The sequence below is a fragment of the Thamnophis sirtalis genome, unplaced genomic scaffold (genome assembly GCF_051295495.1).
Source record: "Thamnophis sirtalis isolate CommonGarterSnake01/CBP01778 unplaced genomic scaffold, rThaSir2_p1.2 scaffold_6, whole genome shotgun sequence".
NCBI lineage: Eukaryota > Metazoa > Chordata > Lepidosauria > Squamata > Natricidae > Thamnophis > Thamnophis sirtalis.
This window is the reverse complement of record NW_028261386.1, coordinates 116380136-116452224: the sequence shown is the minus strand read 5'-3', so window position 1 is coordinate 116452224 and position 72089 is coordinate 116380136. Positions and strand designations below refer to the sequence as shown.

General features: G+C 39.3%; 1 protein-coding gene across 1 annotated transcript; it reads right to left on the bottom strand.

Annotated features, from left to right (window-relative positions):
* Positions 1-26282: 26282 nt before the first annotated feature.
* CNR1 (cannabinoid receptor 1) lies at positions 26283-50148 on the bottom strand. The gene is made up of 2 exons (XM_014064771.2): positions 49868-50148; positions 26283-33750 (listed from the first exon to the last, which is right to left on the bottom strand). Exon 2 carries the CDS (start codon positions 33700-33702, stop codon positions 32281-32283), a length of 1422 nt encoding a protein of 473 aa, XP_013920246.1. The 5' UTR covers positions 33703-33750; positions 49868-50148; the 3' UTR covers positions 26283-32280.
* Between the last annotated feature and the right edge of the window lie 21941 nt (positions 50149-72089).

The following is a 72089-nucleotide window of genomic DNA, read 5'->3' as shown; positions in this document are numbered from 1 at the left end:
GATTTCCCATATCATTTTATAGCAGCTATAAAGTATACTTTTTAATGAAAGTAGACATTTGTAAGTAAAAATGAAAGTAATGTAATGATGATATAACACTGTGTGTGTGTGTACACATTCGACAATACCCTTGTTTTAAAGAAAGCAAATTTCTTTAAATTATTTAAGGCTAAAATTGCTTTTTTGGCAAGGAATTTCAGCAGAAAAGCTTAAAAATAAGCAAAGATTTTTTTAAAAAAAATGTTGTTCCTATATTGTGATCACAGGGGACATTTATGTGACAAATGTGGTCCAAAGAAAGAAGAAGATACTGGCAATTCAGCATTTTGAAAAGCTTTCTGCTTATTCAGGTTGCAGTTGGGCACTCAGGATTCTAATTTTAGGCATCCACCTTCTAAAATCTAGGTCTGTTTTGGCATTAGCTTATCACAAGGGAATTTCCCTTGTCCAATTTCAAGCCTGTTTCGTAACAGCTCTGCAGACGTAGCATTTGTCATACAGAATGCTGGAAATCTGAGAGATCTTTCTTAAAAAAATATATATAAAAAAATTAAGCAGGAGCAGGTCTTATTTCAGATGCGTGAGACCAAAGCTACAGCTTCGTACAAGCTTTCCATAAAGTGTTACTTAATAACAGAGAAATTATGCTCATTGTTCCTGAACCAGAAATGCATTTGCGGCCTAATCCATTCCTCTTTGTCAGCACAGAAAATATTTTTGATGTGATTCGTGAAAATATAAATAATTAATCCCAGCCTGGATTCTATTCTGCTTAAGATTCTCCCTTTCTTATCCTGAAAGAGAGGTCACTGCATTTCCCCCAAAGAGCTACAAGGATGGCTGCCATGTCAGACTGCTTCCATTCTGTGAAGGTCTTTTCTGCGCACAATTTAGAACCATCTTTTCCAGATAGGTTCAGTACTCCATCGGAGGGTTTTCAGACAGTTGACGGGAACTCCCATATGCAATACTAGGCAATACTAGAGCCGAGGTGGCGCAGTGGTTAGGGTGCAGTACTGCAGGCCACTTCAGCTGACTGTTATCTGCAGTTCAGCGGTTCTAATCTCACCGGCTCAAGGTTGACTCAGCCTTCCATCCTTCCGAGGTGGGTGAAATGAGGACCCAGACTGTGGGGGCGATATGCTGACTCTGTAAACCGCTTAGAGAGGGCTGAAAGCCCTATGAAGCGGTATATAAGTCTAACAGGTATTGCTATTGCTAATTGCCGTTTATTTATTACCTTTGTTAGTAGCCATACCAACCGGTTCAGAAATCCAGCTTCCTCCTCCTCCTCCTCCTCCTCTCCTCCTCCTCCTCCTTTTCTCCTTCTCCTCCTCTTCCTCTTCTTCTTTGATTAATTTATTGTGCGACAATTTCATTTACCCACATAAGATCTGGGAAAACCCTGTGCAAGTTGAAGCGCAGACCTCTGAGGCCACCTCTCTTCTGCAGTACATGACTTCTCTGCAGCTGAGGATATGGGGGCCACATAATATTTTGAGAAAAGAACTAGTAATTGCTGCTACCTTGTCTCCTCACTGAATGTGGGACTGTACCATCAACTCATTATGTATAGTTCCAATCACAGCTAAATGACAATATTCCATTCAATATTCCATTCAATATTCTATTCAAAAGTCAGCAACGCTAGATAACCATCTAAAGAAAGAATTCATTTGCTATTTCTCTCCTGCGTTTACTTCTTATTTTTTTTAATAAACAACAAAGATAATTCTTTTCTGAGACCTTTCTATGATTATTTGCCTCTGAACTGTAAGATCATTAGGATCCACCACTCAAAAGCCCCTAATTTCAGATGCAATAGAGTGGACTATCATGCACGTTTTAACTAAACTGAACTTGAAAGGAGCTTACAGTCTGATCGAGATGAAAAGGGGACAGGAATATTTAACAGCCTCTTAATAGGGCAAATATGAATGCACAGGGTTGCCCTATGTTTTGATTATCAGCTGTATCAAGTCCCCTTGATTAATGAATGAAGTATACTCAGACAGACATTTGGACAAATGTTTTGTGGTTTATTTGGATGTCATTTTGATTTTTTCAGAAGGCCCTTATTTACATTCTACTCATGTTAGGAATGTGTTACAGTGACTATACAAAAAAAAAAAGCTTCACGCTAGGTTAGAAAATGTGTATTTGATCTTCCTCCATTTAGGATATTGGAATTCTACAGAAGGAGTGCAGATGGATTCTGCAAAATATTATGCATTGGATTTGTTTAAAAGATTTATACGTGTACCCACCTTACATAATGTAACACTATGTGGTTAACAATAACATAAAAAATAAATAAATCAAGAACTCCACAGAATTGAAACCAAACAATTAAGATGCCACAGCATTCCCATGACAACTAGACATATGCTGGGCTCCACTCTTGTCCTGGCCTAATGTCTTTTTCTTCAATGCCAACCAGAAAAGGAGGGGAAACTGTTTCCAAGGGCAGCCTCTGCTATGGAGAAGATCCAGCTTCTAAGTCTTGCTCTCCTAGGATGAAACACATGATATCATTTAATGGAGGACACTTGGAACATGACCACTCTATCTGATGTAATGGGATGGGCAGATGCCCTCCATGCAATTTCAATTCATGTGTGTACGGCAGGTGCCCCAAACATTTAAATTCTCAAGTATTCTCTCAGCATGGCTAACTTTTTAAAAAAGATTCATCTCTGAGTTTTACAGAATGTACAAGGCCACTAGCTCAGTTTCTTAAAGACAAACATTTGATCTGCTGAAGAACAACTTGCCTTTTATCCCAGCCGGCACTCAGACATTCCAATCCCAGCTACACCTTGGTTGAGCAAACAAATGTCTTTAACTCTGCTTTGGGGCGCTGTCCTTCCCCAGGAAAGCTAAACTTAGGAATCCACCTGGCTAAATGGACCTAAATGGAGCAGGGGTTGGACTACAAGACCTCCAAGATCCCTTCCAGCTCTATTCTGATTGACTGTCTGTCTGATTGATTGATTGATTGATTGGAATCTTATATCTTCAATAGAGAGCTGCTGGCTGTAAAAGCAGCATTTCATCAATCAGGACAATTCTTAGACAGAAGATCCCATTTATTATTGGGGAAAACAGAATGTAAATATGTAGAACACCAACAGAAAGCATGGACTTTACACAACATCCATTCAGGTGGATACAATTTTTCTTACATTTCACTTTAAATAACTACATCGTCTACATTCTTCAGATGGTAAACTACTGAATATTCTATCGCACAAATCTGAATTTGACATTTTCTGGTCATTCCATCTCCCTCTGATCTTGGGAAGTTTGACTCCCTCCCCCAAAAGAAGAGACATTAGGAAGCAGGGAGCAGGGAGACAGACAGCAGATCTCCTGGATCAGATCTGCTTTCAGCAGTAATGTCCATACAAAGGTAAATGTAAAGGTTCCCCTTGCACATATGTGCTAGTCATTCCTGACTCTAGGGGGCAGTGCTCATCTCCGTTTCAAAGCCGAAGAGCCACTGCTGTCCAAAGACGTCCCCATGGTCATGTGGCCGGCATGACTAAATGCTGAAGGCACACAGAAAGCTGTTACCTTCCCACCAAAGGTGGTCCCTATTTTTCTACTTGCATTTGCATAGAGTCGAGGTGGCGCAGTGGGTAGAGTGCAGTACTGCAGGCCACTTCAGCTGACTGTTATCTGCAGTTCAGCGGTTCTAATCTCACCGGCTCAAGGTTGACTCAGCCTTCCATCCTTCCGAGGTGGGTAAAATGAGGACCCAGATTGTGGGGGCGATATGCTGACTTTGTAAACCGCTTAGAGAGGGCTGAAAGCCCTATGAAGTGGTATATAAGTCTAACTGCTATTGCTATTGCTATTTGTACATGCTTTCGAACTGCTAGGTTTGCAGAAGTTGGGACAAGTAGCGGGAGCTCACTCCGTTACGCAGTGCTAGGGATTCAAACCATTGAACTGCTGACCTTTCTGATTGACAAGCTCAGCATCTTAGCCACTGAGCCACTGCGTATCCATAATGTCCGTATATCAAGGCTCAAATTACTTCCAGGAAGCTGCAAAAACCGATACGCCTTTCTCTGCAACTGAAGAAAAACTATTCCACAAAGCTTATTTCCTCTCAAAAAACTTGGCCATGATATTAAACTGCAGAATATGGACCAGTGTTGAACACATTACATCTTTTTTCCAAAGCGACTTGGTGGCCAAGACGATCAACAGACAGCCAGAAAATAACTGCGAGAATTTTAAGATGAAGAGGAGAAGCAAAATATCAGATGAAACACTGACTGGATCAAGGGAATTAAGTAGAGATGCCTTACTTCTTTATTTCTGATGTCTTTCAATATCATATTGTAGAACAAATCTTACAGCTGTCCCTAAACAAAGGACTGACAATTCTCCTAAGAGTTAACTCAGATATTGAGATAGTTTCCCTGTCAGCGGAAGAGAAACCTGCCAATCACTCTCCCTAATGTAGGATGGGACTAGGGAGGAGCTGAATTTTGACAGATGGTTAGAGTAGTGGGCTGCTGTCTTGTCAGTCAGAACCTATTCCAAAAAGCAGTTGGAGGTTTTTCATTCCTGCTTTGTCAGGAAACCCTCACAAGCCTGTGGATCAGCTGCTAGGAGGTTTACAATAAAGAAAGAGAGACTTCCCTGTCCTGCTTTATAGAGAAGCCCCATCATCCCCTGGCAGCCACCCCACTCTTGTGGATTTGGTGATGCATAGGGTGAGAAAGTTCTCACAGGCTGACCTTGATCCATGGGGTGCATTTGCTGCTGACAGCTCACACAGTGTACAAAATACCCCATGGATCAGGCTGCCTATCAGTCAAGCTTTTATTTTGACACAGGTTGACTTGAAGGGGGTGGGGGATGTCCTATCTCAGGGCAATTCAAGTTATCTGCACTTTTTCTGCTGTGCAACATGACCAAAGTGTCCACAAATTGCTGGGCAAATTCCAGTCTCTCCTGGATCACTGACACAATTGCTGTCCAAGCAAGGTTTGTAGCAGTAAAAGAGAGTAGATACCCCTTTCAAAGTAGAAAAGAAAATTCCAGTTGGGTGGCCTCAGCCATGGGCCAAAGATGAGGGGAAGGCTGCATCGTGATGGTGTGATCTTAAACAATGGTTTGGGAAACAACCTCAACTTTATCCCACAGATGCTTTTTTCAAGAGGCAACTGGACTTTCTGTTTTTTTTTTCTTTGAAGACATTTCACGTCTCATCCAAGAAGCTTCTTCCATTCTGCTCAGCTCAGAGCTGAAGAAGCTTCTTGGATGAGAAGTGAAACGTCTTCAAAGAAAAAAAAACCAGAACGTCCAGTTACCTCTTGAAAAAAGCACCTTTGGGACAACCATGACCTGGATGGCTGAGAATCTCCATTGACATTTAGCTATGCACTTTGGGATGAAAACCTCAACCTTTAACTATAAAGGGAATTGTGCTTGTGCCATAAACTGAGAAGACCGTGGCCAGAATGCTCCTTGGTGCAACAGCAACGTTGGAGATACAAGTGACATAATAGAGGTCAGCAATAGTGTTGCTAATCATTGTTATTTCTATCACCATCCTCATCACTGCCATCAAGTTTGCTTTAGTTAAGTCCTGACTCTTAATGAGCAGCAAAACATTTTGCAATAAGTTAAACTAGTAGCATGTTTAAGAAGGTGTAATGCAGTGATGGTTAACCTTTTCGGCACCAAGTGCTGAAAATGGAGTGTGCGCCTTCCAGTGTACCGGAACCCAGGACAGAGCAGTTGGCTGGTGTGCATGCAGGTGGTGGCCAGCTGCTATCTTCTGGGCTCTGGTGTGCGCATGTCAGAGGTGGGTTCCTACCAGTTCACACCTATTCGGTAGAACCGGTTCGTCAAATCTACCGAACTGGTTAGAAGAGGTTCCACCAGTGGACCTGGAAAGCAGGCAACACCTACAGAAGAGGTTCCAAATTTTTTTGAAACCCACCACTGGCAAGGATCTTGTAACTTGACAGCTTTAAGACTTGCATGCTTCAATGCCAGAGTTTCCGAATAGCTACTTGGACCAAACCTAAGTACTAATTTATAATTTCATATCCGGTCACATGGGTGGCAAGCCATTCCCACAAAGGAGGCCACACCCACAGGGTAGTTTCCAACAATTTTTGAAACCCAGCGCATGTGCTGGCCAGCTGGTCTTCGGTGGAGACGTACATGCTGGAACCCAGAAGAGCAACTGGCAATGGCACACATGCTCACAGAGAGGGCTGTGCGTGCCACCTCTGGTACGCATGCCACAGGTATAATGGGATAGTTGCTGAGGATAATGCACCAGGAAGGTCACGCCAGGGCTATGGGTTTTATTGTAAGCTGACAACAGGACTTGCCTTTTTGTTCCTTTCTGTCAGCCTAGCTGCAGCAACAGCCAGTGAACACCTGTAAAAACAAGAATGGAGGCTGGAGGGCTGCAACAGTGCCACAACCCATCCAGGGAACCGTGAAAGCTTGAAAGAAACGGATGGAAGATTTTTAGCAAGGGAGTAGGAGATGATTGAAGATAAAATGGGCAGAAGAAAGGGGGGAAAGTTTTTTTTTTTAAAAAGTCAATCATCTTTTGCATGTGTCTGGTTGGTAATACGCAAAGACTTAAAACATCTTCAGCTATTGAAGTACCATAATTGTTATAATAATCTCTTGAATTTTTTCTCTTGTCCCCTTTCTCTTTCTCTTCCTGCCTCCCAAACATTCCATTCTATTACCATTAAATTTATTATCATCCATCAAGAGATTCCCGCTGGGAAACTCTTTCCTTCTAGATTTATTTCTTAATAGGTTCACGACAGCCGATGATGGCTCTCTATTTTTGTGAGATTATGAATTACTAATGCAGTTTTATCACTGCAATCACAGAGTTGCCAAACATGTATTCACTTCTTCTGAAAAGCTTCAGGCTAAATTACAGCTTCATCATCTACGTTTCCATGGGAATAGAGAATACCAATATAATCAATGGAAAATAATAGAAGGCCATAAATTTAAGTATTGTGTTTCATCCAGTTGGATGACTCTGATCTCCTCATTTGGGCCAATTCTCCAATTTCCTTGGACATTTGCACGCTCACCATTCCTTGCCTTAGATTTATGACAATAAGGCTATACTTTTGGATCAAATTCCGTCTTTTCATTTTTGTTAGACCCGCACGAATGAAGCAGGCAAGAGTCGCTAGTGATTTCAGCACTTTTTATTTCCCAAAAATTGTGACTGCGCTCTGCCGGCTGGGCTGCTGGAGCTTGCCCTTTAAGGAGCTCCAGGCAGACCAGCCAGCCAATGACAGCAGTTTAAATTCCCCGCGGTTGGGACAGCCAATCCGCAACGAGCATGACAACTTATGTAGATTCTAGCCAATCCACAGTGAGCATGAAAACTTATGTAGATTCTAGTCAATCCGCGGCGAGCATAAAAACTGATGTAGATTTCTGATGTACGTACATATGTAACAATTTTAAACCTATTAACTTTTTTAAAAATGAGTCACTTATTGTTTTACTCAAGAAAATCTGAGAAAACAGTGCAAATTTCAAACCTCAATGCCCAAACACACCTCTACTGTAATGTGTTTATCTCTATGGATTTTAATCGCCCTCTAATATTATGGGACAGGATTTGTGAGGGTTGTTGCATTAAAGTTGTTGTGTCTTCTCCTCTTTTTCTCTATGTGCTTGTATCCTGGGTGCCCTTTGTATTTTGGTGGCAATCAGGGGAAGTGTGAATTACTGCTTTAAGCCTAGAGATGTGTGTGTACAGAAATCTGGATATTTCTATTGCTGGAGCTATTCTTCCCTCTCTTCAACAATATACACAAGAGCCCTGAACTCAGTTAGTTTCTCCCTAATTATATGTTGTGTTTTAACATCTTGAGGCATACATTCTGTGGATTTCATTATAGTTTAATAGTTTTAGAGTAACACTTTATTTAATTGGTTAATTGACCACATGCTTAGCTTTAAATACATAAGCTGCTCTACAGAGAACACTGAGAATGATCTTAATGGCTCATTCTTCATATCGTTCATATACTGTACATATTAAACGTTCTAGTTTTCTCTTGCTCTTCTTGGTTCTATCCCAGTTCCTCTTCTTTCCTTCTCTCCCAATGCACAGACCTCATTCTGAATACCAATAAGGCCAAACCATGCTTATGATAGTAGTAAAATCATGGAGAACTAGTAATCAGTGAGCTACAATACAGTAGCATAGAATAGAATAGAACAGAACAGAACAGAATAACAGATTTGGAAGGGACCTTGGAGGTCTTCTAGTCCAACCCTCTGCCTAGACAGGAAACCCTATATCATTTCAGTTCCGGCTTTCCAATCCGCTGCTTCTTTCCAGTGACTGAATTCACACATTCTACTAATCCCTGGTTTGTTTATTTCTTAAATGAGCCCTGATTAGTTGAGTTCACAAATTATGCTGAGTAAAACCCGAACAAGTCATGTTATAGGTCACTATCATGTATGAGATCAGTGTTTAGACAAATGGGGTATACAGATTAAATCTTTCTTTTTCAACAAGTAATTGAAAAGTATATGAATGTGAGAAAGAAAAATACTATATGTTTATTTTTATAGCTCAATATTTTATCAATACATGTTTGTTGAATAAACTTAAATGATGGACTGTTTTACACAAATGTGGATATGAGAATTAGGTGCAGGATGTGATAAAACCAGTATATGAAGGAAGTAAAGCACATACAAGAATGAACAGAATGCTTAAGGAATAGCTCATAACTGACTAGGCAATAAAACAAAGATCTATTGTTTCCTTTATAGTTTAATGTATTAATGAATAAACTTTTAAGATATGCTTGTGTTACATGTATAGTATTTTCATTGTAGACATGAAGATACATTTGGTTTTATATGCACAGGTTGCCATTTTCTTGGCTGAAACCTGAAATTTTCCAGTGAATTTTAAATAAGAGTATTTGAAATAAAAAGGAGCACAATACTGATTTGAAAATTAATGAATCCTTTACCAAGATAGGCATATTTGACAGGTAAAATGGAGTTAATGATTACAAGATAGGCAGATGTAGAAAAATGTTGAAAAATTATATCAAATAGAAGAGCTTTTGTACCTTAAGAGAATGTTTAACAAAGATGGAAAACAAAGAAATATTAAGACATGCTAATTGTAGTAGAGAAGTAGTGGACACCATATATAAGCAACTTTATAAAGCTTGTTTGTTTCTAAATATGATGTCAGAAACCAATGCTTTGTTTTGTCGCATTGCCAACACTCCATTATTTTTTAAAATTAAAACAAAAATCTTAAAAAATTAAAATCAAGTGTAATAAGGATTTGGTTGAAAATTAAGAAACATTTTCATAGCAACACATCTCCAGCAAAGCAACAATGTCACCATAATGATGTCATTCTTGCAATGACATCATAAACATAATGCGTCTCCATATCTCAGAGAAGCACATAAGTTATGGCTTTTGCATAATGTCATTCATGATGCTTTCTTGTCTAACTGCAATTGGTAGGACAATGGGATAATTTGCAATGGCCATCTCTGCCGCAACCAATTTGTTGCAGGACAATTTGCTGCAGACAATTTCAGGTGGGATAACTCAATGTGAGAAATATTATCCACCATTGTTTCATCAACATTATTTCTATTTTTGTCAGAGTGGCAGATAACATTTATTGTGTGGAGTTACCATGTAGAATTGTCTGTGATGAGTTGCCCCATAGTGAGTTGGCTGTAGCGAGGTGACCATGGTGAGTTAGTTGGCTGTGGTAAGTTGTCCCGGACAAACACCCATGATCCACAGCAGGGGTGGGTTCCTGTCAGTTCTAACCTCTTCTATAGAAGAGGTTCCACAAATCTACAGTGCCGTTTAGAACTGGTTCCAGCTCCCTCCCCCTGTCCGTCTGCACATCATCAAGATGAAGAGCGAGAGAAGGAATTCTGGGAGTTGAAGTCCACAAGTCTTAAAGCTGTCAAGTTTGAACACCGCTGGGTTTTTTTTCTTTTTCCAAATTTTTTTATTTTTTAAATAAAAACAAACAAAATCATCCTCCATTACAAATTGTAGAAAGTGTGTCAATTGGTTACAAAGAGCTTTTGTGCATTCCTTCCACAGTCATCACCTCTGATTCATATCAAATTATCTATTTTACATCACATATATTTATATATATTGCTATCATCATAGCTCATCCTTCATATGACTATAGTTGTTTTAATGTCCCTTTATAACAAAAATTCCAAAATTTAAACCAAAACCACATAGTGGCTCTGGGGTTTTTTTCCCTAAAGGGTTAGGGCTGCAAGAGTCTTGTAACTTGACAGCTTTAAGACTTGCACACTTCAATGGCAGAGTTCCTGAGCCAACATTTTGGTTTCTAAGCAAGAGCGTTGTTAAGTGAGTTTCACCACATTTTACAAGTTGACCATGCCCACCCAGTCACATGGCTGGCAAGCCACTCCCACCCAGCCACATAGCAATAGGAATAGCAGTTAGACTTATATACTGCTTCATAGGGCTTTCAGCCCTCTCTAAGCGGTTTACAGAGTCAGCATATTGCCCCCAACAACAATCCAGGTCCTCATTTTACCCACCTCGGAAGGATGGAAGGCTGAGTCAACCCTGAGCCGGTGAGATTTGAACAGCCGAACTGCAGAACTGCAGTCAGCTGAAGTAGCCTGCAGTGCTGCATTTAACCACTGCGCCACCTCGGCTCATGGCTGGCAAGCCACTCCCACCCAGCCACATGGCTGGCAAGCCGCTCCCACCTGGTCACATGGCCAGCAAGTCACTCCCACAAAGCAGGCCACACCTACAGAGGAGGTTCTAAAAAAGTTTTAAACCCACCACTGATCCACAAATACATCATGTTTATTCCTGGCATAAGTGGAAGGCTGTCTTTTTAATCAGGGAAAAAGACAATTCTCTTCCAAATTAGTCTTTGTTAAACTTTCTGCAGATTCAAAAGAACAAAACAAAAGCACCCTTCTAATAATGCAGGCATCTATGGGATAAGCATTGAACAAATTTAACATAAGTAAATATATGGAACATAGTCTCTGCAGCCTCCTCCACAAACACATGTTGAGAAAAGTCACCCTACTTTCTGAAGCACATCACCAGAAACTATGACTGATTATCTGCTAAACTCATTTTAAGCCCAAACCCATCACCATGTGCCATTTGCATTTTCTTCTCATAACAGGGAAGCTGTATCATTTCCAAGTTGTATTTATGTATAAGAAGTGTCTTTCATTGTGGCAATCTCAGACGTTTAAATGTGACATCTACTAACAAAGCTAAGAGTGCTATTCCCAGAATGGAATCACACAGCTAATTTCTCACACCATATGGTGACACCCCCCCCCCCAGTCACCCCATGCTGATTGACTGTCCATTGCCCAGTTACACATGAAACCAAAGGCAGCTGCAATATGAAATAAACTTACTTGGAACTAAATTCCACTGAAATAATGAGACTTGCTTCCCATTAAATATGAGCAGCAAAAGGGTAAATGTCTCCCTGTCTTCACAGATGACATAGGAGACTAAATTCTTTGTCTTGGTTTTACTTTCGGTGTTGCTCGCACTATTTTGTTATTGTTGTTAGTCAGTGGTGGGTTTCAAATTTTTTTCGAACCTACTCTGTGGGTGTGGCCTCCTTTGTGGGAGTGGCTTGCCGGCCATGTGACCTGGTGGGAGTGGCTTGTCGGCCATGTGTTTTCTTTCTCTCTCTCTCTCTCTTTCCTTTTGTCTCTGTCCCTTTTTCCTTTTTTTCTTTCATCTCTCTCACTTTTTCTTTCTTTCTCTCTCTCTCTCTCTCTCTCCCTCCCTCCCTCCCTCCCTCCCTCCCTCCCTCCCTCTCTCTCTCTCTCTCTCTCTCTCTCTCTGTGTGTGATGGGTTTCAAAAAATTTTGGGAACCTCTTCTGTAGGTGTGGCCTGCTTTCCAGGTCCACTGGTGGAACCTCTTCTAACCGGTTCGGTAGATTTGACGAACCGGTTCTACCAAACAGGTGCGAACTGGTAGGAACCCACCTCTGTTGTTAGTGCTGCTACTGCTGTTGGCAGCTTTATGGTATTTTTAATTATAGATTTAATCCAAGCATATATAGGAATGCATTCTAAAAGGTATGTCAACTCCATGCCTTTTTCAATTGCTAAGGGATTTTCTAAAGTGAAAGAGAATAATTCCAGAGATCTGTCTCAGGGGTACTTCCAACATGGAAGGCTGACCTGGGAAAATGAAGGCTTATTCATGATAGTCTGTACATACAGAGATGGTGGTTTAGAATGAAGAGCCACAAAATCAAAACTGTAGGATTTTTACTCTCAAAATAAAGTAACTTTATCTTCCCTGCAGCACTTTACATTATGCTCTGAAAACTATGCTGGGTTGAATATGCTTCTTAGAAAGTATAAATATTCCTGAACCTTTTAATGCTTCAAGGCATCCAAAGCAAGACAGAACAATACTCAAAGGACTGCTTTTTAGGATGATCACTTGTGGAAGCCATTAGAAGAAGACATCAGATGGCATAACTGTATAGAGGAAAAGGCCTTCCTTCCGCCAACGGCCCTTTTCTAGCAGAGCTATTTAACTCTATCCATGGCAGTGGAAGATTTCAAAAAGTTGACTTCAATTACTTGGAATATGGTCATGGGTTTGTTCTTTTATCTTCAACAGAAGAAGATGCTCGTCTTAACCTCTCAATGGCTTTCGATACTATTGAACACGGACTAACCCTTTAGGGCCAACTTAGGGAGTTAGGGATGAGTGGCATAGTTCTGTGATGGTTCATCTTCTCCCTCAGAGGTTGGTCCCAATCAGTATTGATAGGGAGTAAGAGGTCCAGGTCCAGGCCCCTGATTTGTGAGGTGCCATAGGGATTGGTGGTCTCTTCACTCCTTTTTAACATCTACATGAAACCACTGGATGAGATCAACCAGTACATTAATGATATCCAATTATATATCTCCATTCCAGGTGAAGTGAGTGATGCAGTGGATGGTCTTTTGTGGTGCCTGGAGGCTGTATGGGTCTGAATGGAGAAACAACAGATGTCAGCTGAAATTGATGATACTCAGTGTTTCTCAACCTTGGCAACTTGAAGATGTCCGGACTTCAACTGCCAGAATTCCCCAGCCAGCGAATGCTGGCTGCGGAATTCTGGGAGTTGAAGTCCGGACATCTTCAAGTTGCCAAGGTTGAGAAACACTGATACTGTTTTATACTTTAACCGTTAACTGTAGACTGCCCAGAGTCCCACTTCGAAGAAGATAGGTGGTAGAGAAATGTGAAAAATAAATAAATACAATAAATAAACAACTCCTGTTGTAAAGGCCAGATGATTTTCTGGGAGAACAGAATCTTGACCATTTTTTCTAAGGAGATGGCATACCCTTATTGTCATGCATAGTATTCTGCAGGACTTTGTAAGGTGTAAGAATGCCGTGTAGTCTTTGCACTGTTTGTCTGATTCTGAGCCTTGGGAAATTTGAGCAATTTGTGGCTTCATACTGAGAATGTTTTGTTGCAAGCTCAGCCATTATAGCTTTGGGCAGATGGCATACTTCCTCTTGTTTCCCAGCCTAATTTCCTAAGTCCTCCTACTCTACAAGGTATCAGTAGTTCTCTTCAATAATATGAAGATGAATAATTAATCTCCAAAAATACATCGTAGTCAGGGGCTGCAAGCTCAGTACAGGCAATGCGTTTAGCCAAGGAATAGGTCGTGTTCTACATCCACACACACATTGATGGCAGGTTGCTTTCAAATAGTGCACTTTGCTGAGAGAGAAAATTGTAAACAGGAAAGCAGATGGAGATGGAAGAGGAGGAGGAGGAGGAAGAAGAAGTGGAAAGGAGCAGCACAGAATAGGAAATGAAATTCTGCTTGTAGAAGTTGGTAGGTTATCCATTAGTCTCTAGATCCGCTTCAAGGCGCTGGTCGTTACCTATAAAGCCCTTCATGGCATCGGACCTGGGTACCTGAGAGACCGCCTCCTGCCGATCACCTCCCATAGACTGATTCGATCACACAGGTTAGGTCCCCTCCGGATTCCATCTGCCAGCCAATGTCGGCTGGCGACTCCCCGGGGGAGAGCCTTCTCTGTTGCAGCGCCAGCCCTCTGGAACGATCTCCCCGTGGAGATCCGGACCCTTACTACCCTCTCGGCCTTCCGCAAAGCTGTTAAGTCCTGGCTGCTCCAGCAGGCCGGGGGGCTCTCGAAATATCCAGCCCCCCGGAGATTGTGACTGTTGTATATTTTAATGTTGTTTGTGTATTATTCCCCCTCCCTTGTTTTATTGTAAGCCGCCAGGAGTCCTTCGGGAGTGGGCGGCATACAAATCAATAAAACTATAAACTATAACTATAAACTAGTCAGTTTGTTTACTTTCCTCAGAGTTTGTTGCAATATGTAAAAACCCAAGGAACACATTTCACTTTTCATGTCTTTTGGGACCTATCCACCTTGCCAGTTTGCCTCACCTGAGCCATCAACAGGTTCTGGCTTTAATTATAAATTAAATTTTATCTTCTCATGCTCTAGTTTCCATATATTGTATATAAATCTTGTTTTTAAATCTTAATCTGGGATATTGGCAATGAGTTTAAGCTAATCCTTGCTTTCATTAATTACTAAAAATAAGTTATAATTAGAAACCGGCTTATTTTGGGCGTTTGATTGGACATCGGCAGTACTCATCATTCATAATCAGCAAGGTCTAAAAAACTAGGAATTAAAAGAGACAGCACATGAAGATGAAAACTAGTGCTGCCTTTCTCTTCATCCAGTCAGTTTTATATACACTTGCATGCACACACAAGATTAGGCATAGAAATTCAGTTTCCTAGTCGGCATGATTGTTAGAGGAAACTCTAGAAATCTCTAATATTGAGGCTAGGAAAGGCTTTCCATCTATGAAATGCTGATACTTTGTTCCTTTAGGTTCCATATAAATGAACTCGGACTTGAGGACTGAACATTTTTTACTGGTAAGAATAAATACTGAAACAGAAGCTGACTCCCTTAGTCTATATAAAGATTAAAGGAGCAATGCCATTGCTAATTCTCAGTCTGCCTTTCTTCTTCTTGACAATAATAATCATTCTCACTGTTCTGATCCAATACAGTCTCTTTAACTATGAAATGTTGGGTTGGGCTGGGCTGAATGTTGCGTGACCCGTCAAAAGCGCGGAGGACAAAATCGCGCTCGACGAAAGCGCGCATGTGATGTCATCACAGCGCGACGAAAAAAATTAAAAATTGAAATAAAATTAAAATTAAAGCAAGCCGATTCACATAAAGGTAAGGGTTAGGTTAAGGGTTAGGGTTAGGGTTAGGTTAAGGGTTAGGGTCAGGTTTAGAGCGTTAGCGTTAGGTTTAGCGTTAGGTTAAGGGTTAGCGTTAGGTTTTTCGTTACGTTAACGGTTAGGTTTAGGGTTAGATTTAGGGTTAGGTTTAGGGTTAGGTTTAGAGTTAGGTTTGGGGGGGTTAGGGGAAGGTTTTAGCTTTATTTTTACATTTTTCGATCACAGCGCGATGTTTTCGTCGCGCTGTGATGACGTCAAATGCGCGCTTTTGTTGAGCGCGATTTTGTCCTCCGCGATTTTGTGGTGGAACCGAATGTTGACCCAACTGCTACTATGTTTCCTCGAAAATAAGACAGGGTCTTATTTTCTTTTGACCCCCGAAATAAGCACTTGGCCTTATTTTCGGGGAGGTCTTATTATTTTTGAGGTGCAGGAGGTGGTGGGCCTGGTCGTCTCATGTTGCTGTTGTGTTGCAATATTTTTGGAGAGGGCTTATTTTAGTGCATGTGCTCAAAAGCCCAGTTGGGCTTATTATCCAAGGAGGTCTTATTTTGGGAAAAACAGAGTATTCACAGACCAATCTACTGCACAAAGAAGGCAAAAGGAAGAGAGAAACTCCCTTATGTATATGGTCTTGAACTTCTTGAAGAAATGCAAGTTATAAATATAATAATAATAATAGCAATAGAAACAACAATAGTGAAAAATTGCTTCTGCAAATGCGCTGAAGCAAAAAACAAGATGGCGGTGCCTACGCTGCCGCCAATAGAACCAGTTCAAGGGTGTGGCCAGCCGAGTTACTGCCTACTCGGCCGAACTGGTCCAAATGGGTACAAACCCACTTCTGGCTCAGTGGTTTGGACTGACATGGGTAAATCCAAGTGCAAGTTTGCCATCAACCATGGAAGCTAATTAGGTTATTTTGAGCCAGTCTCTCACTCTCTCTCAACCCAACCTATTTCCAAGAGTTTTTATTGTCAGGAATAAAAACAATGGCTTGGGCTCCTGAAGAAAAGGCAGGGTATAAAGCTGATAAAGTACAAAAATAAATAAATAAATACCTATTTATACATCTTCATACAAGTACAATATATGTAATTAACCTTCAGTTAAATTTTTCACATTGGGGGGAATTTGGCCTTTAGATTTAGGCAGAGAGCAAAAGCTTATCTCTACCTTTTGATTTTCAGAAATTAATTGAGTTTAATGTGAAAATTACTATGCTGTAGAATAGATGGCTAAACATGGTTACACAGGATTTGTTTTAATCACTGCTGATAGTTTCATATTTGAGAGGGTGTTTATTTTTCTCTCAGCATTTCATTTGCAAATATATTTGCTTTATGGATTTAGAACAGTGGTGGTTTCAACATTTTTTAGAACCTCTTCTGTGAGTGTGGCCTGCTTTGTGGGAATGGCTTGCCGGCCATATGACCGGGTGGGAGTGGCTTGCCAGCCATGTGACCAGGTGGGAGTGGCTTGCCAGCCACGTGACCGGGTGGGAATGGCTTGTCAGCCATGTGCCCGGGTGGGAGTGGCCAACTTGTAAAATGTAGTGAAACTCACTTAACAACGCTCTTGCTTAGCAACCAAAATGTTGGCTCAGAAACTCTGGCATTTGAAGCACGCAAGTCTTAAAGCTTTTAAGTTACAAGACCCTTGCACCGCTAACCCTTTAGAATAAAAAACCCAGGGGTGTTCAAACTTGACAGCTTTAAGACTTGTGGACTTCAACTCCCAGAATTCCTCCTCTCGCTCTTCATCTTGATGATGTGCGGACGGGCGGGGGGAGGGAGCTGGAACCGATTCTAAACGGCACTGTAGATTTGTGGAACCTCGTCTATGGAAGAGGTTAGAACTGGCAGGAACCCACCCCTGATTTAGAAGCACAATTTCAGTGATAGTACAGATTCATTAAGACCTGCCTTGCTGTCTTTTTAACTGAAAAGATAAACTCTTGTTTCCATGGTCCCAGTTTTAACTTTCTTTATTGATCTAACATGCATAAGAATACAAGATGTCTTTGTTAGCTTTACTCACTGTCTGTGGGTGCATTATGTCTTATTTTCTTTTACTTTCTCATAAGAAGGTATTGGGTTTTCAGAATTTGGTATTAAGCTAATTCACTCTGCCTTCTACCTTTATAAACATTTTAAAATAATGTAGAGAGAGCCTTATGTACTTTCTGGAAGAGACTTTCTACCAGGTCAATTGTCCTTCTATTGTCATATTATGTAGTTTACTTCAGGGGTCCCCAAGCCCCCAGTCTGTAGACTGGCACTGGGCTGCAGCAAACCAGAAAATGGGCTGCGCAAACAAGCAAAGCCCCATCTATGATGAATGCAGCATATGACCCCCCCCCCCAGTCCATGTAAAAACCTCTCTCCATGGAACTGGTCCCTGGTGCCCAAAAGATTGGGACCTGCTGGTCTACTTGCAATTTTCTGGAGTCCTAGCTAGAAGGATTGCCCGTCTCTGCTTCAAGCTTCTCATCTCTTTTGACCAGGTGCACTTTTAGGAAGTTAGCACCCACCTGTCTCCTAGAAGAATGAAATATCCTGGGAAATATTGAAAAGGCCGAATATTATATTTCCCTGGATAAGAAGTGGAGAAACATGTTTTTAGGCAGGAAACAGACCCACTCTTAATAGTCCCCACCTTTGTCAATGAGCCATGAAAGACTGAGCTAGTCTATTCTACATAACAAAGGTAGGATTTGCCTTCTACCGAAACTCACCACAAGGCACCTGGGAAAATTACATCAGTCAGCAAGGCAAGTAAGAAACATGTTTTTAGGCAGGAAACAGACCCACTCTTAATAGTCCCCACCTTTGTCAATGAGCCATGAAAGACTGAGCTAGTCTATTCTACATAACAAAGGTAGGATTTGCCTTCTACCGAAACTCACCACAAGGCACCTGGGAAAATTACATCAGTCAGCAAGGCAAGTAAGAAACATGTTTTTAGGCAGGAAACAGACCCACTCTTAATAGTCCCCACCTTTGTCAATGAGCCATGAAAGACTGAGCTAGTCTACTCTACATAACAAAGATAGGATTTGCCCTTTACAGAAACTCACCACAAGGCACCTGAGAAAATTACATCAGTCAGCAAGGCAACTAAACTTGGACTCAAAGCGCAGCCTACAGAGTTGTCCCTGCATGGCCCCATAGGAGTCTGGCAACTAATCAGAATACAAGATCAAGATCAAAGGCCAGAGAGGGCATAAAGCCAGGGACTTTCAGCATCTCGGCCTCTTTCCTTCTTCACCCAACATCTGGAAGCATGTGATCACCTTTTCCCTCAGGACCTTAAACCATGTGGTCCTGTCCACCATTAAAACCATCTTTCCAAGCAGCTTGCCAGTGTCTTTTTCCCCGCTTGGAACTGAACCCAGAGGGACATTTCTTCCCACAACACTGAAAATGCCAGTTATTAAATTTAGGATCTTCCGGATGCCCTACCACTTTCCTATGGCCCATGTGGTATCAGTTCAGGATATCATATCACGTCCTAGGACCTAGTCTATAGTGGAATGCTATCCTAGAAACCAGCTGCAATACAGCTATGTTTGCATCCACTATATTAGAAAAGGGAGAGCTGTATTTTTAATTTTAAACTGTATTTTTAATATTAAAATCATCTTTTCCCAAAAGGGTTTGTATATTTGCCTGCATATGAGCTGCAAAGCACTCTCAGTACAGAATTATGTGTAAGTGCATATGTCAGAGAAGTTCTTTGGCTCTCTATCGTCTTACATAATCTTTTTATTTGTGACATTTCCTACATCTGCCATGGCACGTTGTCTGTCACTTGTAAGACTTGATGCTGCAAGTTGCTTAAGTAACTTTCCTTCATATGACCAACCACAGAATTTTAAAACTTTGCTTTAAAACCAATATAGCATTTTCTGAAAAACTACATTCATTCAGACCAACGCAAGGCCCAGTTTCAATGCCTTAAGATCAGGTCTGTGCACAGATGCAGTTCATAAGATTGCCACCTGGCAAATTACATGATGACCTTTTCTGATTAAACATTTTTCCTGTGATTCAGGAGGTGTAATATGGAGAAGAAGTATTGGATTAGAATTTATAAATTCGTAACTTATAAAGAATTCGTAACTTATAAAGCCCTTCATGGTATTGGATCTGGGTACTTGAGAGACCGCCTGCTGCCAATTATCTCCCAAAGACCCATTAGATCACACAGGGCAGGCCTCCTCCGGGTTCCGTCTACTAGCCAATGCCACCTGGCTACTACCCAGGGGAGAGCCTTCTCTGTGGCAGCTCCAGCCCTCTGGAACGAACTCCCCGCAGGGATTCGGACCCTCACCTCTCTCCAGGCCTTCCGAAAAGCCATCAAAACCTGGCTTTGCCGGCAGGCCTGGGGTTGATGAGTTCCCCTCCCCTCTCGACTTGTGTGGTTGCGTGATTCTTGCCTATTTTAATTATCTGTATTTTGTTCTATGTTCCCCGTTTCCCTTTTTTGAATTGTTCGCCGCCCTGAGTCCTTCCTGGAGAAGAGCGGCATACAAATAATAACATTCAATTCAATTCAATTCAATTGAAGCTTGAAGGCTAAATTAGGCTATCACAAGTGGATGTCTGACTTAGAGGGCAAAAGGTTGGCCTGCTTAAACTTCCACCCCTCCCTCTGAGACAAAAAAGGGGATTCCCATCCTATAGGTTGAAAAACTACTGCAATGCTTTTGTGAGAACAATTCTGAAAAAGCAAAATGTTATGGGGGGAGAGAGCGAGTACCAGACTTGACTCTTCTGCTTAAGGCCACATTTTGTTTTTCATTTATAAATATCAGGAGATTATCTATGTATTTCCCATGTTGACTCTAATCTGAGACATAGGAGGTTGACACATTCACCAAATCAGACTATTAATCAGTCAAGCTCGATTTAGCCTATCTCCATTGCTAGCAGTTTCCCCAACCACTCACATCATGTCCATCTCTGGTTGTCTGGCATTGCTTTAATTTTGGAATAGACAATCTTGGCCTAGGACAGGACTGTCAAACTCGATTTCATTGAGGCCCACATCAGGGTTGTGTTTGACCAGGGACGTGCAGTCACTAGAGGCAGGGGAGGCGTGGCCTCACCAGTCTCCTGAGGGAAACGAAAGAATTTTAAAGAATTTTTTAAAAATAATTAAAGCCAGGATAGTTGCTACCAGATTTCAAGTCACTTGAAATTGGTGTCTGCTCTCAGTGTTAACTATAGGAGAAGGCCAGAGAACTCGGGGCCTCTTTTGCATAAGGAATTTTTCGCCTTTTAAGAGTTAACCAAGGGTTAAAAAGCAAAGAATTCCTTATGCAAATGAGGCACATGTTCTCTCGCCTCCTGTAGAGGGCATTTTTAGAGGCTTTTTAGAGTTCTCTGGGAGCAACTAGCTCAGTCTGACTCAGAGCTCTGGCCTTTCATGAGGGCAGAGTTGAAATCCTCTCTGAAACAGCTGGAAAAGGTGCGTGTGTGGGGAGGGGGGAGGAATTCAAAAAGTTTGATTGCATGCAGAACCCACGTTGCCTTTTCAAACACACACACACACACACACACACACACACACAGCTGGATAAAAGTATATAAGCCCAGCTTCACTGAAAACGGCAACGTGATTCACCTGCAATCAAAGGCTCCGATCGGAAGGCAGCAGGGGTATGGCAGAGGAGCTGCTTTCAAGCCTTTGGAAAATATATCCAATCCAACTTCTGTGTTTGTTTGAGAGTGAGTGAGTGAGAGAGGGATCCAATTTCTCTGTGTGCGTGTGTCTGTTTGAGAGAGGGGGGAGGGAGGGAGAGAGGGAGGTAGGAGGGGGAGGGAGAAGAAAAATAATGGGAAAACTTATTTTGCAAGGGGGAAAAATGCTGTTGCTTTAAATCGGAACTGAGCATGCCTGGCTGTGGAATTCTGGGAGTTGAAGTCCACAAGTCTAAAAAGCTGCCTCACCAGCCATAAAACTCACCACACGTCACTGTGTTTGACCTTGGGTGGGGGCATGGGGCATGACCAGGGGCATGGCCAGCTCAATGTCACTTATGTGAGGGGACGCCTACAAAAGGAGAAACATTTCTCCTTTTGTTTTGTTTTGCTTTTAATTTGTTTTTCTAGCTCTCTGCCAGCAATAAAGGAGCTGGGGGGGGGGATGGGCCCCGTTATTGACCGCAACAGCCTCCTGCAGCCCTCTGCCAGTGAAAACAAGCTGAGAAGGCTACGCGAGGTCCTCTGGACTCCGTTTTTGGGCACAGCATCCTCCTACAGTTCTCTGTCAGCAAAAGCAGAGCTCAAGGGACCGGGCCCAATCTTGATAGTCTTTGCAGCCCCCCTGCCAATGAAAACGGAGCTCGGGCAGCCCTTTTTTCTGGCAGAGCCACTGTGGGTCAGTTCTTCAGTCCTTCACTGTTTCTAGATTTAAGCACCACACGGGCCGGATCCATCCTGTGGGCCTTGAGTTTGACACCCCGGCCTAGGTCAGAAGTCTTTTTTTACAGCACTATTAAAAAGAAAGAAAGAAAGAAAGAAAGAAAGAAAGAAAGAAAGAAAGAAAGAAAGAAAGAAAGAAAGAAAGAAAGAAAGAACTCAATGCAGTTTCTCAATGAAATAATAACAATAAAAATAATTCTAAATATTTCTCTTCCCTCATAATCCAGGGGAAACATCTGAAAATTCCACCCTTCCCTACGTAGAAAACATGGCCCTCTCAACTCTGCAGCACTTCCCAGACTGTCTGCATCCACCTCCAGCCACTATAAAGATTGGACATCTGCAAATTAACTGGAAATTATTGGAATTACCAGGATTATTATTCAGACTTCAGCCAAAAAGTTTGTCTGTCTGTCTGTTTAATTCTCTCAGTATACAAACCACTAAAAACATTTCACTAAGCTTTCTCCATGTTGTAACCCACTACAATTGTATTAATAATCTCTACTTATTATAAACAAATTCTCTCTTTTTTTCTTTTTATTCAAAAATAGTGATTGAAAGTTTAACTGATCAATACAATTAATTACTAATTAATATAATCTCATTGGTGGAAGTATGTCAGGATCATAGAGCTATTTGGATAAGCAGCTGGAAAAAATTATGGGATTTTGTTATTTTTTATGAACAGTTATGAACAGTTGCAGCAAAACTATTATACGCATTAAAGTGGAAAGATTTGACTTTATCCAGATTAGAGGGATGGATAGCAAAGATTAAGGAATTTGTTGAGAAGTTCACATTGATAGAGATTACTGTAGGCTAGAACATTGTTTAAATTTAAAGATGATTGGAAACATCTTATTGATTTTTTGCAGAAAAATGATATTATGATATATGGTTCTGAGGATTACTAAAAATAATACATTATAGAGAAAATAGAGACAAAGCTGTAACCTAAAAGTAAGAGGTTATTTTAATTTATAACTATAATTGCTGTAAAATAAATCAGAAGTCACTTCTCTATTAGTCTTATTTTACTCTTTGTCTTTGCTCTTTTCTTCTTTCTTCATTCTAAATATTAGTTCTTGTTTAGTTTTTATTCTGCATTTTTAAAATATAAATTGTTTTTAAAAAGATCAGAGAGCTATATGAACTTCCTCTTTATATCATCAGATTAGATGAGGAAGAATGGTAGACAATAACGAAAGGACATAGAAAGGAAGGGAAACAATCTTTTTCCAGATCTGTTTCTTTCTCTTTTCTCTTTAATATGTAGCAGCCCAATAATGGGGTCTTATAAGATTATTAAAAACAGATATTCTGTCAGTTCAATATTTATAATGAACATCATCTTAGCATACTCAATATGCTAATGACATACCTACAACATAGCCCCAATAATAGCTGCTTTTAGGAAACACATTGTAAAAACATATTTTGCCATGGGTCTTTGGAAGACTCCCTCAAAAGATTGCTTACACTAAAGTGTTTCCAGAAAACCTTGGATAAGTTGATAATCAAGCTAATTTATAGGAGAACAAAGCAACAGAGTCAGATCCATTCACAAGTTTTTAAATAATGGGAATATGAAATCACTGATCTTCAAATCAAAATGTTAGGTCAGCCTCTATACCAGAAGGCAGACAAGTAGCCAATATAATATCATTCTTCAAAAACGATAAGGGTAGAATTTAGAAAACTAAAAAAATGGCTTTAAAAAGGTCCTCAGTAAACATACTAATCATAGGATATATAAATGAAGAGGCTCTTTTCAGGTAACAGATTAAAGAACACAAAGAAATGAATAAATGATTGCCTATTACAGGGAAATGAAAAAAAAAGAGCTACAGCAAGGATTTGTATTAGGACTGTTGATTTTAACTTGTGTATAAATTCTTCTTCCTAGCATTATTCCTGCATTATGGCAAGGTCCACTTGTCGTTTCCATTTAGGTCGATCCAAGGGATCTTCAGGGGCGATGCCAGAGGTGGTATTCTACCAGTTTGGACCAGTTCGCCCAAACCAGTAGCAGAAATCATGTGTGGCCCCGCTACCCACCCTGGCTCTATAGCATCCCATTTAGGCCCCTTTTTTAGTGAAAAGCGCATGCAGGGGTGGGTTGCTAATCCCGTTCCAACCGGTTTGGTTGGAACGGGACCGGCGGCGTCCTCGTGCACGCGTGCAGTTCATGCATGCGTCTTAGCGCCTGCGCGATGCTCCAGCTGCTCGCGGAGACTCACGCAGGCGCTGTATGTGCCATGCACCTGCGTGGAAGCGGAGAAGCCTTCAAAGACCGGTAAGGAGCGCGGGCAGGCGGGTGGGCCCTTCGCCATTCTCGGAAGTTACTTACTTCCGGGTTCGCCGACCAACCGGTTTGTGGGGACCGCCGCAAACCGGTTGAAACCCACCCCTGAGCGTATGTGAGGAAGGCTTAGTGCAGACACGCACTCTCACATTTGTGAATGGGTAGGGAAGGTAAGTAAATACCACTCCTGGGCGATGCCCACTTATTTCATAAACCTGCCATCCTGGGCCCATTGTTTGGGAAGCGAGACTCTGGCTGTCACAAGCCAAGACAAAGGGTGTGAGGAGGAGTAACACCTCTTTAAAAAAACCTTGGTCCAGATGCCCCAGCTGGCAGCACAATGTAAGGGCCCCTTCTTAGGATTACAGGACTACTAATACCTGCCAGTAGGTATAAATTGCTTCCAGCAAGAGATGAAGCGATGCATCAGTTTGAGTCTGAATTTGTCCATACATGATTATAGTATAATTTAATAATTTTGAATTCTAAAAGATTTTGAGTAAAACGAAGAACAGCCAGGTAATGGTAAATAAGATTAAGTATAGTGCACATTTGATCAAAATATGGCTACAGTTACATTGGTGGAATCTGAGCAGGTACATATGAAAAAATGAGAGTAATTTTTGTTGCTGATAAATATTCTTTCAGTTCTGTTGAAGCTTCTTGTGCAAAAGGCACATTTCATGGCTGGGGATGATTAGGGGGGGAAAAACTGGAAAGAAAACAGCCAATATTATTCAGCTTTTAGAAAAATCAATGGTATGGTTACATTTTAATTCTGTTTTAGTCACAATAAGCTAAAGAAGATAACTGTAAAACTGAAAACATGTAGGAAGGAATAGCCAACATTATGAAGAAGCTGGAGTGATTCTATTATGATTTGGGGTGTTTTAAATATAGATAAAAAGCAAGTAAAATAGACATATGACTATAAATTATGCATAATACAAGAGAAATGAATAGGAAAAGGTTTTTGTTCCTTTCTCATTATCATCAAACTTAGGATGATCCAATGAAGCTGAATGGCAGATCAGCAGGGAAACGTCACACAGACAGACTTCAGCATGCTTTGGCATTCTGGTGGTTTTTTTAAAAAAGACATTTGTTTTATTTTGGTACATGTTGCTTACTTCTAATGAGACATTGCTCTGAGGGGGAAGGGGAAATCATGTACTTTGTGCTGGAATGACCTTACCTCTGTTCTTTCCACTTTCCAGAAGCAAGTCCTACTTAAATTAATGAATCATCAGGATGATGATCAAAATGGAGTGTCTTTTCATGTATTCATAAAAAATATATCTAATATCCATGGGAAAATTCTTGCATCTGTAGTATTTCCCAACAGTTACTTTGTATCTGCAGCAATGCAAAACGGAGACGTATTGTCCAAAATATTACACAATTAAACAATTGCACAGACAGGAAAGCAGTATCAAGCTGGTTAGCAACTGGATTGGGAACTATGATAAGCAATAATTACATTGCAGAAAACAAAATTCTTAGTTGGCTTTTGCCTTGAATGGGGATGGGCATGATTTAGAGCAGATGAATGGACAATAGACAGCTGGACTTTCAATTAGGAACTTTCCGCACTTAGGATAAACATGAGCCTTTAGTGCACAATCAGGAAGAGGGCACAGAGATCCAGTCACACTTTTAGTTTGGACAATCTCCAACCTTGGGAATGTTGTGCTAAATGATGTGGCCATAAAGCACAATTTCACATGACTGCAGCAATTTAGATGGCAGTTGCAACAATGCCATTGTTAGGCAAATTCTGTGCAGAATCCCATTGTCACACGATCTATTTGCAACTTTCTGCCAGCCTCCTCACTGATTTTACTTGTTGGAAGCTGGCAGTGAAAGTCACAAATGGTGATCACACGACACAAGAAGCTGCAGGATTGTAACTGCGAGCTGGTTGCCAGACACCAGATTTCAATCATATGACTGCGGGGATATTGTAACAGCCGCACCTATGAGGAACGGATGTAAGTCCCATCATTCAGCACTGTGATAACTTCTGTTGCTGAATAAGGGCTACCTGCATGCCTAAAGCAAAGAGAAATAGGGGAACAGCTTTCTACATGACAAAAGTCTTGTTTGTTGTTCCAGTAGAAAAAATCTTTCAGAATCTTGAAATTTCCCCAGTACGAAGAGAGAAAATGTACTCAAAATCATTTCACATTCAAATAAACAGGTAGTTGATTTCAAATAAATAAGTTTAATTACATTGGAGAAATAAAATATGGCATGGTAGTAACACATTTGTAACATTATATACTATTCCGCTATAGGTAGTTTAATGGCAGAAGCTACTTTTCATGACAATCTTACCAGTACTCATGTACAAAGTAATTTACAAACCACCAACAGAAACGTATCGCAGCAGTTGCAAGGGGTGCTACCAGCTCAAACAAACATCTAACAACACAGTGTACTTTAAGGAGGAGGTTATAATGTTGGATTTACAGACATTGTAAGTTTTAGGCTCTTCACTTGGAAACAATGAAAATAAAAAGCTACAGAAAATCAACTTAGCTATTACAAGGAAAAACTTTCTCTGCCATTGCATCCCTGGAACTTTTCAGATGTCATAGCAACTTGATTTCTCCATTCAGCTGTGACAGATATCCCCTTTTTCAGGCCACTGCTTGTATAACTGACATTTTAAATGTTTTTATTTAATTTTATTTACATACATTCACCACAGGAAGAAGTTTATTTATTATACAAGAGGCATTTTCATCAGTGCAAGGAAAAGAAATTCAGAGTGATTGCACAGCATCGAATAAGTAATATACAAATGTACATGAAGGACAATCTAATTTCTACATAATAACACTGATGGTTTCTGGTACAGATATACACAACATTTAAAGTTAATACACATAATTTTTAGTCATGAAACCACTCGCTTTGTGAGAGCAGGCGGGCAACTATGAAGAAATGAGGGTTAAGCTGCTAGGCCATTAGCAGGGAATGTGAGCATTTGGGGAGAACATTTTCCAAAGTAATGGTTCTTCTCCTAGCAGACCTTCTTAAAACATGCTGCATTAAAGCAGGAAAATTGATCTGGTGGATTAGACTACTAGAGTCTATTCGGTCTACACGCTTTGTTTTTCTGACAATGGCTGGCTAAATGGCTTATCTTGGAGGATCACAAGTAAGTAGGTTATCAAAGGATACTGCAAACCCTTCCCCCCCCTCCCGGTTTTCCAGCCTCTGTCGAGGAGACATACGGCACATCTGGGAATGGAAATGCTCCGTTTAGGCAGGGATGCCTGGCGAAATGTATAGAAAGCAATTAGTGATTAAGATGGATTGGAAGGGGCATGCCTTTTGAGACACCCCATAAGGAACAACACAGTAAGGGCTTGCCTAGCACCAGGTGGCTGGATGATCAACAGTGTGATCAGTCCATTGCCATACTGAGAACAGTTGGCCATTCATTGCCTAGTGCTAGCCAAACTACATGCTAGAAGTGCAGCTTTATTCCGCTGCCCTGAGCCTCACCTGCCTCCTTCAGATATGTTTGAGGGAGAGAGTGGAACTCTCTGTTACTGCTATCTAGGGCTCTTGTGGTCCCTGCACAAGAATAGGAACTAATGGCCCTTGTTCAACAGAAACTGCAGGAAAGACCACAACCTTGAAAAGTAGGTAAGAAATGTATTGAATGCAATCAATGAACCTCTTCATTCACAGTATATTGCCTTAGGTGTGAAAACTGTCTTGCGTGCACGCATACAGAGACACACACCCATCCTACTCTGTAGATTCCTCAACAGGAGTATGGATTTTTCAGGACATATACAACTAACAAATACACAATGAAAACAATATCCAGTCTTGGAATCAAGGACCTTATTTGCGAAGCTCTGTTAACGTATGTACTGAAGCATATTGTCTGGGGCAAATGGACAGTGTTTGCATTTTTCTCATCCCAAGTCAGAGAGAAAGAGAAATAAATGAAGAAAAGCGAGGACACTTGGTCCCACTAATGTTTACATCCCTAATTTAGAGCTTTGTGAAATCTAGCATTCCTCAGAATGACTAGCTATGGAGAAGAATCATAAGAGCCTGAAGTTTCCCCTGCAGAATGATCCTTTCCTCCCCAAGCGTTTTGAGAATAGCTGCCCTAAAGCATGGTTTAAAAGCAGCTGATCTAAGTAAAGTAGCAACAATTATGCTTAGCGTTCGTTTTGCAAGGACTTCGTAGCCAGCTCAGTTGCAAAATGGTGTTAATATAATGTACATCGTTTAAAAAGAGCTTTTTAAAGGAAAAATACTTATTTACTTAAATGGAATATATTGATGAGGACATAGTATTTCACAGGAAGTTGTTTCTTTATCAATAAGCACCATGGTAAGTGCCATGACAGCCCCATTGTCCCAAAGTTTATTTTAATCACAAAAGATAGCAACTTGAATACATAAAACAGAAATCCACACAACTTTGCATTAAAGTCACAAGAATTAAGTTTAAAAATGGCTCTTGAAATACGTTCATATTTTATACCTTGGGTTATTTTTTGCTCCTCAGATTGAAAACTGTTCCTATTGATGTACAAATTACATCAGTTTCTAACTAGTCAGCAATGACTATAGGATACAGGTAACAAAATTAGTTCCCTCTCCACTTGGTGTATGTTCAGACTCATACTAACTGTCTATTATGGGGACTTGAATTCTTGAACAAAGAGCATTGCTTTATCCCAGCAATTACCAAACATTCTTTTTTTCCTCTCTCTCTAGTGGATATTTAGAAGAAATTCTTCTGCAGTACTTCCTGTTTAATTTTTGGACAGCTCTGACTACAGGGTAAGATATGAAAGCTGCCACTCTTTTGTTCCTTCCTAAGATGTGAAGATATGGGACATATTTATTGTGTGCTAAATTACATGTATGCATTGCCAAGCATCAGCTTAGTCCCCTTTAATTACCCTGCTGCATCTCTCAAATTCAAACAGTGCATCCTCAGCCCAACAGTATTGTGATATTAACCAATAAACCAAAATTATATTGATTGTTTACAGATATCTTTTTTTCCCCTGTTTGAGACTTTTTTGCTGGTTGATCATCAGAATGGAATTCTTATTTACCTTATAGTGACCCAGCTAATTAATAATATTGAATTAACCCGTGTTTAAATCACCAGTCTTGGATTCTTCTCCATTCAGGTGCAATTTACTAATATTGTAAATACAACATATTAGCTTTCTTCTTATCTCTTCCCTAAGAGTACATTGGATTACAACTCTATGAATTCCTGTCACTATAACTAGTTTATATACTGCTACTACTTACATTAATTACTATGATGATGTAACAGATCTATTTTTAATGTTAATTTTCATGATTCTTTCATTCTGCCATATAGAACTAGTGTGATAAAAAAAAATAAGGCACTATCAAATGTAATCATAGCCTCTTTCATTAGGTAGGTCCCCTTTGCCATGAAAACAGGAGCAGCCCAAGAAAACATCAAGGGTAATGTATGCTTCTTCCATTTTCTGCATCTTTTCTTAAATAAAACAGAAGCCTTACAATTCAAAGCTATCAAAAATCCTAGTTTGCAAGTAGGTTCATCTTCATACTATGAAGCCTGAATTTGTTTCATTGGCTAGATTCATACAACATGCAAAGCCATGAAGCCGGATTCGCAAGCCAGAATTGTTGGATTCATATACTATAATAAAACAAGCCACATTATGGCTTCTTCTTAGCATGAAGTATGTATCCAGCCTATGTGTCACTATAATTTTCAGATGGGGGAGAAGACGTTCCTTATAACTGATCTTGCTTTTTAAAAAGCAGAAATCCCTGACAATGAAGATGAATAGAGTAGGCTGTTGTTTTCTTTCTCATGAAAAGGGCACTTATTCTTTTGGGTCACTTTCCTAAGGATTTAATCTATTACAACAGCAGCCACATCAAGGATTTTATTGGATATGTATGTATGCAAGGAAGGAAGGGAGGGAGGGAAGGAATGGAAGAAGATTAAGCAGTGATGCCAACCATGTCAGGAGTATAGATGGAGATGAAATTGAACCCATACTTTTTCTACATTCCTGGAATAAAAATCTTCTATGCAAACAGCACAAGAAAAAAGGTCCTGCTGTATAGTGTATCACTGGTTAAGTGCTACTTTTGAACGTAGCACTTTATTTTGCTTATCAATGAAATTAAATTTGTTGATTTATTCCTGGTTTCTAATATTTAGATTTCAATTTATCTACTTTTGACCAATTTTCATATGGTAGTTGTATGCCCTTTTGCCTATACGGATCTAAATTTATACACCTACCAAGTTGACAGTGGATAACAATGGGTTAAGTATCTTTCCATTTAACACCCCCCCCCCTAGATTCCTGATGCTATGAATAGTTCCAAACCACCAGTAAAGACTCCAGAAAGGGAAACTGTCCATTTAGCATCTGCTTCTACATATATAACCTGGTCAATAAGAGGAGTCACAGCATGAAAATCTGCTTCCAAGCATAAATCATCTTAGCTACCTGTAGATCATGGTGATCCGAAGAATCCTACTTTGTTGTGATCAGGAATTTAAGGCTTGCATATTTTGTTTTTTTAAGGTTTGGCATTTAATTTTCTATCTCTACATTTTTAATTATGGCAGAGATTATGAAGATTTTGAGGTTTTCAAACAGGCTTCTCCTCATTTTGCTGCTGCTGTGGCTTAATTCTGACACTTGCAAATGTCTATTTTAGGCTTTCTATATTTGTTCATAGTCTGCTTTTTCAATCATTTTATAGTTATTCTGACTAAACAACAAGCCAATCAGTCTTAAAGCGTATTAGCACTTTTGTCTTCTTAGCAAGACTATCTTGTTAATACCATTTTTGTTACTACTATTTTTCTTTAGGTATCAGAATGGATTTTTTTCCAATACGATGCTGAATTTTTGTTATGGATTTGGCTGGAAGAACTCACTTTTAAAAACAGAATTCATGTGCAAAGAATGCAACAACAAATGTAAGAAAACATTTGGTCACAATTTCTTATCTTAACAATATTAATGTAACCTACAGTTATTTAGAATTCACACACAATTTACACAAATACATAGATGGTAATTACATATCCACATATTTTAAGAAGTACGATAGCAACGTTTTATCCATTTGTGACCAAAAATTAGAGTTTGGCATCTCAGCTTTCAAAATGCATTGAAACCAGGGACTTAGGAATGCAACACATTTCAAGTATATATCACAGTGATAACTTTGTACACTGGTCACATGTTGTCTTTGGAGAACCTTTGCTAGCAACTGGCCAGATGAAATCATTTCCAGTTAAATAAGCCAAAGCCTGATATCTTGGCTCTTACATCATAAACAGTTCCCAACAAAAAGCCAATGATCTGTTAAAATTACTTTTTGCAGTTTGAGCAATATAGTTTTCTTCTGCAAAGGAAAAAGTTGTTAGTTTGTTGTTGTTGCTATTGCCCTGCATAGGAATTCCAGGCTCCATAGGGATTTCAAATGTGAAGAGAACCAATGTAAAGCCTTTCCCTTTAAGTTCACTAAAAACACAAAGAACATAAAATTTTTCAGTATACCTCACAGAAATTCTTCAAAGTACAGGAAGTATTTTCATAAGGTGAAAAGGTTACATCATCACATACTTTACATTACATCTACATAAATCTACTTAATCACTTCGAGTAAACAAATATCATTAACGTACAGTAAACGTCGTACATTTCACAAGACGTAATACAAAATGTTTACAGTCCAGTACTGCTGCATTTGGAGGAGAGGATGGTATGAAAACTTACTTACCATTAATGTATTTCATACCAAAATTAAATGCAATTATAAAATTAGCATTGGATCTGATTATAGTATTGTGCATGTTTCAACTCAACATCTAATATGTTTCCCTTAGCATATAGACCTCTCTCATTGATTAATGAGATGTTTTTGTTCATAATAATAATAGGGTTAAGCAATTATTAGTCAATTTACATTTTGCCAATTGAGAAATCTAAAAATTTCTAAAAGCAAAATCGGAGTCCTTGTTTCTAAAGCATGGGAAAAGGGCTACTACTTAATTAAAAAAAAATCATTTAAAAAGAGTAAAATTTAAAATGGTAACATTTGAGGAAAGATACGTTTTTGAAGTCATGATTTTCTCCTGCTTTCTCTCACTGTCTTCTCCCAAACGTGGTCTTTGTTTTACAATGCCTCCGCAGTAGTATCTGAAGAGACTGACATAGTCACTTTAGCAATCTTAACTGTATTTTTAATGCATTTTTCAGCAGCCTTATGGACATTGCCTGGATTGTTAGCATGTCTATGCTGGTAGTCAGACTCCAAACTATTGTCAAGAGGCTGTGCGGTCCCTGCACAAGGTGGAAACATGCTTCTGAAAGCATGTCTTAGGTCCTGGCTCCTCAGAGCATAGATAATTGGATTCACCGTAGAATTCAGCAGACACAGCATACTACAGAAGGCAAAGATAGTCTTGACTAGCTTGTTCATTTTCCCAAAGACATCATACAACATAATAGCAAGTAGGGGACCCCAGCAGATGATCAGAACCACAAGAATGAGAACTAAAGTTTTGGCTAGCCTAATGTCCATACGTGTTTGTTCTGGCCTAGTGATCTGCTGCACTTTTCCGTCCCCTGAAGTATGAATGATTATGCTCTTTTGAGTTCCACGCTGGAGCATCCTGACAGCATGGCCATGAGCTTTCCAGAGTATATACATATAGGCATAAACAATAAAAAGCAAGAGTACAGTGGTGACCCCGATCCAGAACAACAGATAACTTTCATCAATTAGGGGGAATATATCTGAGCAAACAGAATTGAGCTTTTTGCAGTTCCAACCAAGCAAAGGGAGAACGGCTATTACAATAGCTATTGTCCACATCACACAAAATGCTACAACTGCCTTTGACCTGGTAACAATCCTTTTGTAGGAGAGGGGCCTGTGTATAGATATGTATCTGTCTATTGCCGTGAGGAAAAGGCTTCCAACTGAAGCAGTGAATGAGGCTGTAACTCCACCCAATTTGAAAAGGAACACATTAGGGCTGTCTTTCCGATGGAAAACATGGAAATCAACAAAACTGTAGACAAAGATTACGCTGCCAAGTAGATCAGCCACTGCCAGGCTGCTAATGAAATGGTAAGAAGGCCTGCAGCGAAGGCTTCGAGACTGCAGGATGACAATTAAAACCAGAAGATTTTCCAGAACAGTAAAGGTGCCCAGGGTGAGGGACAGGACTGCAATGGCCAGCTGCTGACTGGGGTTGAGAATCATGAAGCACTCCATGTCCATAAAGTTATCGCCACACTGTATGTTCTCCTCATTCTCCTTAAAGGGGGACAAGGTTTTGTTGTAAAAATCTGTAATATTGATTTGATCCGATGGGTGCGCAACTAAAGAGGCGTCTTCTCCTGCAGTCATTTTGGGATGGAAATCACCTCGAAAAGAAGACAGAGGAAATTTCTGTGGGTAGTATCCTAATTTGGAGGCCATGTCACTTTTAAAGTCTTCGTACTGGATGTCGTTAGAACCCATGTAAAGAAGGTCTGTTGTAATTGTTCTGAAGGTTGTATCTGCAAGGCCATCTAGGACTGACTTCATAACCCCAGATGACTGTTACGCAGAGTTGGGAAAAAATCTGAGGCAGTCCTGTCAGGGAGAAAACCAAACTTAAATAAATATATGCAAAATTGGAACAGAAGTAAGAAATAAAAAAGCAACTTAACTGAATAGCACCCTTAGGCCTACTGAATATTGAATCCTTTTTTTCATATTTATAGCAGATGAATATTAATTAAATTGCAGAATATTTAGAATATTTTTCTATGCAGCAAAATGATTAAAAACGTAGGGCAGAAATATTACAGTACACATTTGTTTTGGCTAAAGTATTCTATCACTATTGTGTATGTTTTAAAATGTTCTCCCGTTTCTATTTCATAAGCCAGTGATCTCTGTTTTTTTAAAATAGAGTAACACCAATGGTTGCTGCAGAATACTGAAACAAGAGCAGGTTTTCAGTTATACTCTTTCCATAGACACGTTTACAGTGTCAATGCCTTTTTTCTTCCCCCCTTCTATCTCACACTCTGTCTTATTCCCTTTTTCCTCCCCCTAGTTTTCCTCTACTTTTATTTCCTTTAGTACTGATAAACTAATACAACATATGATAAGCTGTTTTCAGAAAAGCCTAAAAAGCTGTACGTGATTCAGATCATTTTACTGAATATTCCATATAATATACTGTTCAATTTCTGTCATTAGGCTCCTCTCTGATCCAATCATAGGATACTGCAATATATTGAAAAAGAAAAATATAAGTGAAACAACTTATTCACGTATAATCAAGGCAGAAATCAAATCATTTTGATAAATACTCTTTCTCTCAGTTACAGAATCGTAAGTCCTTGTTCAGCTTGGATTAATATAATCAGATTCAAAATAAATCAATTCAGGGTTGCTGGGTAATATTAATTCTCAACTATTTACCTTATACCATATCTGATCTTAAAATAGGTAATATTTTAAAGCAAATCTAAGCATGCAAACAAACCTAGTGAAAAAAATATGCTATCCCATATAATACTTTCTATAATAAATATGAACAGAAGATGACTATGTAAGGTTAAAAACTGTTTAAGAATTACTTCAAACTCCACAGGAGTATAACATTTTCCTTCTATCCATTGAAGAAACCTGTTTTTTTTTCCCCACCAGATTTTTCTGTCCTATTAAAAAAATTGTTTTCTTAAAGGAATCATTCGTTCAAGGCTCTTAAAGGAATGACACCTTTTCTCAGGTGTATGTTAGTATTCAGGGAACATATTAATCTTCATGATCCAGATCACAGATTGAGAACAAGCTGTACCTTGAGATACCTTTTTTAATTTCCCAACTTATTTATTTTATTCTTTGAATTCAAAATATGGGATGTTGAAAAATAAAGTCCTGGCCTCTAGCATAATTTTATTTACAAGAATGTCTTGGTTTTACATGAACCCTTTACTTTCACTTAGAAAATAAAAATAATGGGTAGCAATGTTTCCTACGCATCTGTTCAACACTTCCCTTCATAAAATATTCTGTTCTTTAACTTGCTAAAACTAATTTTAACTTAGTTAAAAATAATTATTTAAGTTAAAACAAATAGTTAATTAACTTCTTTAAATTTACCCTCAGCTCAAAGGGGACTGTATAAATGTATTTAGAGTATTTTATGAAGCTATATAGAGCCAAGGTGGCGCAGTGGTTAAATGCAGCACTGCAGGCTACTGCTAGATCAGCAGGTCAGCGGTTCAAATCTCACCGGCTCAGGGTTGACTCAGCCTTCCATCCTTCCAAGGTGGGTAAAATGAGGACCCAGATTGTTGGGGGCAATATGCTGACTCTCTGTAAACCGCTTAGAGAGGCCTGAAAGGCCTATGAAGCGGTATATAAGTCTACTGCTATTGCTATTGCTATTTATTAATTAACTAATTTCAATGTGTTCTTCTGAACCAGTGATTGTTTTTAAGATTACCTTCTGGAACTTAAGTTAAATATCCCAAAGTACCAGTTTCATAAAAGTCCTTTCCTCAAAACCAAAGAAGGTACAAAGAGAAAACAGAAGTGATACAGAGATGTTTTTTGCTCCCCCAATAAGGGGAGCATTACTTTATATCTAACAGTTCTGAATAGCTGATATTTACTTCTTTAAAAACATGCATGTTTTTATGGCATGGTATTTTATTTCAATGTCCTATTTAAACATAATTATAGCATCTAAGTTAAATATGTTACATGACACACAGTTCTCTCTCTCTCTCTCTCTCTCTCTCTCTCTCTCAAATGAACTATCATTTATTTGTCTTCTGTAAAACTTAATGGAAAGCATACATATGTATGCTTTAATAAGAAGGCCTCAGTTACAGAATTATCAAGCTGCTTCAAAATCATCAACTGTATTCGCAATGATATTATGTAATTTTGCTCAACTCTAAGGAAATCACATTTTTAGATTCACATAAACTCAGCTATAAACCAGGATTTATCAACTATATTGGTTAGAGCCATTCCTAAGGCACAACCAAACCAATCTTCTTATAGTATAGCATGTGTTAATCTAACCAATATGTGAAAGTCAGATGGTCATATGCCATACAAATCTTTTTTTACATATTTCATTTTTTAATGTTTTCCAGCTTTATTTTCCTTTAATAAACTTGTCTCTTAAATTTCTGAGGACATTATTTTTCCCTTTGGAACTTACCTCACGTTTTTCTATTTATAGCTAAAATGACAACTTCTCCACCTATTAAAGTTGCAGTGCAAACATTACATTGCATGAATTAATATCACCAAGGACTATCTAGGTAAAAACCAGTTTTAATCAATTGAAAAATAACTGACTTTAATGAGTTTTAAAAATCAGTAGGTGCTGATGATGTACATTACAAAAAAAACCCTTTGCTTATATTTAGAATACATTTAGTTATATACTATCATTACATTATTATTACACTGTTATTTTATTTTACCACTATCATATTGTTGCTTCTTGAATTATAGCAAAAAGAAAAGTTTTTTACAGTTGAGACTTGTGAAACACCGCCATCACTGTAGTTTAGCCACTAGATTTTACATATCTGGAATCACTGTTAATCCAGAATGGATCTGACTAAAATTTAAAATATGTTCACAATACAGTAATGTAAGTGGAAGATAACTTCCCAATGAACTGATTTAAAATATGTAATGATGAATTTTAATTACATTTTCACAACTAATTTTAATAAACTTCATAGCACAGAATCAAATCTACCATAATTGCCTTCAAACATATAGCTAATTCTAAAATATACTACCGTAATTATTGGAACAAAATAAAGAAATCCTTAATAAAAATCAGTGGATCTCATTCCTTTTTTTAAAAAAAGGAAAATTTCAGAGTTGTGTATAACAAAAAGAATTTTTGCTGTGAGATCTTCTCAATTAGCTGTAAAAGATTCATAAAGATGACCATGCATATTGTATTAATGTCACTTCATTTCATATTTTATGAAGCTAAACAATTTAATGACAAAGCTGCAATGAACAGTTTGCCAGCCAACTCTTCCTTACAACTTTTCGTATCTTAAAAGTGCAGAAAAATATTCAGATAGTAACTTGATCAACCATATCATGACAAGCAAATCCCACCAGGATGTCCCATTTCCCCCATATTTCTACATTTAGATTATTACAGTAATTTTCAAGTTACTGTATTTTGCAAATACAAATTTATTTTAGAATACAAGGGAGCTCATTAGTAAAAGAGTTTAGTCTTTTGGGAATGCAGCTGGATTCTCTTCTGTTTGTTTCTTTGTTTGCTTTTGAGAATGTAATAATTGCAAATCACTGGCAATGTGTTCTTGCACCTATTAAAACACTGAAAACTACACTAAAGCTAAGCTAAAACAGCTAATTCAATTCCCACTGAAATCCATTTTCTTGGAATTTATTTATATAAATTTAATGCATATACCTTGCACCTATCAGTGAAAATTTGAAATATATATATATATATCTCTTGTGATGAGCCGACAGACAGAGAAAGGAAGCAGTAAACTTCCTCCCATATTTGGGCATACCAGGGGTTGTGACTCTAAATACATACCTATTTCCCTGGCTCAGCTGATAAGGAGGAGAACCTTGTGGCTTAGTGGTTAACACATCTGCCTAAGATGCAATACAGCACAGGTTCTAATCCCAGTAAGGGTATGGCTAGCTGATGAGAGCTAAATAGCTTGAAATAGATCTATACTAGTCTCCCTTTATTTATTTATCAGCACAAATACAATATGTGTGTGTGTGTGTAAGAGTAGGAGACTGGATCCTACTACATCAATAGGAATATTTCCAAAATAGAATCTGGTAGCATTCTAGAATGCACTGTTTAAGATAGTAAACATAATGAAGCAATGCAATGAAATAACCATCCCCCAAACCAGCATAAAATCATTAACCTTTAATTACTTTAATTACAAGTAAAATCACACACACATACCCCCCCAAAAAAACAAGAAAAAAATTGAAACAAATGACTCTTTGGACTTTTCCTGAATATTTCCAAAGATGTCTAGAAGCTCATTTCAGAAATGTATCATGACTACTAAAACATCTTCTATCTTGCATTAGCTAATCAATGCCTTTTACTGCAGGCAAGTGAGAAAAGAATATTTCAGAGTATACACAGACTGGTTCAAATGAAAACAATCGTTTATTATTTGTTTAAGTCTTTGAAGCAGGAAGGGGCAGCTTCAGGTTTCATAGCCAATGGCACGTCTTTATATCCCCCAAATCTGATTTAAAGCTCAAAACCAGTGCTTTAAATTGTATTGACAAGCACCAGTATCTAAATGTAGCCTGGCCAGCCCAGGTACGTTCAATCAGTTGCATTCTGCATGATGGGCACAGCCTAAACTATCTTTTAAGAATTCCAGTTTTTTTCAACCTGGCTGACATCATTGAACAAATAACCATTTTTAAACGGCTTGGTTACAGTTTCAGATGATTTACTTATCTGACCCAGCAGCATCTCAACGTTCATATTTAACACTGAGGTCAGAAAGTATAAACTTATTTATTTGATGTAATTGCACTTCTATCTTCAGTTGCCTCCTCTGGCAAATCTACTAGCTGGAAAACAATTTTGGGTCATAAATTGTGCATTTGAAAATGCATCTTCTGGCACTTCCAGTAGCTCCTTGGAAGCACTGGAATGGCTTTGGTACCGGCATACACACAGAGAAGCCTTTTCCATCTAAGTGACCTGCTAGAAGAAACAGGCACGAAGCAATATGGCAGCTTTATTTCACTCTTCAGAAAGGAAGAAGTGCACTGTTTTGTGGAGTTTCCACTACTTTGTGTGAAAGAGACATTCAAAACTATCCTTCAAACCACTAACCTACACTCTAGTTTCTTCAAGGCTAATCTGGTCATGCAAACACATCTCTTCCAAATGCGGTGAGAAAGCCCAATGGAACTTTATGCTTAAAGAAAGAAAACTAAATGTTCTAGAAAAGAATGGAATTGAATACCGGTAATCTTTTTTTAATGTTTATGGTTAAATCAATAGTTTAAGAGATTAGAAAGGAGTAGTTAAATATGAGTATGGAGTTAAAATTTAGGTGGACAGATAAATTCTGTCCCAATGGCAACTGGTGAAAGACATCCTGAACTCAATGAACAATAGAGATGATGCCTTCAGCCTGGAAGAAGTTAACAGCCCATCCATCTCTAGACTCATTAATGACATCAGTAAAATGCCATGTTCCACAGGTATAACACAGTGGTCTGTAGTTCTTCTGGTATGCCCACTATATTTGTGTTGCCTTTCATTATTAGGCAATCTAATTAATTCATCTTTTGCACTTTTTCATATCTTTTTGACTTGATGCATTTGTAGTCTGTGCTTTTTTTGACTTTTTTCTTCTCCTAAAACTGAATCATTTTAAAATACAATGATACACACACCTGATTGAAAGCAAAGTTCCCTAAACTCAGTGGAGTTTGGCTTCTGAATAAATATAGTACTATATTGTTAGGAATTAAGTCCAGAATTGGATCTTCCTTGGGTAAGTTTTGCATCAGACTGAATAAGGTAACTAATTCATGAATTAAACTTTAATCAACTTGAAGTACAATCCCTTTTGGTGAAAAGAGATCTACAGGTGGTCTTTGACTTACGGCCACAACCGAACCCAACATTTATGTTGCTAAGTGAGACAGTTGTTAAATGAATTCTGACCCATTTTATGACATTTCTTGCCACAGTTGTTAAGTGAATCACCGCAGTGGTTAAATTAGTAACACGTTTGTTAAACGAATCTGGTTTCCCTATTGACTTTGCTTGTCAGAAGGTCGCAAAAGGTGATCACGTGACCCTAGGGCACTGTCATAAATGTGAGTCAGTGGCCAAGCATCTCAACGTTGATAATGTGACCATGGGAATACGGCAATGGTCCTAAGTGTGAAAAATAGTCATAAGTCACTGTTTTCGGTGCCATTGTAACTTTGAAGTGTAACTAAATGAACTGTTGTGAGTCAAGAATTACCTATACTGCAGGCAAGGCTTTGCTGTGTTGGTTTTCTGAAATTTGGTATTATTCTTTCTCTGTTCATATTTTGTGGATTAAAAAGAATACTTTTCATCAACTGTTTGAATGAAGATTAAGAGTTCCTGCTTCAATTCCTTATAATCTGAAAAGGCATTTTTTACAATTATCAATTTATTTAATGACAATATTTCTATATAGTTTCAGGGCAAAAAAACCTCTTAAGAAAACACATATTTTTTAAAAAAAAATTCAATTTGAAGTCAACCAAATTAATATTACATGCATAAAACAGGAATTGGAAGCACTTGCTAATGCTTCCCAGTAAATCCACTAAAGTAATTTAAAGCAGGAGAAGCAGCAGTGTAAACAATTATATTTCTAAAAAGTTAATAATGACTTGTAAGTTGAACTATTCAAGGTAGAATAAAAGTTGTATTCGATCTTAATAAAATTGACCAGGACATAGTATTAGGAAATGGACACTTAGTTAAAAGTAAGAACGGTTTCACATTCATAAGCTTCTATCTGAAAGCAACTTCATTTACCATCCATTTCTAACTGGCTATGTTAAATCTATCTATATTAAAATATACCATATGAAAGCTTAACTGCATCAGTTGTGTACAACATAAAGCACAGATTCTCTCATCGTTTCTTTTAGACAGTTTATTTAAGCAGAAAGCAGGCTACGCGAGTTGGGGCTGGGCGGTACAGTTTTGTGCTGGTTCAGTTCCTTTCTCCAAGGTCGGTCCCAATCGGTGTTGATAGGGAGATCCAGCCACTGATTACTTATTTACAGTGTCCTGAAGGGCTAGTTACTGTCTTCTCTCCTGCTTAATATCTACATGAAGACTTTGGCTAAGAACATCTGTTACTTTGGGTTGAGGTATCATTAATATGCTGAATGATACTCAGTTCCACATCTTTATACCGTGACCCGACAAAAACGCGAACGTCATAAGCGCGCCAACAAAACTGCGGCGCTAAAACCGCGATGTCAAAAGCGTGTCGACAATAGCGCGCCGACAGAAGCGCGATTTAAGTTAAGATAAGGTTTAGGGTTAGGTTTAGGTTACAGTGCGCTTCTGTTGGCGCGCTGTTGTCGGCGCGCTTCAGGGCTCATTCGTCGCTCATTCATTGCGCGGTTTTGTCCCCGCGGTTTAGTCAGGCGCACTTTTGTCGTTCGCGCATTTGTGGTGGAACCCTTTATACCTGGTGACCCGATTGATGCTATCTCTGCCTTCTCACGATGCTTGGAGCCTATAGGGACCTGGATTGGGGACCACAGACTTCGACTGAACCCTGGCAAGACTGAGTGGCTTTGGAATGCATGGAGTCTCAGGATCTGAGTTTTTGTCATCTTTAGTTCTGGATCCCATTCAGACCCTGTTTGCAATATTGGGGTTCTCCTGGACTCATGCTTCCTGCTTAAAGAGCAGATGGCAAGCGTGACTAGGGGACCACAGTTCCGATTTGTGCACTGGCTGCAACTTTTCCTGAATCATGACTCCCTGTGTTCAGTTATTCAAGCTCTAGTCACCTCTCATCTAAACTACTGCAATGTGCTCTACACGGGACTACGCTTGAAATCCATATGGAAGCTTCAGCTGGTACGAAGTGTGGTAACAAGAGCAGTGTTTGTGATCCCTAGTTTGTGAGCCCATATCATACCTCTGCTCTGTAAAGTTCGCTGGCTTCCCGTCTGCTACTGAATGCACTTCAAGATGTTGACCTTTAATGCCCTTAATGGCATAGATAAATTAAGGTTACTTAATGGCATAGGTCCAGAACTTTCTTGTTCGGCTAGGACAATAGGTTTGTCCTATTTGCTAAATTGATGGCAGATTCCATCTCCCCCCCCTTGTTTTCAGCTCTGCACCCATCTATCTTTTTCTTATCGTATTGATGTATTCTTGTTGTTTTCTTTTTCACTGTTTATTTTACTGTACAATTATTTTACTTCCGATTTGTTTACACTCTTCATAACTTCCTTTTCATTGTTGTAATCTACTTGGAGTAGCCCCATGGTGAGACTAGCAGCAAATACATTTAACAAACAAATAAATACAAGTTTTGTTTCTAGAGTTCTTCAGACCAAAGGCCCTCTCAATGCAACTCACAAGCAAACCCAAAAACATATAATGCAATTTAAAACTAATTTATAATGTCAGCTAAATTTCTTAAAAATGCTTTCATATTTAATATTGACTCTGGTTACTGGAAATAATTTTTTTACAAAATTCAGCACCAATGTCCAAATGAACTGTTAAACTTGAGCTATTTGTTTACATGTATATGTGTGTTTATGTAACTGTGTGTATTTATGTGTGTATGTGTATGTATATGCATATATGGATCAGTTTAAATGTCCATTACTCTGCTTTGTATTCTCCACTATGGCCAATTAAACTTTGAGGAAAATATGACCACTGCACTACCAACTGCATTGTGTTTTCCAGAAGCTAATATATCAGCTTACTGCCCCTAATGCTGGCAGTCAAATATGCCCATTGGCTCAGATAAATTGGAACCATTGTTTATGATTACTGGCAGTGAATCTTATAGTTAACTGGTGTTTGAAGGAAAACTTCCAATTATTTTTCCTGAATATCAACCATTTGTAACAGATGCAAAGCTATATGTAATTATTTCTGTTTTTATAAACTAATATGATAATTATAATTATTATTTTCCCATTCGGCATGGAAGATTGACATGTATTTGTATTTTGGCCTCTCCTATAGAATATTTAAAATAAATGTTGATTTATATGGTTAGAAAAAGGAATCTCATGCAATAGCCCAAAGAAGCTGAAAAAGTGTTAATACATTGAGAAAAGGAAGGAAGGAATAATCTGGCAAAAAAGACCAGAATAATTAATACTTAGTAGCAAACTATTATCAAGGTATAGTTTAGAAAGGAATTCAAAAGCATGAAATTAAATGTTTATAACAAAGAATGGTATAAAAGTACATGCAATTTTATATTTGAGAAATAAGTAATGTCAAGCCTGCAGCCATCTTTTCTTTTGGGTCTTTGGTCTGCCATACTTTCTATTATTCTGCTATGCATTTTCTATTGTGGGAAAATGGGAGGGGCAATTGTAAGGAGTCACATACTATGTAGTCACAACAAAATTATTTCTAGAAAGCCAAGGTCATTCTTCGTCTCTGTACCTCTGCACCTGACCGGAACTGAAACTGCTAGCATGGCAGTGGGAGATTGGACCATGTGATGGACTTGTGGGTGTGGGGCAAGTTCTTGAACTTTCAACTGGGTGGGGAAACCCGGGAAGCTTTCAGATTGGGGTTTCCCCAGATGTGCCAACATGACTCTCTTAATAAAGTGGAACTTTGAGCAATACTTTGCCTTGGACTCTGATTACTTTTGGATGGTATTTGGAATCCTGACATTAACCCGAATCTCCATTAAAATACTTCACCAGCTATCCCAAATTTCGGGGTGCTGTCCGGGGTCCTGAGCCCCAGCAATGACCCGAGCCTGGGCAGTGTAAAAACTCAGGAAAGATGGGACAAGTAAATGAAGAAAAGACATTTTTCACATATATAGTTACAGAATTAGGAAAAGACAGAATGGTAGTATTGCCTAGCATACTCATCTGCATACTTTAATGAAGTTTCAGCAAGTTAACATAGATACTACTTTTTTCACACAACTTTAGTTACAGGTTGCCACTAAATATCTTAATCATCTCTCTTAGAAATAGATTTGACTGATAAAAAAGGTGCTGAACCACTACAGAGCATGGCAAATATTTAACCTAACTTGCAATTGTTTGCAATTGTACACTAATAAAATACATCAACTACAGTGCATTATTAAAACTGGATGCACCCTGACTTTAAGGAGGAAAGTAAATGTGATATCTACACATAAGAGCAAATGTGGGAGATCCTTTCACAAATGAGTGTCTATCTTTAATCAATTTAAAGCTAAATTGTGTGTGTGTGTATACACCTATATTGAGGGGGAAATGATTCCATCATGTACATTAATGTGTTATACCATATTTCCAAAATATTCTTCTTGAATCACCATTGTGCAAATGGTTTTACTTAAATAAAAATGAAACAAATGAGTTGAAACTACTCTATTTAACAATTTCATCTGTTTGAAACAGCCTCCTATATGAAAATAAATTCATTTTTTGTATTTAACATAAACATATTTTATTTAATAAAAAGTACTATCCTACTTGTTTAGTGGATCAGTGAATAAAGCTTACAAGTATAGAAGAAATGCTTGATATCACCAATTCAGATTTCTTATGCCAAACAGTAAGTAAGGAATGTTCAGCACTTCATGTTTTGGGGATATACATTCCACTGACTTCAATGGACCTACTCTCAAGTAGGTTGTATATGATTGTGACCTGTACATATTTTAATACATACCAAATATTTCATGTGGAGCACCTACTCTTTCTGAAACTTACATAAACTATGTGAAAAGAAGAAATGTAAGAAATATAATGTGAAAGAACACTATCAAAATAAATGGTCTGGCACCTAAAGATTTAAAGTATCATGTCCTCCAACACCCTTTAATTCTTGTACCAAAACCAGTTGTGGAATACTTTGCAAGCTACTACTGGTAGTTTAGTTCCCAGTGTGTGGGCTTCTCAAGGAGAGCATCACAATTGAAAACCACAGTTACACTCCAGTCTTTTTTCAGAAATAGTGGAAGACATTCCTGTTTGCCTATGTACTTATGGGATAAAAACTAATCCAGGACCAGAGTATATTTTCTGGCTTTTTCAAAGAGAATTTGGGGCTTTTAAATATTTGTACTTTTTATTTTTAAACAATGCTGATTTATTGAGATTTGTTTAAGACCTGTAAAATTTGCTAAGCTCCTTTCAAAAAAAGACTGAAGTAATAATTAATTAATAAAATATATTTATAAAAAAATCATCTTTGGATTTTTCTTTCAGCATCATGGAAATAAATTTCATATGATTTTCTTAGATGGTGGATATATTAAGAGTCATCCCATTGACATTCTATGTTAAAAGCAGGCTGATGTGGCTAAAAATAACAATTCCTTAGTAATTTCACAGAGTCATCAAGGGAAGGAAATTTTTTTACCAGCTTTCCTAAAATGCAGGTGTGAAAATTTACTCCATCTGACTAAAATAGATTTTTAGTCTGTTTCTTAATCAGTATCTTCTACTCTTGCCTTTATAATGAATATGACTAACTCAGTAACCATGACTGCCAAAGACACCAATGATTTCCAGATCATGAAAAGCTTTGAGAGACAAATATAATATCTTTAGCAATGTCCTTTTACTATTCAATTTTGACAATATAGAATTAATTTTTTAAGTGAAAGTATTTAATTTGTTTATCAGGGAAATACTAGCAGGCCAGAGATTTCAACAGAAGGAAGCACAGCTTTTTTTCATCCTGGTATCATTACTTGGCTACCTATAATAGAACAGTAGTGATTCCATAAGCAGCTACTTTAGGAGGAATAGCTTGTTCTTTTATTGTACCTAGCTACTCTGCTGTTATAACAATATATTGAAAAACTATAGATTTGGTCCTGCTTGTATTCAGGAATGGACACAGTAAGAACACTTGAAAGTCTAACAACATGAATGTGTGTTTATGTACAAAATGTACTCTGTCATAAAATTCTAGCTGTACTGTACTTGAAAACAAAACAAATATAGGTTGTTTTAGCTGTATTTTTTACCCCAGTGAGGAAAAGTCTTTACAAAACATTCTTCAGGTATAAAGAATCTTGAACTTTGGAATGAAATAATGAGCAGAATTTTTCCTTAAAGTAGCAGGTTCAGATATTGCTATTATAAGTAATCATCATAGTTTGCAACTGTTAATCCTGTAAGATCTTATTAACATAATTATAAACACCACAATAACTCCAAATAAACATCTGCATGCTCACCGTAATGGGCAATAAATATGCCTATATTAGACAAAAGTATAGGGATAAAGCAACATTTCATTCACATTGAAACATAATGCCAATTAAAGTTGTCTTGGCATGTTTGAAAAATTGCTTTTAATAGAAAGATTTGGCAGATAGACTATTACAAATAGAGAACAAGAATGGAGAAAGGATCCGTTTCTTTCTAGCTTTTGTTTAGTCACGTTTATAACCATACACTGGGATTGCTGACCATAAACCTTTTAACTTAGCAATTAGCTGGACAATGTCGCTGTTGCTAGTAACAGCATCCAAATATTCAATTTTCCTGATTCATGGATACAGGGCAGGTCCACATGTTTTTCTTCTTTTTCTCTTTTGGTTTAGAAAGATTCCATAAAGCCACTAATAAAACTAATAATACAGTCATGATCAAAGAGGAGAAAAACAGCTCACGTACCTAATGGGGACAAAAAAATAACTCATTTTCTGGAAGTATGAATGGTTTGCTAGAAAAATTAATGAAATAAGTTTTTTCTGAAATAGATAAACACAAGTTTTTTAGGGTTCTTTTTAACTTTTCACATAATAAATTAGTGAGATGTAGGAAAGTAGATGCAATAGTCTTGTATACTCAGAATGAAACTCCTGTGGAAAAACAAAGTACTAATATGGTTGAGATTTTGCTCACATTTTAATATTTTAGAAGTCTTTCTTTAAGTACTAAGTTAACTAGAACCCAAACTTTCAAGGAACTGGCAACATTAACTTGATTTTCTTAAACAATATTATGTCATATGAAAATAAGGAAGGTTTATATATCTTTTTAAAATTCAGTGGGCAAGTTTTCCAAGTTCAACAATGTAAGGAAGGTTTTATTTAGGGCACATCATCCATGCAACTGAAGTAACTTTATGATTAAAACAACAACTGTAAGAAGTTCAAAGGCAAGGTACAATGCAATCTTAACAGAAGGTCCCATTCAAATTTGATCTCGTAAGTAAATTTAAGATTGTGCTTAAATTTCTCAAATATTAGATCTTGTCCAGCTTTGGTAAAATTATTTACTTATTACATTATTTTCCAATATATTTGAGATGTTACCAGAGACTTTATGTGCACATTGATAAAAATGCTCTTCTATACTTGGATGTTTTTAGATTTTTTTCAAATACTCATTAGCATTAAATGAAATTATTGCTTATGAATATAAGTTTATTCTCCTTCTAGTACAGTTAAGATCATCTATTGCATTTTGTACATAGCTTCTCTCAAGTTAATGTGATTTAACATGTGTAAATTTGGCTTTAAACTAATTAGATGCTCATGCCTTTTCTCCTATAGTTAATTTACACCCACTGCAGAATATGAGCTGTCATCACACTAATGAGTTTTTTCTCTTCTTGTAAAAAGGCAAACCTATATCATTCCAGCTATGTGTAATCTGCAAAAAATAATATTCTCAGCTAATTGTTCCAGCGCTAACCAATTTCTTGTTTTGATGTCATTAGATGTAAACCTGCCACTTTGACCATGTCCCTAGGTCAAACAACTGCAGTAATACAAGGAGCAAACATACATGTAAAGCAAAGAACAATGACATCATAAGAAGATACAAGAAGAGTAAGGAAAACACACATCACAATACCTAAGCTGTTAGAAATAAATAAATTTGTGTGCACTCAAATGTGTGTGTGCATTGATTTCTTAACTTATAGAAACAATTTCCATTGAGAGATGAACAAATCTAGTTTATTATTTTTTAATAATATCTTTATGTGCTTTTGAATACTTTAAACTAAACAATAGGGTCAAATAGCAATGTTTCCTTAAAGTACAATGAATTGTAGCTTTATATTGAAAACTAGACTATTCATCCTCTTAACATCATTTCAAATATAGAATAACGACAGAAGCCACTATTCCATTTAAGAAATCTGCCTATCTTGTCTTTAGATTTATGTTGCATGCTAGCACGCATGTTTTAGAGATTCTAAAAAGGATTCTGTCAATATACCTGATGCTTACACTAGAATTTAACCTTACTTTACGGTATTTTGAATGCTAGTTTTGAAATAAAGATTCTGAAATATTTTTTTCCAATATTGGGTTCTCAATATATTGGGTTTGTTTCGGTCTTTCAATCCTTTATGAACATTTGTTCCTCCAGGATGATTAGAGGGCAAAAACTATTGTAATATTTTTCTCCTATTTAAAGTCTTCACTGTTGGGAGTTTGGTAGTGAAGGGAGAAAATACAGGAAAAATCAATAACAATATCTTCCATTATTAATCACCAAAGGCTTAGGATTAAAGATGAAACCCTCTATGTCTGACAAAGTCCTAGGGGAACCTAGAAGGTGACTGCTCTGCATGGAGAAAAATGAACACATATTGTTAACCACAAAACTACCGGTCTACAATATTGGTTCTTGTCATATCTTGTATTTTTCTCCCCTCTGCTAAACCATGCCCATTAAACAAAACAGTCAAATTTAGAGGAAATAAAATATTATCTACACAGCCTTGTCTTCTTTTATAGACACATGGGCTTGATCTTATCTGAGTAGCCTCAATTATACTTCAATAGAAAGGGAAGAAAGGAACAGTGTACAGTGTTTAAAGATGAACAATTGTTATTAAGACATATAATAGCTGCAAAAAAAAAAACTGGTTGCATTTCACAAATTTTTGATTTGGAGGTTTAGCCCATTGCAGCAAATAAATACAAACAATCATTTTACATATTAATAATAAATAGGCATATTGAAACCTAGCTAATTTGAATACACATCCCTGGCTATCGTCTTTAATATATGAAGTACATTAAAGCCTATAGAGAGCCAAGACACGGGATCAAGAAAAGGCTTTCCTATTAATCAATAACTATTTCTCTGTTCATTGAGACAACCTTCTGTCAGTTTCTGGCTAATTCAAGAAATCCCAAATATCTTAACAAAGGTCATTGGCATGTGGATTCAAATTATAAGGTTGCAAAAAAAAACTTTTCAGGATTCATCAGGTATTGGAAGATTTAACGATTTAAGCAGCAATCCATTATTCTGAATGCCAGTGGCAAATTATTGTTTAATGCCCAACTGATGGTTCTTATTGATTCTTTATGGCATAACTGATGAGTTTCCAAATAGTTGATACCATGCTCAAATTTTCCAAAATATCTATGGCAAACCGCTTAGAAGCAGCTTAATAGGTAAGGTATATGCGTTTAGATAGCCAGATGGATTGATAAGGCATTTGCACACAATGAGCTTGCTACCGTAGACACACATTAAGCTCTGTGAGCAACCTTAAAGGAACACTTTAAAATACATATATCTGTAGACTTGGGAAATAAAGCGTCCACGACTTAATGATACCCCCAAGGACATTGCCAGCAAGTTCTACCGATTCGGGAGCTTAGGATCGGAGTTCAAAGAGACCGTGCAACCGACACAATTAAATCAATGGAGACTCGGTCTTCCAACCGTGGGCGGGATGAACTCTCAAGTGTTTTTTTATATCTGCTGCGGAGAGCAGAACAATTAACTCGCATTACCTTTCGGATGATCCAGGGAGTTTGTCCCCCTTAGAGGAACTCAGCCGCGGCTGATTTGGTGGCATGGAATGAAATGGGTGGATGCGTCTCTCTCCCTAACGGGGCTTCGAAGCAGGACCCCAAGAGCGGGCACTCCTCGCAGGGTCCTACCGTGGACCGACTTCCTCCCTAGAGCCGAGGCAAAGAAGCCAAGGCAGGCAAAGCGCCCCTTTCCTTACCTTCCCCTCCACATTCACATGGCACCGTCTGTTCCCCCAAATCCGCGGCTTGGAAAGAGAGAGAAAGCCGGAGGGCGCTGGTCTTAGCTGAGCGTCTGCCGGCGCCTCGTGCTCTCTTTTGACGGCACCTCACGCCCAGCCCAAGAGAGGTCGCTGAAGTGGTGGCCGGCGACGACCCTTCTCGCCCGGCGGTACTGAGGGGAGAAGGAGGGGGAGCGGGGAAGGCGGGTGAGAGGCAAGGGGTGTTGCGTGCGAGAAGGCGGCGGTGCGAGGCGCCCAGGCAAGGCAGGTGTGGACAACCGCTCGCTTTCTCCCCTTCAGCCAGCCAGGAGGTGCGCCAGCCTCTGCTTGTCCGCGCCCCTCGCCATGTGCTTCTCCCGTGCTTCTCTTCCTTTGCCGCTCCCCGAGGATGAGGGGCTGCGCCCACCGCCCCCTTCCCTTGCGCCCGAGCCGTCTCCACCTCCCGCTAGTGGCTCCGGCTATTGCGGCTCGCCCGACGTCCCCTTTCTTCTGAACGGTCTGTCTCCGCGCGCACACCCCTTCTTTGCCTCCTGGTCCCATTTATGAAGCGCCTTCGCCATCACGTGTCTAATGTGCCTTTGTCCTGCCGTTGGCAGCCGCGGGAGCAGAGCCCGGCAACGGCGGCGGCAGGCGAGGGCGGGAGAAAGCGGGGGAGGAACGGAGGAGAGATCCTGAGCGCCAAAACTTCGCGCGTGTGGCAGAAGGGGCAGCTGCTCAAGCAGCTTCACGGGGCAGTAACGCTTTGGCCAAGCGGGAGGCAAACGGGCTAGTTCTGCCCCAAAAGGAGCGTGGGGCTGGCTGACGAGGACGGGGCGGTGGGCTATCGGGCTGGCCCCCAAGGAACGGGACGTTGATGGGAGTGCTGGGGGAGAGAAGGCTTCGGTCAACTTGTAGGGCAAGGAGAGGCTGCCCGGCATACAAGGCCAGGGTGTGGGTGGGTGTATCTCCGCGTAGTTTCTGGAGGGCGAGCGAAATGCGCGCCTTTGGAGAGGAAAGGAACCCCTTGGGGAACAGGACTACCATACGGGGCGTCGCGCACCCGCTCCCGCCCAATTCTCTCGGAGAGCTAGGCGGCATAGCGCCAGTGGCCATGCAGCTCGGTGCCTTAAATTCACCAACACTACTACCACAACGCCCTTTTTAAAGGCCGAGGGGATGCGGGCGGGGCTGACGGAGAGAAGCGGCGTTTTCTTCGCGAAATACGAGCTCGGTTGCTTCGTCGTTTTTGGGAAAGCACCCGGGCCGTCCCGCATAAGTGGCGCGTTCGTTGTGGCCATCGTGGCGAGCCCTGGAGACTCGCAGGATCTCCCTATAGGGCAGCCTTCTTCAACTTAACGTCTTCCAAATGCGTTAGGATCACGAGTCCCAGAATTCGCGGCGGGGCTGAAATCTGGCGCCCCAAAGCATCTGGAAGGGACAAATGACCGAAGGCTGCACTTCTAAGGAATGGGGTTGGCGTCCCACCGAGGCTTGCGGAAAGTGGCGCTGCGGAAGGGCTTCTCTTATTTATTAGTTACCACGATACCTTGAAAGGCAGCCTGGGTCAGCCCTCGCCCCGGGGAAGACGACTAACGAGCTAGCTGTGCCTTTTCCCTTCCTTTCCTTCAACTCCCCGTTTTGCAGAGAGGTTCTCCCCGTTCATCTAGTTGCGGGCTTTCAATTATTCACAAGCACGAGCCCTTCTCCCCGAGAGATCTCTTTGGAACGGCGGAGATCCCCCCCCCTTTCTTTTCCTTGGCCACCCTTCTTTTAAGTTGGCACCAAGTGCGAGTGCCAACATTTAACTTTTCGTGGGGCGGAGGCGGGAGAGGGTGCGCTTCTCGATAAGGTCAGGCGGCTGAAAGTGTCTGTTGGCTGCCTGCGATTCTCTTCATCGCCAGGGCACGTGGATCCCTGCGCCATAGTCCGTAATTAACCCAAGGTTTATTATTGGTTGATCGTGACTGAGCTTAAATCTCCGGCCGTTTTCTTTCCCGCCCTTTGGGAAACGCTGGGCTCAACCGGGGGAAATCGGAAGGCCGGCGAAGTGTTGCAGTTTGACAGCAAAGTGAAATAGTGTAAGAAAAGAACTAGAGCCGCGTCATCTCGGGCAATTTTTAGTTCAAAATGCACTGATTCCCTTTATGGGCTTTACAAGGCCATATGCGCTTTGGAAAGGGTTAGGGTTATGAGTATGACGTGAGAGCAGAATGTTGTTAAAAATCGATGTTGTCTCTTTAATTTAATAATCCCTTGGACTGCAAGGCAATCAAACCGGTCAGTCCTAGAGGAGATCAACCCTGACTGCTGTATAGAAGGCCAGATCCTGAAGATGAAACTCAAATTCTTTGGCCACCTAATGAGAAGGACTCACTGGAGAAGAGCCTAATGCTGGGAAAGATTGAGAGTAAAAGAAGAAGAGGATGACAGAGAATGAAGTGGTTGGATGGAGTCACTGAAGCAGTAGGCAGATTCCAGAAGATGGTAGAGGGCAGGAAGGCCTGGAGGAATGTTGCCCATGGGTTTGTGATGGGTCGGACATGACCCAACAACTTTAATAGCTGGATGGCCTTGTCTTATGTGATCAATGCTGCAAATACCTGCATGGCTGAAATATCTCCCATCTGCTTGATTGTCTTATCTATACTGTATTTAAAATGATCTCAGTCTGAGATCTCCAGGGTTCTCAGTTCTTGGTACTGCTTTGCAGTAGGCTTTTGTTTAGAAGCCTAAACTGTTTCAGGCTTCTATTACAGAATGCTTAGTGAATAATGGCTATTCCCAGAACACTAAGTGATACAAACCAGCCCTCTCCACTCTTGAAGAAGCACCCCTAGCCATGTTATCCATGGGCACCTTGAATGCACTCAGATTTTCACATAAAAGTGGTATGTGCCTGTTTTCCTGGATGTAATATTCCCTCTTTTCAGTATCACTGATTGCCAGGTAAGCATAGATAGGACTTCTGTAAAACAAGGGTCATTTTTGTGCCCTTTACTGCCTCCCCATCACATGTTCATTTTTTTCTTATAAGCCTCCATTACCTATATATTTGTTTTACATAGTCCAAGATAATACATTTTATTATAACAAATGCTGGGTCCAAATCTGGGATTTTCACATTCAGATTTGCTTTATTAGCTCTTAATGCAAATATTTCAGAGCTTCTGAAATGAAGACAATATGCAAACTGATGAAAACTAAATACTTTTTCAATGTAGGTTCTTCCTTAAGGATGGTAATACTACACCATAATTTAATGAAAAAATGTTGTCAATTTTTGTGCTAAATATTACAAGATTAGTAGTTGGACTTCATAAAACCAAGTACTGGGATTGGTACTGGTGCCACTGGAATCTGGAACCAGGATTTGTTTTCAGTCAATATTTCGTTAAGGCACATGAGCAGAACTGCCATGGAGGGAGTTAGGAACCGCTGGACTCATAGTTCTTCACAAATCTCTGTGCTTGCTAGGAACAATAAGATGTATGACTTTGTATCTGGCTTTTCAGAAAGTAACTGGCTGCTCAGAGAGAAGAATTTGTACTAGAGGGTCATAGCTCTGTAGAATTACAAAGCCAAGGCAATGGCAATGGCTGTGACCAAGCCATTGTTTGTACCTATGAAACTATGATTTAATATTGGATAACATTAGAGTTCTATATAGGACATAGTAGAATATCTTCAAAACTTAAAAGTAGAAAACCTACAATTTGTATCTAATATTCCTTACATCTATTGAGGCATGTTTTCACAGCTTGGAGTATATGTCCTCGTACATAAAAGATAATGGTCACAAATAAAGTTGTATCTACAAAATCTGTGTTTCAGTTACATCTTGACAATGGCCTTTCTGTCCATCCTGCTTAGAATATCAATAATCCAAGCTTCATAGATTTGCTGTAAGAATAAATAAGATATTTTGTTCGAGAAGATGGCAGATGAATATAACTATATTGGCAACATGCAGAAAATACAATTTCTTCAGAGAGTAACATCTTTAAATATAGAACTTGATGATTGAAGTGAACCACTTGAAACATGGGGTTCCAGGAACTAAAGAGCCTCTTAATGCGGGTGAAGAAGGAGAGTACAAAAGTTGGCTTGAAACTAAGATCTTGGCATCCGGCCCTCTCAATTCCTGGCAAATAGATGGGGAAGAAATGGAGGTAGTGACATTTTATTTTCCTGGGCTCCAAAATCACCATAGATGGGGACTACAGCCAAGAAATTTAAAAAAAAAAACTTGCTCCTGGGGAGGAAAGCTATGGCAAATCTAGACAGCATATTAAAAAGCAGAGACATCACCCTGCCAACTAAAGTGCATATAGTCAAGGCTATGGTTTTCCCAATTGCAATGTATGGCTATGAAAGTTGGACCGTGAGAAAGGCTGAGTGCCAAAGAATTGAGGCCTTTGAACTATGGTGCCGGAGAAGACTCCTGCAAGTCCCTCGGGCTGCAAGACGATCAAACCAGTCACTCCTAGAGGAGATCAACCCTGACTGCTCTCTAGAAGGCCAGATCCTATAATGAAACTCAAATACTTTGGCCACCTATTGAGAAGGAAGGACTCACTAGAGAAGAGCCTAATGCTGGAAAAGATTGAGGGCAAAAGAAGAAGGGGGAGACAGAGAATGAGGTGGCTGGATGGAGTCACCGAAGCAGTAGGTGTGAGTTTAAATGGACCCTGGGGGATGGTAGAGGACAAGTAGGCCTGGAGGAATGTTGTCCATGTCCGTGATGGGTTGGGCATGACTTTGCAACTAACAACAACAATGCAAAAAAAAAATGTAAAGGTTCACTGAAATTGGGATTAACTCTTGTTGATTGCATCAGTGTAGTTTTATTGGCCGTGTTACAGAAGTGGGTTGCCTTGCTTCTTCTAGAATGTTGCTTCTTCCTCTCAATTTAGCCATTAGTCCTGGAGTTCCATGATGGTCACCCATTCAAGCATTATGTACCTCTGATCTTGTTTCCTTTTTCTAGATCAAACAAGGTCTGCTAAATCAAGCCCTCATCACACAAAATACTTCAAGTGGCCCAATGTAATTAGGGCATAAACCTCACAAAGCATATAATTCTTATGAGTTAATACACATTTGGATTGCATATCCCACTGAGCAAAAACACTTAATTCCAATGGAATGTGCAACAGGATTGTGTCTATTTCCTCAGAATGAGTATTGGTGCTCTATGAATCTTATACAGGACTGCAATGCCAGCTACTTTTACAGAGTTGACTTAAGAGTATTAAACATCAATTCCTTTGCATCCAATAGAACCTGATGGTTAGATTAAAGGTAAAGGTTTTCCTGTCCAGTTGTATCCAACTCTAGGGAATGTTGCTCATCTCCATTTCCTGGTCAGTACCAGTGTGTCTGAAGACATTTCCTTGGTCATGTGACCAACATGCCTCTATGCCAAAGGTGCATGGGATGCTTGGTCTTTCCACTGTAGTGGTACCTGTTTATTTACCTGCATTTTCATTCTTTTGAACTGCTAGGTAGGCAGGAACTGGGTCAATGAATGGGAAGTAAACCCTTTGCTCAGTGCTTGGGTCTTGAACCTAGGCTATCAGCTTTCCAGCTGACATGTTCACATTTGGTTTGGTTTGGTTTGGTTTATTGGATTTATGTGCCACCCTTCTCCCAAGGACTCAGGGCGGCGTACAATGTTAAAAAAAAACATATTAGAAAAGTTAAAAAAAATTAGATGGAATATCCAAAAAACAAACCCAATTAACAATAACATTTTTTAAAAAAAAATCAATTAAAATTAACAATAATTAATAATTTATTTTGTTTTGTTCAGGCCAGGCTGGCTTGCTGGAAAAGCCAACTTTTTAGGGCGCGTCGGAAGGACCGGAGGTCAGGGATTATACGAAGTTCCGGGGGCAGCTCATTCCAGAGGGAAGGCGCTCCCACAGAAAAGGCTCTCCCCCTGGAAAGTGGTGTTTAACCACTGAGCCATCATGCCCCTTATGGTGGGTAGGTTAATATCCCATTTTTTTCCTCCAGCTGCTTCATTCAAAGTATACCATATTCCCTTAAGTTTGATTCTCATAAAACAATCCTACTTAAGTATCTATGGAGCTTCTCAAATCATCCAGGTCATGATTGTCCCAAAGGTGTTGAAGAAGTTTCTTGGATGAGAAGCAAAATGTTTTCAAGGGGAAAAAAAAAGTCCAATTGCAAAAGCACCTTTGGGATAAACAGTGCAAGGTAATATTTGAGATGGGTAAGCTAAAGGCTCCAGCACTGCAGGTGTGTGACATAGTAGTTCTCACTTTGGATTATTGTCCTGCCTGCTACAGCAGAACTGCCTGCAAGGAGGATCAACTTTATCAAAATGTGGCTGGATGATCAAAGATTGGACTTTTTTATCTATTGTGATTCATGTAATATACACATTGTGTTAAAAGAGGGTTAGGTTTCAATTGACCAGCACTTCACACCCAGCACTTTGGTGCCATTGATTTCGTTGGCTCATTTCTCTGTGCTCCAGCCTTCCTCCAAAAAGCAGAATTAAAACCTGGCCACCCAAGGATGCCAACACCGGTCTTAATCAATAATATCCATCGAGTTGAATATCCATTGAGTGGTGAGCCTCAAAATAATTGTCCTACTGTGATTTATATTGATATGGGTGAAACTAAGAGAAAGATGATTTGAGCTCTCTGAATCCCAGCAGATCAATTCTTGGTTTATTTAAATATTTTTACCATTAGGTTTTATGACACAGAAGCCAAACAGAATTTGGCAGTTAAAAAAGCAGCTTCAGAGTTACATAGTTATGTTAAACCAATCCCCTCCAAAAATAACTATATTTCCGAGAAGAAAGATAACAGAATAGTCTTTTCTCTTTCTTTGTTCCTTTTGCCCTTTATATTTGAAACTGACAAAGCAAATCAGCAGCAATAATACAGTACTAACTGATCTGAAGACTTCCTGCTACTAACTCCGAGGTCCTGATCTTGCTTTTTGGTTCTGATTTTCTACAAGCATTTCATATCCTCAAGCTTTTTTGCTGTTTGATGGTAATCCAAATAATAAGTGTGCAATGAAGGATATTTATTTTGGAAATGGCTTTGCTACCTGGAGGAGAGAAGAAGTGATCATATTTGTGTTAAGGAAGAGTACTTGTATATCTGCAATTTTTTCAAGACTGAGAGGCAAAACAGGAGCTTTATTTAACCCTGCAGTAGATCACACTATATTTCTGTGGTCTTATGTTCCTACAGGGACTCATCATTCTTATTTGGCTCTTTTTCTTAAAGGAGTCTGCATCGTTCCTTGTTTTGTTTTGTTTTTTTAATTTAAAGCCATTAGGAACTGTTTACCCCATCAGGTCCCACCACTTTTTGCCTTCCTGAAGTAAAAGACATTCAGTGAATATCAACAGACTAGAACCAGCCCATAGAGAGAGCTCAAGGGCATGCTTTCTTTACAGGGCTCATCCCTCCTCCATGTTTACAGCTTGTTAAAAAGATTCAGCCTGAACTGATAGGATAGATTTCAGCAGGACAATTATTTTTCCCTGTCTTATTTTTAAATAGTGATCAAACTCCAAAGCCTTTTACTGCAAAAAAAATATTGGTTCGATAGTTCTTTCTTACACTGGTGTAATAGATACAATCCATGAAAGGTAATGCAAGAAAGTGCTGGAAGTAGTAAGTAGGTAGGTAGATTACACCAGGCCGGTTCGGTGCACATGTGCACATTGGCACATAAATAGGTCTGTGCATATGCAAAATGTAAAAAAATGGACAAAAAATTAAATTTGTGCAATGAAAATTGTTCTGTGCATGCGCAGAACCATAAATCAAGATGGCGCCGCCGTAGGAGAACCCGTTTGGCGGCGTGGCAGGCCTGGGCTGCTGCCAGTTCCAGCGACCCAGGCCACCAAACCACTGCTGGTTCAGCCGTACCGGACCAAACCAGTAGGAACCCACCATTGCACCAGGCTAACGAGAAAAGTCCATATAAAAGAATATTTCAGCAAGTAATAGAATAGCTTAATATTTTCTCTTCCTGTTGATTCTAGTCTCCCTCTGATGTGGACATTTAGTGTGCGGTCCTGCTGAAGTTTGTTTGCTGATTGATTGATTGATTGATGTGTGTGTGTGTCACCCATCTCATCTAGAAGTCACTCTGGGTGGCTTGCAAACATTAAAACCGGTAAAAAGGATAAAACAAATCAATAATGATAATAATGAGTTATCATTAAAAGATGGAGGTGGGGGAGAAGGGAGCACGAAGAACACGGGGAGATGTAGGGTCTTTTGTAAATCAGATAGCCACCACAGAGTGTCCCTCCCTCCCTCCCTCCCTCCCTCTTTCTCTCTCTCTCATAATGGTCGCAAAGTCTTGGCCTGCTGAAAGTTATTATTCAGCAGCCTCTGGAGGTGCATTACTAGATATTGATTTAACAAGAATCTGATTATTATGGCTCCTTTCTAAGACTCAACATAGTTCTGCAGTCTTTAGATCAGATGAAAAACTCTGGAAAAGCTGCAAACACAATTATATTTATGTATCAATTTGTTCACGGTGCCTGAATACAGTGCAGTTCTGTGATACATGGCTAGCATTGTACTACACTAGTTGTAGTACAACTAGCATTGTTCTGTATTAATACTAGTCTTTGTGCAATAATGTCAGAATGTTCACAATATTCAATGTAATTAGAATTACATTTATGCAATAACAGCTCTGGTAGCTTAGCTTTTTCTACTAATCTATAGCTTTTACTATACATTGGGGAATACTATGTCTGTGCTGCAGAAATCTGCACAGTAACATCTGTTTGCTGTCATTCAGTGGTCATCCAAGAGCCCAGATATATTATTCCCGAATGTATATTGAATATTTTTGCACTTTGGTAACATGCATGTTTCCTAGGATATGTGTGGATTTATTCTCAAGTTGGTAATCATAAGATTATTACACAGTTAAGACAGCTTGTGTTCTCCTATATATTGCTACCTTACAACTGCCCGCATTCGAGGAAGCCGGGACAATTATAGTTCAACAACTGAGTTGTCACAAACTACACCTGTTGGGATCTTTTGCCTAGTTCATTTAAGAGTTCATTGATTTCACTTTCAAGGGTGTGTCAATGCTGCAACTCAGCTTTCCACAATCTAATATTCTTCAGATGTGGTGAGTCTATAGCTCCTAGAATTCCTGTCAGTGGTGGGTTTCAAAAAAATTTCGAACCTACTCTGTGGGAGTGGCTTGCCAGCCATGTGACCTGGTGGGAGTGGCCTGCTGGCCATGTGTTCTTTCTCTCTCTCTCTCCCTCTCTCTCTCTCTCCCCCCACCTTGCCTTCCTTTTGTCTTTCTATCCCTTTTTCCTTTTTTTCTTTCATCTCTCTCTCACTTTTTCTTTCTTTTTTCTTTTTTTCTTTCTTCCTTTCTTTCTCTTTCTCTTTCTCTGTGTGATTCTGTCTCTGTGTGTGTGTGTCAGTGGTTTCAAAAAAATTTGGAACCTCTTCTGTAGGTGTGGCCTGCTTTCTGGTGGAATCTCTTCTAACCGGTTCGGTAGATTTGACGAACCGGTTCTACCGAACTGGTGTGAACTGGTAGGAACCCACCTCTGATTCCTGTCAAGCCTTACTGAGAATTATGGAGTTGTGGTCCTAAGGCATTTGGGAAACATGAGGTTGGGAAAGATCTGTATAGCTCTCATACTCATAAAAACACACAATGTGCTCTTCTAGATATTGCTAAGCTACAATTCCGAGCCCACATGATCAGCAGTGAAGGACAGAAGAGGATGATCTGGATAAATATACACTGCACTCATACGAATATTCACTCCAAAAAGAACTACTCCCCAAAGCCTTCATTGTTTGCTAATGACAAATCATGTGAATTACAGTGAAAGAGCTGTTAGAACACAGAGCAATTCTGTTATCCATTTAACCAAAGGGTATTTTTCTAGACTTTACAGATCAGCAGACCTCTGAATTTAAACAGAGCATGGGCTCAGGAATGAAATGCCCCAAAATTTATTAAACAATGACTATTAGTTACAGTTTCTAGGTTGGCTACTGCAACTGTCATGGCAACAGACGGAAAAAAGGCAATTTGCAAGGTACTTTTCCTTTTAAATCTACATTTTTAAAAAAATATTTTTTTTATTTTCAAAGAAACACAAACACACAAGACATATAACATAAAAATCTCTTCAACTGCATACAGTTTCGATTGGTTACAAGGTCTTTCTGCGTCCTTTCCATAGTTATCACTTGAGCTTTATCAAAATTCACATATTGTCAGTCAAATATCTTTGTATATATTATTATTATACTTTGTTTGCTTATCACTATTGCTTCTCTATTTTAAATATGTATCCATTTATATTATAATGATTCATTATATCATATTCAATGTATCCAACAATAAAGATTTTTTTATTGAACATTTTAGAAAAAAAAACTTTTACAAATGTTTACCTCCCCCCCCCTGCCCTCCCCACCCAGCGCACGCACCCCCCAACCTCCCCCCCCTGGCTTCCCAGGGTATAAATCTTTAACAAATATATTCAAAAATAAACTTAAAGAAAGTTAGTATCATCTTTCATTTGAGCTTTTTCTCCTCCTTGCTAGGCTAGCTCTAAACAGATTATATCATTCCTTGTTTCTTCAGTCATAAACTATCTGGAATTTCTTAGTCCCATATTTGTCCCATATTTTGAATATAGTCAGTCCATCTTCTCCACTCCAGTTTATATCTCTCATTTGAGTGATCCTTCATATATGCTGATATTATTTTTTGAATAATAAGGAATTTTTATATCCCATTCTAAATCATTTTATTATTTTAGCATTGATAACATTCCCTAATAATTTTCAATTCCATTTTTTCCATTATTAGTATCATCATTTCAATATACATGTATACAAATTGTTATAATTGTTAAACATCCATTAAGATAGTTATTATTACATCCTTTTTATATGAAACATGTTAAATTTGAAGTAAATTTATATTATGGCATTTCATTACATCATCTTGAAATCATCCAATGATATTACATCTTTATATTCTATTCTACATAGAATTATTTATCTTTTATAAAAATCTTTTTCAACATCATCTCCATTATCCTCACTTGCAGTTTGTATAAACTTTCATATTATCAATCTAGTATATGTAAATGCTTTATTATCATTATTAATCATTTATTTGGCTATAGCTATTATTACTTTGCCTTATACATAGTATTCAAAATTTAAATACATTTAACTAAATTTTATTGTGACATTTCATTTCATCCTGTATCCTTCCAGAAATAGTGCAGTCCAATATCTCCTGCCATTTGTAGAATCTGTATTCTAAGTGTTTTCTTGATAAGTCTTATGTGGACTTCTCTTGACAACTTGTTATTCATTGCATATCTTATAAAGATTCGAAACCCTCTATCTGTTCCTTTCATCAGCTTGCCTTTTGTTATCACTGGTGCTTTTGCCGAAATTACTCTCATTGTTTCTGCCAAATTTTCTCCCCTTCATCTATATTTTGACATCTGAGATAGAGTTCCAGTTCATCAATCTCTCCTTTCCGTATTTCGCACTTATCATCTTCCTCCACTCTCGATTTGCTGTCAGTGTCAACAATTTTCTAATCACTTTCATATATCTCTGTGGTTTTTTGAACTCTGTCCTCAAATTTCATCGTTGTTTTATAAGTATTCTCAACTCTTCCCTCCGTACTTTCTGTATTTTGATCTATAATTTCAAGTCTCTTTTCAATTCTCTCTGATTATTAAGATTTTTTGAATTTCTAGCATAATTCTTTGTAATGTTAGTCTCTTTTCTTCTTCATATTGGACCTAAATCTACATTTTTTAACCAATGGCCTCTGTCTACTGAATTATTGTATAAATACTCATGTTCCATTTTGTTTCAAGGTGGCTTCCTGTTGAGTTGGTTACTAGAAAACAAAAACAGACAGCAATCCCTCTAAGAATATCACAAATAAAATGTTTTGTTAGAAATTCATGAGGATTACAACAAGCAAGGTTATCCTTGAGATGTACCCAATGGCTTTTATGTTTTTGATGTTCACAATCATATTGCAAATCCTTTCTTGAATGTGTTGCTGTACTGAGAATTTGTCCCAAATTATAGTTCTAAGCAGACTGACAGGAGTCTGTCAGATTTTTTTTCATGATTCTGGTTTAAGTTTTCAGATCGTGCAAACTTGCTTGTACATCATATTTGGAAATACATTTTGACATATTCTTTACTAGTCCAGTCCATGTTTAGACTCTGGGGTTTTATTAGTTGTTCCTATTTGGACTTATTCTTGTTTGGAGCCCTGTATCCACTATTTACCACTCAGTTTTCTGTGCTACTTTCATATGAATCTCCTTTGCGTAGACAAATTTGGAGCCAGATTCAAATTGGCTCCAATTTGTTATCAATAAAATGGAGGAGACCTCAATAAACCTCTACTATAATATTTGGGAAAGCAGAGGGGCACGCTGAAAATAATGGGGGGTGTCGAACCAGGCTTTTGCAGCATTTGCCACTTCCCTATATTTGTCACTTTTATTCTCCAACCCTCTCTAGAATTAAGACGCATAGTTCAGCAGCTACTCATGTTCAGTTCTGCTGTATAGGAATCACATTCATGGCAGGTCTATCTCCCTCTTTGGGGTTGTTTCTGTTTTAGTGTCTGCCTTACTGGGGGAAAAAATCAGTCTGCCTCTAATGACTAGTACTCTTGCAAACAATGATGGAGGGATAAGAGAAACACCATTCAGTAGTGATTCAGAACAAATGCAACCAAGGCATGAAAATGACTGCTAAAAGGAGCAGCAAATTGAATGCTGGCATTGATTTCTGGATGGATGAATGGATGGTTGGTTGGATGGATAGCATTTTAAATCAATCGTGGGGTAAAGTTTTAGGTACAATATTATGAATTATTCTTGTAACAGAAATTTGCAGAGCGCGCACACACACACACACACACACACACACACACACATATCATTCAGAGGTATTTTTTGAATTATTTTTGCAATAGTAATATGTGTGCGTGCATGTGTGTGTGTGTGTGTGTGTGTGTGTGTGTTGCATGCCATTCTGGGCTATCAGTCCTGCTCAGACTGGGGCTGGGGAGGAATGCAGATCAGAGTGCAATCCACACAGAGCTTCTATTATGCAGGTTAGATTTTCTCTGCTTTCAGCAGAGCTGGAACTACAGCAGCATTCACAATGTTACGGATTGAATTCACGGGCTATACATTTGAGGACGAAGGCTGTCGCAAAGGTGCCAATTAGGCTGGTAAATTTCGTAAGGTGGATATCAATGTATTAGGATACAGACCGAGAGTAAATTCCCAGAAAAAAGGGATAGCTATCATATGTTAATGACTTCCTGCCACTACTGACCTGAAACAAATTAAAACCACTGATGCAGGCATTAAAGCTTCTCTTTCCCATCATTAACGATAGCCTGAAGCTATCCTGTCCCCCCAATATTCTCCTTTCCTACCTTGTCTTTTTGCTTCGTCCTTTTAAATTGGACCTGAGTGATAGTAGACCAAATTAGCCATCATTCTTGATCATTTGGATTGTGTACCGGTGATAACAGAAGCCCGCACCTTTTCTTCTTTTTTTTGGCAGAACTGTTAGACAGGTTACTCCAAGTGTGCTTAGGAGTAATTTTTTAAAAAAAAGAACTCTGAGTATTTAGTATGTGGAATTAGTGGTTATTAACCAAGGGTTTTCTGCTATTTTGATCATACTGTGTGATATGCTCTGTTTTTATTACTACTCTCCTCTTGTGACTCTTTCTTACAGAGTTGGGAAAATAATTCTACACTTATCTGAAAATTAAACATACTTAGAAGAGGTTGCGGGAAACTTCCACTTGTTGCCTATTTCTTCTCTGTGGTTTTTTTCATTTGTTTGTTTTTGTTTTAAGAGAAAACTTGTGAAATGTTACATCTGGACCTTTGGGCTTGCCTCTTTCTTGTGCCATCAAATCTTGATATGTTAATCATTTGCTTTGGTTTTTTTTTCTATAAAATGCTTCTCGTGCTGTAACCAGTAAGGGTATTTTTGGCATAGCCTGGGTTTTATCTATTCCATATTCTTCATATGGCTCTTTTTGCAATCTACACTACCTTTAACTCAGAGGTGGGTTCCTACCAGTTCGCACCTATTTGGTAGAACTGGTTCGTCAAATCTACCAAACCGGTTAGAAGAGGTTCCACCAGTGGACCCGGAAAGCAGGCCACACCTACAGAAGAGGTTCCAAAATTTTTTGAAACCCACCACGGGTCCTTGGATATGATTATTCTACACTATCGTGCTCATATTTATAAAACTCAGTGCCTCTGTGAAAGGTAAGGATGACTACTGCGTTTGTGGTGCAATCAGAACACTGCGTGTGTTGAAGTTGTTTTAATGCAAACCAAAGATGCCTTTTAAAAAACAAGTTTACATCATATTCTTATGCATGCCAGTGCTGTGTGTGAGATAATTTAAGGTGGTTCTGACAAGTGTCGTCGGCATCTTCATATCCGGTCACATGAGCGGCAAGCCACTCCCACAAAGGAGGCCACACCCACAGAGTAGGTTCGAACAATTTTTGAAACCCACCACTGCTTTAACTTATCATATCACAAAAAGCCATGCCAACCTCAAATTGTGTCTTTCTAATTCTAATAATCTCTTATTTCTCTTGTTGGAAGAAATGCCCTGGGTTCAGTTCCAAGTGGGGAAAAAGACACTGAAAACATGGAGGCTGCTTGGAAAGATGGTTTAATGGTGGACAGGACCACATGGCTTGAGTCCTGAACAGAAAAGGGGGATCACATGCTTCCAGATGTTGGGTGATGAAGAAAAAGAGAGAAAAGAAAGGGACTTGCTGGGTTTTTTATACTTTGCTCAGCCCCACTTCACTGTTTCCTGTTCCTATGTAAGAAATGTATTCTGATTGTTTGTCAGACTCCCATGGAGCCATGCAGGGGTAACTCTCTAGGCTGTGTTTTGAATCCAAGTTTGGTTGAGTTCCCAGATGCCATGTGGTGAGTTGGGTAAAGGGCTAATACTATCATGCCTTAATCCCATTATCCTAGAACTAAATGGGGGGACTCTTTGTCATGTAGAATAGAGTGACCCACAGGCATTTTAATAGCCCATTAAGAAAAGTGGGGGCTATTAAGAGTGAACCTGTTTCCTGCCTAAAAATATATTTCTCCATTTCTGATCCAGGGAAATATAATATTCTGCCTTTTCAATATTTCCTAGGTATTTCATTCTTCTAGGAGAGGAGTGGGTGCTTATGTTCTACACTCAATGGCTTCATCCAAACCAAACAACAGACTGCAAAATACAATTTAAAAGATACATCTTTTTGCCATTGCTTAACAGGTGAGTTATTAGCTAAAACAGGTATTGTTTGAAATAAAAACATCACACTATGTGGTACATTCATTTTTACCACAGAAATTCTCCCAATGATAATTGCAGTTTTCCCCATCTTAATAAATATGTCTTAATTTCATTTCATGCTTTAACATAATTTTTTTTTGCAATTACATGATTCATGTCAGAGATAGTAATACCCAGATATTTTACTTTTTTATCAAATCTTTATCAGTTTTTGCCTTCATTTCTTTTTGATCTTCCACTTGATATTTATTGTTAACATCTTCATTTATATTGTTAATATTAACTTCCACTAATGCATTAAATTTAATTTTCCATTAATATCTCTAGTCCTTCTATAGGTTTTTCCAAAATTAAAACCAAATCATCTGCAAATGCCCTTAATTTGTTTTTTTTTTTTTCCGGCCTTCACCCCAATATTTCTATCATGTCTTAAATCTCTGTTCAAAACTTCAAGAGTTAGAATGAATAACAGCAAAGAGAACAAGGATCCAATTCTGTATCTTACAGGATTTTGCAAATTCCATCAAGTCAGTTTTGACTCCTGATGACTTCCTGGACTAGTCCCTGTAGTTCTCTTGGCAAGGTTTTGGGGAAATGATTTGCCATTGCCGCCTTCCTAGGGCTGAGAGTGTGTGACTGGCCCATAGTCCCTCAGCTGGCTCCCTGCCTAAGGTGGGACTAGAACTTACAGTGTCCAGTTTTTAGCCTGGTGTCTTAACCGCTACACCAGTGTTTCCCAAAGTGTGGTACGCGTACCCCAGGGGTACGGGAAGAGTTTGGTGGGGGTACGCGTTGCACCGGAGTTTGGCATCTCAGATTAAAATTAACAACCAGGGAACCAAATTATGATGATCTGTCATCTCAACATAAACAATTTCATCCTTCTCATTGAATCAAATAAATGTTCTTTATAATATAACTTTCGTTTATTTTGCGTATGTACCCAAAAAATAAAAAATAAATATATTTTGATTTTTATTAAAGCATATGTTTTTTATGAGGGGTACTCAGCGTTACGAAAATTATAGAAGGGGTACACATATGTCAAAAGTTTGGGAAACACTGCGCTACACCAAACTTCTTACAGATTCCTAGCGATGCAGGAGGGGGTGCACAAGTAAACCCACCAGTGGCTGGCCAGGTTAGGTGGTCTTAATAGAATGGACCTTATAAATTCATATTAGCTTGGCTTTTCATTCTAGTGCCCTGGAGTTCCAAAGTTGACTTTTAGCTGGAGTGAACTTTCTCTCCAACTTCCTCATAAGTATTAAAAATAGGGCTGAATAGTGTGGCAAGACCCTGTAAAGGAGGGGCACAGGAAGCCAGGCATGGGTGAGAGATAGAACAGAGGTAAAAACTGCTGACAGCTTAAGATGTTATAGGAACTTCTCTTTTTTGTATTTTTCCTATGTACTTCTCTGTAACATTCCAAAGTGAACTTCCCCTTTTTGAAATGCCATGTTTGTCTCGTGTATGGAAACGCCTTGAGAATGCACAGTGTGGAACACGGCATAAAAGTAGCATCCTGGGCAGAGCCCAGGCAGTTCAGATTTTGGTGTGTGAACACGCTGAACTCGATGCATCCAATAAACCTGTTTCTCTCACCTTCGTGGTATCGAGTCCTGGTCTTTCGTAAGTAGATTACAAACCTCAATCTGCTGCAACACTCGGGCACTAAATCAGAGGCATTCATGGAGACCTCATGACACAAATTCCATCCCTTGTGTATTTCTAGGCATCACCTGCAAGCACGAGAGAGCAGAGCACAGCACACGTTTTGTCATGTTGGCACCACTGTGGTTAGGAATAGGTGTTTGTGCACTAAACAAACAAGAAGGGTAAGATAATGAAGTCAGTTTCGGTTTTATGGTAATAGATTCAAAGTTAATGGGGATGAAAATTACGTAAGATGCATAACTGCTTCTGCTGCACCACAAGCGAGGCGTTTGTGAACTTGAAGGTGAAGGTTTCAGACCTAATTTGTGAAGCCTCCTAACACAAAAGGAGTTCACAGAGCTCTTAAGTGGTGTTCCAGCGCTGAGAAACACCCTCATTAGTTTTCTTCACCTTCTCACCTGCTTTCATTAGAAGCACATTTTATACCATTCCAGCTGAACATCAGAGAACATTGTGATCCGACTGAAAAGGCATTTCCTTTGTTAACATGCTTCTCCCCCACATCACCGAGTGCTCGAAGAATAATAGTTTTATATCATCTTTTCATCATAAATCTGCAGAGCAAAATATTGTTTGTTTGTTTTTAAGTTGCTTTTCAATAAATAGGCAAAGTCACTAGGAGCAGTGTTTCTCAACCTTGGCAACTTGAAGATGTCCGGACTTCAATTCCCAGAATTCCACAGCCAGCAGTGTTTCTCAACCTTGGCAACTTGAAGATGTCCGGACTTCAACTCCCAGAATTCCCCAGCCAGCATTCGCTGGCTGGGGAATTCTGGGAGTTGAAGTCCGGACATCTTCAAGTTGCCAAGGTTGAGAAACACTGCGCTAGAGACTGAAGAAATAAAAGAAAAAGAAATAAGACGACAAGAGATTTTTCTTCTTCGTTCCCTCAAATGTATATAAATTGCATTGTGAATACAGAGACATCAAAGTCAGGAAATTTCCCAAATGGCTTTGGGGAGCAGCGAATGCTTCCTTTTCTGAAGCAGCTTTAAGAACCTTAACCTAAGCATTAATTCAGCTATGTAATAATCTATGTCTCTCCCACAGCATCATGACAATGAATATACATCCCGAAGCTGAGGAAATCCGAATGTAGATTGAATTTTGTAATTGAAATGCACAATTTCGTTTTCTTTTGGTAGATTATGCTCTAAAAGCGTTGCCTTCTTGATATGCAGGAAAAAAAACATCAAATTTTAGAAGGAAAATGTATCTCAGTTAAAGATATCAATCCAGAGTTACTTTGCAAAATAGTAATACTTGATTGTATTTTCTCTAATATTCCAGATTACTTGCAAAGTTAATTGTCTCCAGTTTCAATGTCATTATTGAATTAAAGCAATGAACAGATAAGAAAAGCATTTCAAAAGTTCACAGAAAAACAACACATCCAAGAAGACAAGAGATGGACCCTGTGTCTTCTTCCATCAACCAGGGCTACGGTCTCCAGGGACAAATACTGTATCACAATATGAGGAAGACCCTTTGTCCAAATGATATGACAGCAGATTTTGAAACGTAAGTACTGGTCCTATACTTATACCTGGGGATTTTCTAAAGACCATGTTGCATTGCAATTGTGAGTTAGAAGGTAAAGGACTAAGGTCTTGCAGCCTTGTTCTTCTTATAAAAAAATGTCACCCTTAATGATCCTCTTCTACCACATCATAGTTTGGCTCCAAATTTTGAGATGCTGTGTCCATTGTTTCCAAGAAAGGACACCCAGAATATTACCATCAGGTGAGGAAGAGCAAGAAGAAAGAGCGATTGATAATCTTCCACCATCTCTCCCTCCATTTGGTTTCAGTAGAGTCACTGTCCTCAACTTAACCTACTCCATAGGCTTATGTAATGACAACATAGAACAAGCAATATTATTTCAATTGACTTGGGATGTGGAAGGAATGATGCGATACAAATGCAGCGAGTAAAGCAAACATTCTCCTTTCTATTCCTAGTATTCTACATGATATTCCATTTTTAGCATCCCATGGTGAACAACTAATCTTTCTCTGAAAGATTCTGCTGTTCTTGTTCAAGTCTTGAAGTTACACCACCCTACAAAACCTCTGTGTGTGTGTGTGTGTGTGTGTGTGTGTGAGAGAGAGAGAGAGAGAGAGAGAGAGAGAGAGAGGGAGAGAGAGAGGGAGAGAGAGAGAGAGAATAATCATTCTCTATATCAGTGGTTCCCAAAGTGGGCAGAACCACCCCCTGGGGGCGGTGGGATGACTTAGGGGGGCGCTAAGAGGCAAGGGGGGCAGTAGGGGGGCACTAAGAGGCAAGGAAGGTGGCAGAGGAGTGCTGGAGGTGGCCCCCCTCGCAGGATGCAAGACTCTACTTGGAATGACAGGGCCATAGAAGGCGATATAGTGTGTTGTGTGTAAATAACAAGCCCCAGAAAGGCCATCCAGCCTCCAGTGAGAGCCTCATACCAGCGATAGGGAAGAAAACTGAGAAACATACACCTATGGGTGCATTTAAAAGCAAAGCTCCTTCTCCCCGCTTGGGAGCTCCTCTCGAAATCCTTACCCACAAAGCAAGGCCTTTGCCTAGCTATTCCGTTTTGTGCCCCTCCTCCCTGATTTATTTATTTTTTAAAAACCCGGATTGAAAAAAGCGATCCAGGGTCGCCATAGGAGCCCAGCTTCCTTCGGCGAGTTGAGGCACCAAAGCCCGAGCGTATTGGCCTCCCATGTGCTTTGCAGCCCGGAAGTGGGAGAGTGGAGAGGCGGGTTCCTAAGCCCAGGGGGGGGGAGAGAGAGGGGGGGGGGAGAGAGAGAGAGACTCTTTGCAAGAGGAGGCAGAGGACGGGCTGCCTCTCTTTCTCTGCCGGCCTGCGCTGGAGCAGCAGCCCTTGCCAGCTGGCAGCACGGAAGGAAGGCGCCACCCGTCTTGCTGTTAGAGCCTCTGTCCCACCCACCCGCTGCCTCCACCCACCACATGTCAAGCCTGCAGCACCCCCCAGCTGCTTTGGCCCAGGCCCCGCCGGTTTCATTAAGCATGGAGCAGGTCAAAGGTGAGGGAAGGCGAGCATGCAAAGGGGTCTACAGGGAGACCTAGTGATGCAATGGCAGAGGCCTTCCTGCATGGCGACAGAGCTTTATTCTCCTCCAAAACCACATCTTCCCTCCCTCTGCCCCGCCTCCCCCAAAACCTCTGGCTCAAATTTTTCTGCCGTTGCCCTTCCTGCCACCGGTGCTCGGGCTGCTCCCTGGCCCCAGAGAGAAGAGCGCCCTGCCATTCATAAATACAGCAGGGAAGCTGAGGAGGCGGGTGGAAAATACATGGGGGGGGGAGGAATCCATCATACCCGCAAGGGAGATTTGTGTGACAGTAAATGGAATGGTTTCACTGGAAGTCGGGAAGAAATGGGCCATTTCAATATTTAAGGTTTAAATCTAGAAATCAGGGGTTCTAGTTTTGGGTACCACAAGTTCCCCCTGTGGCCTGTGCAGACAAGGAGAGGATCAGTCTTGACAAAGAGAGTCTTGAGCTCTTCCTCTGCCTGTAACCAGGTTTTTAAAAATGGGGATCCTCCAGGTCCCACATCCTGGAGTTCTGCCTACAGTTTGGGAAATAGCTGATTGCCACTTCCTTTGAAAAGGCATTATTTTCTAGTATCACTTCATCAATCATCCAACATCCATCACATTAAGAATTTACTGAACAGTGAAGTAGTTACTAAATTTTACTGAGTTTACTAAGTTACTAGTTACTAAGGTTCTTGATAAATGACTATCAGACTTTGAAAACCTGGTATCACTGGATCATGTTCAACAATTTTGTTGAATTAACATTAACTAAGAAGTTTTTTAAATTGGATTTTGAATAAATGTGCAATTAATTGTTAGTTTTGAATTTTACTGTTACTATCTTCCTTCCGTCATGCAAACCGCCCAGTCACATGACCTCCCCAGCCATGCCCACAAAGCCACGCCCATATAACTAGTAGTAAAAAAAATTGAATTCCACCACTGGGTGGGGAGCACTGAGGATCAGTTTGTAGCACCAAGGAGGCGGTGGACTGAAAAAGTTTGGGAACCACTGGTCTATATCATGTTCCAGAACTTTAGCAATTTCTTGATGTATGAACTTCAGTTCCCAATATTCCCCATTCAACATGGTCATTGCTAACAATTCTGAGAATTGAATTTATTTTCATGATTATCAAATTATTCATCCAATATGCCTTCTTGTAAAATATATTGAAAAGAGGTTTCCATAATGCCTCTTCTCCTCTTCATACCTGTGTCCAGTTTTCATCAGCATTAACATGCCACTTATCCAGGTCTACAGTTCACAATGCTTGGAAGTTTTTCATTCCATCAGATTTCAACTAATATCTCTATACCTTTCTTACCTAGTGTGCTACATGGATATTTTAAACAACAAATTGCCATGAGCACTGCCACGTGATTAGGGGATTGTTCAACACACGAGAAAGAAAATAATTTAGAGAAAATTCCCTTAAGCTTCTTTCTCATTGAAAATGTTCGCAGCTGTACAGCATGAAGTTTTTAAAAATTATCTCATTTCTTCCTATACCTGATTGGTTTACAATGTACAGAGTTCTGCCATCTAAGAATAAAGATTTAGTGTGCAGTTGTTATGGGAAATGTGGATTCACTAGGAACAGCTAGCATTATATCTGTATTTTCTTAGCTGTTGCTGATATTTTTAAGGCCCAAGACAGACATGATAGGACACATAGCTACTAATTAATGCCGCCTAAAATAAAGAAAATCTGGGGAAATACCTTGTTTGATGCAATGCCACAATTTCTCCACAAATAAAAAAAAATGAACACAAGTATAGAAACTCTGAGTGGCGCAGTGGTTAGAGTGCAGTACTGCAGGCCACTTCAGCTGACTGTTATCTGCAATTCGGCGGTTCTAATCTCACCAGCTCAAGGTTGACTCAGCCTTCCATCCTTCCGAGGTAGGTGAAATGAGGACCCAGACTGTGGGGGCGATATGCTGACTCTGTAAACCGCTTAGAGAGGGATGAAAGCCCTATGAAGCGGTATATAAGTCTAACTGCTATTGCTATTGCTATTATATTCTGCCTAATTTTTGACTAGATGTTACGCAGAAGGCATGAGTCAGAGACAGAGGTCAGTAGCA

Bases quoted from the DNA above. Each gene is read 5' to 3' on its own strand.
- CNR1 (XM_014064771.2), bottom strand. From the start codon at position 33,702: ATGAAGTCAGTCCTAGATGGCCTTGCAGATACAACCTTCAGAACAATT.